Consider the following 72,089-nt stretch of genomic DNA (forward strand, 5'->3'; position numbering starts at 1 on the left):
CCTAGATTTCCTATCATCTGTAAGTCTATAGGCAGCCTCCAGGAGGTATCAGAAAGACCCTGAAAACTATAAAAAAAAAACATAAAACATAGATCTCACATGAGTCTCTCTGGATCATCTTCATCCCCATGAGGACTCTTGACTTGAAGAAAACACCACCTGGTGACTTCCGTTCTCAGTCAATTCTCCGGGGGATCTTGGTTCTTGATGTCGGTTCCCTTTTCTTCCTCTACCAGAGAATCCACTTCTCGGGGGTGAGTCGCTGCGGAGGGCCGGAAGATCCATCTCCACATCTAAGCCATTTCGGGCTTCCTTCGGTGTTAGGAAGGTGGATATAGAGCCATCTGCTTGGAACACCCTCAGCGTCTCTGGGTATTGAAGAGCGAATTTAAGTTTTTTCCTCACCAAGGCTGAACATACGTCTGAGAAGGCTCTCTTACGTCTCACCACTTCCGCCGAGTAGTCGCTGAAGAGAAGTAGCTTGTTACCCCGTACAATGAGGCTCTGCGGATTACGGCGATATCGTGTAAGTATCGACTCCTTTGCCGCATAATTTAGATATTTTACAATGGTGTTTCTGGGCCTCTCCGTGTCCAGTTCCTGGCCTGGAGGTCTTCTTGGGCCTAATCTGTGGGCCCTCTCAACCGTAAAGGTTCCTTGTAGGCCCAGGGCATGTGGAATTTCAGTCGCACATATCTGCATTAATTTATTCGGTGGGATCAATTCCGGGAGTCCCACTATCCATAAATTATTTCGCCTGGAGCGGTTCTTCAAATCGTCTACTTTTTCTTTCAGAGCTTGGTTGCTGCGGAGTACTTTAGTTTGTATCTGGGTTTTTTCCAGTTCTTCCTCCACTAGCAAGATTCTTTGCTCCAGCTCTCCTAGAGTGCTGGGATACCTCTTACTGAATCTGTAATAATGTTGTGGATACAGTGGCCTCTAGTGTGGACTTTATATCCGGCGCTAGCAATTTCGCCACCGCAACTGCCATTTCCTGGCATGAGGCTGTAAAATCTGGGCCCTGGCTTGACTGCATCTCTCCCTCATCGTTTTGTGCCTCCTCAAGTTCCGAGGAGGGCTGCGGGGGCTGGGAGGTTGATCTCGTCTGTCGCTGTGGCTTTCCTGCTGCTGCCGCCACCATCTTGTTGCTCTGCCTCAGCTTTTCTTGCTGGAGCGGGAGCGGCGATGTCGCTTGCCGGGAACTGCCTTTCTGTAGGAACTTTTCCATAGAGCACTACAGGGCTCAGAAGGCGCGTCCGCTGGGGACCGATTGCCACTAGGTTTTAGGCGGCTCCTGTGTGTTTGGGCAGCGTGGGCCGGAGCTCACCCTACACTCGACCGGTCATGTGCGCGCCGGAACCGGAAGCCCGATTACCAGCCATTTTATAGAATGCAGCGAGTCTTCACAGTATAATGGAGATCTAGTGTAGTCACTTGCTGACTGTGGTATATATTGCTAAGCAACATCCTGAACATATTTGTCCTCTGTCACCAATTGTCACCAAATAAAAAAAGCATTTATAAACAAATCAAGTACAATTTTATAGACATATTCATAAAGGGGCATAGATGTGGAGCAGCTGCACCTGGGACCTAGTGCCTAAGGGGGCTCAAAGGCACCTCTGTCATATAAAAAGACACTGGTGTTACAAATGGCACATAGTAGATGGGAGGCACTTTGAAAGAGTTTGCATTTGGGGCCTAAGGATTAAACTATGCATTTGTATTCATAGATCAACTTGGTATGTCAAGGAGTCTCTTATTTAGCTTGATGCCTATCTCAAAGTGAGAGCTGCAATAGTAACTTAATTCATACTTGCCAACTTTCAGTAGTTGACTTCTATGAGGCAAATGATTGCAGCACGTAAAGCGAAGGAGAAAGCAGCCTTCAATGTACTGTGTGGGAGATTTGCCAATTCCTCCAGGAATCTAGGAAGTCTTCCCTTTTTCCAGGAGACAATCTCTTCAGTATGTTCGTTTTCAGAAGGGCCAAAGTGGAGTAAAAGAAATCTTGAATAGATAAAAAGAAGTGGCCAAGATCCTGGCCATGAATATTGAATTATCAACTCAACCTATGGTATCTGCCCAGTCTGATGACTGATGTCTTTACATAAAGAATCACTAAATGTTCAAAATGTTTATTTTTTTTAAAGTTCCAAGAATTCCTTCCTTAATCTTTATATTTCCTTTGACCCTATTGTAAGATGCTAGAGTGACCCTCTCCAGACATGTTCAAGAGTGTTATTGGTTGTCTGTTAATGTAGAAAAATGGTGGGGGGAATGATAAATTCCCCCCATTGAGTAAATTAAAATATTTTCAGTGACCCAGTGGTGTACTGCAAAGAGGTTGAAACTGTAGAGTTATATATTTCTATGTTTTGTATGTTTTTCATCCATGAAGGCTGGAATATTGGGTAGACACTCGTCCTATAGCAGAAGTTGCTAGGTGGGGCCACCCTCTAGAGGAGCAGTGCATGATACAAGACTGTGAAGGCAATAAGGCTTTGAGACTTCACAGTGTTGGCTGGGCTAGAGGCTTCAGGCTCCCAGTCGTATCCTAGAGACAGATTGCAAATCTGTTAAAAGACTACACCCAGTAGTTGGCATTGTAGAACCACATGTTGAGAGAAATAAATTTCACCCCTCAGATGGATTGAAAAAATAGCGCCGGTACTTTGGAGAGTGACTAAAGGAGTTCCTGTACTGTCCATCCCATATATGCAACCTCAGGAGCCGCTGAGTAATGTTTAAGAACTGTGCCTATGCAGTTGTTTATATGAAAACTGCAGAGTTTTCAGTACAGAACTGTTTATTTGTTTCACCAAGTTGGCCTCATGATTGTATTGCTACTCCTGGATCCCTGCCTCGCACCCCAAAATTTTCCAACACTAAAGGTTGGAAACCCCAAAATCAGGGTGGGTCTCAGGGGGAACAAAGAGTGACCCCCCCCTCCTCCTTTCACTATGCACACGGCCCCTAGGGGAGCATTGGAGTGCGATCTACTGCCACCACCTGGACTACCTTTCCCAAACTTTACACCCAGTGTCTTCTCGTGCCAGGCCTGATGTTGCAATTCCATAGGTACTGTTAAATTTGTCTTATAACACAGTGGAGAACACCAAGATCATAGGGCTCAGAAAAAAAGTATATGGGTTCCTTAATTTCCAACTGCTAATTTAATTGCATGCTATGCCCACCCGTGAGCTTACCAAACTGAAAATAGTTGTGCTGTCACAGTAGCTTACCAGTAGCTTAACTAATGATATCCCACTTGTGATACCACAGCAGATTAGTTGACTGAAATCCAAACCTTTGATGTCACAGAAGCTTATTTTACATTAAGATTTATGTCACAGATTGGTACCCGTCTATAACCTACTTGTGATGTCAGCTACTTAACTGACTGACACACTCATACAGTATCTTATCACAGCAGGTTACTTGTGTTATCACCTAGCAGCCTACATGAGTGACATACATTTGTGATGCCATAGCATGTGACCTTTCTCAAACCCACTTGTGATGTCACAATGGTTTACCTGTCATTGGGGTCATACACACAACGTAAGTGTTTTGCGTTCTGGAAATCATGGAATCTCCAAACACAGATACTGGCAGAGAGCAAGCTGCAATTTTTTTTTACGCCTGCAGAAATGTGCTATAGTCCACCGCAAAACGGACAAGAATAGAACATATTCTATTTTTTGGCGGAGCTGCGGAATCTTCAAACAGCTGATTGGCAGGAATACCATATGTCCTACCCCTGCTGATCTGAGCGAAGTTTTGAAAAATTTGACTTCACTGCTTTGTCGAACTTCAACAATTAAATTCGATTTGTTATAATTTACTTTGTCACAAATTGCTTTCCATTGTATGGAGTGGGCGCAATGATGGGGAATGGCGATCGCACCGCCCCCTCATTTAACCCCTCAGACATTTACATTCAGTGGGTAATCAGGGGTTTAAAAAAAAAATTATACTCACCTCACCCACTTGCTCATGGAGAGGCCATCCAAAGGACCTGCAGCGAGCATGATGACATCAACACGTGATCATGCTGGGCGTGCGCAGTGACTTCACTGATAACTTCACTGGGGACAGTGTGATCACGTAGTGAGGTCATCATGCTCGCTGCAGGTCCTTTGGCGGGTTTTCTTCAATCAAGACAGGAGCGGACCACCTCTCTGTGAGCAAGTGGATGAGGTGAGTATAATTTTTTTTATTTTCAGCCACAATTTTAGGAAAAATTTATTCGTTACGACCAAGCTTAAGGAAATTCAGCTTTGTGGTAAATCACATTTTTCCTGAAATTCGGATCAAAGTCCACTTCGGATACTTTGATTTACTCAATGCTAATCATCAATATAAAACCCCTGCACAAGCCCTTTAATCTCCCCTACGGCCAGGGGTGCACTGAGGCTAGGTTAGGTGGCGAGACCTAGAGACAAGCGGGGCAGTGGCAGGGCCATGGAATTGAGCGCTTCCATTGTGGAAGTGCTCATCTCTCTATAGCTACCTGCATGTCTTTAACAGTAGGACAGGAGTGGGGGAGCCGTTTCAATTTTTGCCTCAGGCAGCAGAAAAGATAGGTGCACCCCTGCCTATGGCTGACCACTTCAGGGTATGTATAGGGGTTGTCCTGTCTCAGGACAAAACTAGACAGTGCGTGTGATCCATCTGCAGTAAAGAATAGATTGTTATTAAGACTACTTTTACATCTGTGTTTTTTTTATTCCGGTTTTAAAATCCGGCAGAGGATCTAAAAACCGAAGCAAAACTGTTCCATTTGATTTAATGCACCAGGATGCATCCATTCCGTTAGGATGTGGTTGTATTAAAACAAAATGAAACAAACCGAAACTGATGTACTGTATACTGATGCATCCTGAATGGATTTTTCTCCATTCCAAATGCATGGTGACTGGTTCAGACGCTGGTAGTTGTAGTACCTTGCTTGTCTATTCCTCACAAACGGCTGATCCTCCGGGATTATAGTTGCGGTTCGGTTGTGGATAAGAATGGTTCTAGACGAATGCAGCTTCCAAGTAGTTCCTTCCCCAGCCAGTAGATAGCTACCCAAACAGGAGCCCAGACTTCATGAAGGGTACAACAGGAACCTTTGATGGGGCTATGTCAGACTTTTATGCAGGTCTTCCAGCAAAGGGACCTTGTGGAAGACTGAGACATTTTCTTACATAAACCAATCACATGCAGTTACAGGCAGAAAACACACACGTTATAGAATGAATCAACAGAATGGGATAACGTAATCACTCACAGGCAGAAGCTACACACTTTTCCCTTTTTAGAATAAGGAGCCATGGGGGGGGGCATGGATTGGTGGTCAGTAGATTCCTCTACCGAACTAATAAAACATAGCAGGGCCTCACATTATTCTCCCTTACTTCCATTGGTTGGCATACCCGCCTAGACCCTGTTGGGTTGGCTTGGGGATGTCCGGGCATGATAGATATATCTCTGGTTCCGTTTGGCATGAGAGGCCATCCACATTACCGTTTTGTTTGCCTGGGCGATATTGTAATATCCTCCTCGTGACGTTCAAAATACAGATTTAACATGTTCACATGAAACGCCCGTCTGATCCTTTCATCTGAACATTTTGCTACAATGTAGGTGGTGTCGCTAATCCGTTTTACCACCTTAAAGAGCCCTTGCCAAGCCGCCTGTAGCTTGTCCTTTTTGGAGGGTCTAAGGGCCAATACCTTTTGCCCTACCTCGAGTATCCTATCTCGTGCCAACCGTTTCTGAGCCGCTTGTAGGCTTTCTCATACTGAGTCGGTCAGGGCCTGTAACTGGTCTCTGAACTCCAGTACGTATGGTACAGATAGGGATTCCTTCCTCTTCTTTATTGCCCTCCCAGTGCTCCTGTATGAGGTCCAGGGGTCCCCGAACTTTTCTCCTATATAGGAGTTCGAAGGGGGAGAACACGGTGGACGCCTGGGGCACTTCTCAGTAGGCAAACAGGAGATGAGGGAAAAACTGTTCCCAGTGTCCTTAGGATGCCGTGAGCATTTGCTTAAGCATGCCAGTAAATCGTTCACAGAGGCCGTTGGTTTGGGGGTGGTAGGGAGGCTAAACATGGGTTTTACCCCGCAGCTCTGCCACAACTGTTGGGTCAAAGTTGCGGTGAACTGCGTTACCTGATCGGACAAGATCTCCTTGGGAAACACTACTCTGGAAAAGATTTTAACTAGAGCCTCTGCTACGGTTTCTGCCTCAATATTGGAGAGCGCTACAGCCTCAGGTATCTAGTGGCACAGTCCACTAACGTGAGGATGTGGCGTTTTCCTGAGGAGCTGGGCTTGCTGAGCGGTCCTATCAGGTCTACCGCTACTCGGTAGAATAGTTCTTCTATTATAGGTAGGGAGCGTATCTTAGCCTTAGGGTGGTCCCCCCTATTTCCTATGCATTTACATGTATCACATGTCCTACAGTATGTCTGTAGATCTTTGGATATACCGGGCCAAAAGAACGTCTGGGTCAGGCAATCCTTAGTTTTCTTCACCCCCAGATGTCCTGCTAACGAGATATCGTGGCTGAGCTTAAGGAGTTCGGCCCTGCACTTGCGGGGTACCTCTAAATGTTTCTTTATGATTTGGTCTGCCCCCCTCCCCACTCCACCAGTGACCCTGTATATTAGCCCCTTCTCTCAGCGAAAACTCTCCTGAGAATTACCCTCTCTAGGGGATCCTACCGCCTTCCTGTAACCCGCTAACGTGGGGTCGGTCTGTTGAGCTTGTCCAAAACCCTGTGGGGTGCCCCAGAATGGGATAGGGTGATGTGACAATGAGGGGGTTAGAGTTTCCTACCGGTGGTTCCTCTGAGTGTGTTGGTTCCTCTCAACGGGCTTGAGCCCTGGTAGTCACAGGGTATACTCCGACTGGTTCGGGGTGGGTCAGCTGCGAGGTAAGACATCCCAAATCGTTCCCCAACAAAACTTCAGCTGGTAGGCCGGACATAATGCCTACGTCCAGCTGTTTAGTACCTGAGCCGCAGTTGAGGTGTGACTTAGCGGTGGGTAGCTTGTGGATGGCACCTCCTGCTACTCGAACCGCCACAGTCCTATTCGTGCGGGCCCTGGCGGGTACTGTGTGGGGTTGCACCAGGGTGAGAGTGGCTCCTGAGTCTCTTAGGGCTTGGACATTCTTCCCATCTACGGTAACCCACTGCCTGTGGTGCTCCTGAATGTCACCTTCTGCTTGTGCTGGGTTGACCTCGTGCACTACGTCCCACAGTTCAGCGCTGGTGGTCAGTGTTTTTGTGGTCTCATGCTGGTAGTAGTGTGCGGCAACCCTCATTGGTGGTGGTGTTGATCGCTCCCAGTTCCCTCTGCTCTGCTGTGGGCAATGCGTTTTGTAATGCCCCGGCTGGTTGCACTGATGGCACACATTTGGTGCACGTCGGTTGTTGTTGGGAAAGGGTGCTGGTGTGAAAAGGTTAGGCCTGGGAGCAGGCCCAGCCCCTGGCGTTGGAGGGAAGGTTTTAGCAATATTCCGACCTCCACTCGATTCCCCTTTTCTCCCCACATGCTGTTCGTCCGCCAACCTTGTGGCTTCTTCTACTGTGGTAAGCTTCTGATCCCTTACCCAGTCTCTAGTGTCCATGGTGGAGTGCTCAAAGAACTGCTCTAGTAAAAGGAGTTACATTACCTCCTCCAGCGTAGTGGCTTGGCAGCCTTGTATCCAACTTTGGGCGTCCCAGTACATCCTAAATACCCTTTCAGTGTAAGAGTCTCGGTTCCCTTTCCTTAAAGCCCGAAACTTTTTCTGGAGTCACAACATACCGGGCAAGCAGAATGTCCTTTACCTTGGCGTAGTCGTGTATGGCTGCATCCAGAACTGCTCGGTATGCCTCTGCTGCTCAACCAGTGATTTTGCTGCTTAGTATCGCGGTCCACTGTTCTGGCTCCAGACCCTCTAAAGCGCACTGTCGCTCAAAGTCTTGCAAATAACCATTAATCTCCATCTTTCCGTCCGAAAAAGTTTTAAATGCAGCATAATTAACTTTTCTCTGCTGCCCTTCATTTGTAAATCGAGACAAGGATGCTGTGTTTCCCTGGCTCATACTTGCCTGTTGTGCACTGTGCTCTGTGCCTACCTGAGCCGGGGCTTGCGCCACCATCTCTGGTGTGGGATTTGGTCCGAACATGTTCAACCTCCACATCACATTCTGTTGGAATTCTGCTTCCTCCCGGCTGACATTTGCCAACCTGCTGGTTTGGTCGCCCTCCATCAGTTCTGCTATGAGGGTAGCTCTCTTTTTGTTGCTTGCCACCTGACCTCGGGCTTCCATCAGATCTTTCAGCGTAGTCCTTTTTAGTTTCTCATACTGCTGGGCCATTCACCAGTTGTCCTTGGGAGTTCCATTCGATCCCACCGCTCTGCCACCAGTTGTTATGAACGCTGTAGTACCTTGTTCGCCTATTCCTCACAAACTGCTGATCCTCCGGGATTATAGTTGCAGTTCGGGTGTGGCTAAGAATGGTTCTGGACGAATGCAGCTGTAGCAGTCAGGGGAGGAAGAGACCACAGGGCAGGGTTCAAATACAGTACAGCAGACGAGGAGGCTGAAGCAGATACCGGCTTTATTAAATAACAGAATATAACGGCCGGAAAATCGGATTAACAGTATTGTGCCAATGCACCAGGGGCGCAATCAACAAATGACAGGAACAGTGTTAACAAGGTTACATAAATTTACAGGAAGGATAACTGAACTTTGCATCTACCAAATACGCTCCAAACAGCAAGCACATAAAAATACAGGCTGCTCTCCTCCATTATTTTCCTGTCTGAACCCTTCTACTCAGGGCACGTTGCTACAACGCTCTGACTAAAGTATCCTGTTCTATGACCTATCACAGATTAGTACCGGTGCACACTCACAGTTCTGTGGGCAGCTGCTTGTCTTGGTCTGGTACGTGGAGGCAGGTGTAGACTGGCTCCTGATCCGGTCGCTTGCTTGTCCCAGTGCGGTCTTTTCCTCTCTCTGTCTAGATTGCAGATACAGGCATCAACATAGTTTGGCTCTGATAGGAGTACCTGTCCTAACACTGGTCTCTGAGCCCGGGAACTTGAAATTCCTCCTACATCCTCTGGAACAAACATCTTCATTTCTTTCTTACTCAATTACACAGCGGCCTCTTGTGGCTGGAGGAACACATCACAGTCTATGTAAATCCTTACAAGCTTGTAACAAGCAATACAGCGTAATGTAAATTGGTGTTTCTAGGGGCTGACCCTTACATGCCTCCCCACTTAAAGGTGGCCGTCCTCGGCCTTTCTATATAGTCCATGAGAAAGAAATGGTTAATACAACTTCTAAATGGCAGTACTACAGTGTCCATAATACATACAAGTGGACCAAATGAGCTGATCGGCAGCATAACTGTTTGGTGGAACCCCTGCAGTAAGTCTACTGGATCTCCGGGGGACTTGACTATCTATTAAGACCTGATTCTCACCACTGGGAGCTGCCAACCTGGAGTCTTCCACTACAATAAGAGATTTGGATGTGGTTGAGGGTTCCGCCTCACTGCAAGCCGGTACTGGTTCTGTGGCAGGTTCTTCATCACGTGCGGCTTGGGAACTTTCCTCAGTGTTAGGAACGGTCCACCAGTCTTCACTATCATTTTCATTGGGGATAATAAGTTCTGAGGATGGAAAAGAAGGAGGTGTCCTCTGAGCAGGTGCGGGATCTTCAGAACAGCATGGGCATAGCATATTCCTATGTAGAGTCTTTGAGGCAAACTCCTCATTTTCAACCCGTACTTTGTAGACCGGACCATTGGGGTACTGTCACGGTCCCTCAGGTGACTGATGTCAGGAAATCAAAGAGATTGGTTGAGCATGGAGGAATCTAACAGCCTCCTTGATTTTTCTTGATTCAGTGTTGATAGGGTTAATAACCACTTCCTTTTTCTCAGCTGTTGCTCAGTGGTCATCACTTCTACCCTTTATAGTCTGACCCCACCCTTCTGACTATGTGGTAGATAGCTTCATTTGGGTTTGGCTGAGCTGGTGTGAGTTTGTCTCTGGTGTTCCTGCTCATCCGTCTCTACAGAAGTTAAGTGTCGCGTTTGTGTTTGTTATGTTCACTGTTGTTTGTATCTGGGACTGAGACAGAGACTTACATTCATCCATATGAGGAGGAATGGGTTGTCTCTGGTCCTAACCTTTTCCAGGGCCTAATAGGGATATAAAGGCCTAGGTATCCTACATATGAATATTCCTACCTTCAGGGTCTATTCATATTGATAGATAGTTAGGACCCGGATTAGGGTTGTCTAGGAGGTGACATGTTTCTTCCCTAGTTTCCAGGCCAAATTACTGTTCCCCTTCCCTCCTGTGTTCAGTGTGGAGTTTACCCCCCACACTGATCGTGACAGGTACACTCTCTTGATCACTTTGTATGGCTGTACTTCCCAACGCTCGCTTAACTTGCCTCCGGGCCTTTTCTCTCGCACCAGTACCCGGTCCCCAGGCCGCAATGGAATCTCCTGGATTGGAGTACGGTCAGTATGAGTTCTCTCTTGTAATCACTGACCTGCAAACCGGCAGATGGTCTGGAGCCACTGACGGTGTTCTTTCACCCAGGAGGTGGTCGATCGTTCTATTAGGTCCTCTGGTTGTTCTAGGTTTAATTCAGTGATTTCCCGACCAGCTCTTCTGAACAGTAACATGTATGGGGTGTAACCGGTGGTGGTGTGGACCCGGATATTGTAGGCCCAGACCAATTCAGGCAGGTAGTCAGGCCAGTGTGTCTTCTTATCTTCCTCTAGCGTCCTCAACATTTGAAGCAGTGTTTGGATAAAGCGCTCACAGGCCCATTTCCCTTGGGGGTGATATGGGGTTGTCCTGGATTTTTCAATGCCATACAGTGGGTGTAGCTCCTCCATCACTTTCCCTTGAAAACACGCTCCTTGATCTGAGTGAATCCGCTTCAGACACCCCTAGACCCAGATGAAGTCTTGACAGACAGCCCGAGCTGCGGACTCAGCCGTCTGGTCCCAAGTTGGGATGACCACTGCAAACTTGGAGATGTGGTCATTCATGACCACTCAGTACTGTAGGCCTCTGGCTGATTGTCCCACGAGGAGATAGTCTATCATTAATACTTCTAGCGGTTCTTTTGTCTGTATGGCCTGTAGGGGTGCCCTGTGTTCCGTGCTTTTAGTGATTCTGCACACTCAACACTGTCAGCAAACTTCCTCAACCGTGGCCTCCAGTCGCGGACAATTTATATAATGCTGCAGCCACTGGTAGGTCTTGACTGGCCGGAAGTGAGCTCCGAATTCATGGGCATCTTTAACTATCTCCCGTGCCACGTTTCTGGGAATTACTACCTGCCACCTCGCCTCTAGATCAGCAGGCTGCTGCTACTTGCGGTACAAAACAGCTCCGTGAACTTCCAGTCTGTCCCATTGATGTAGAATGGACTTCATCTCGGCACGGGCCTCCCCACTTGTCTGTGCTGCGACTGCTGGAGGTGCGAACTTGTGGAAGTCTGAAGTTTCATCCTCTTCTTTTTGTTAATCGAGATCCCCTACCGGAGTTTCAAAAGTGACCCTCGACAGACCGTCGACATTAGTGTTCTCTGCAGCGGAGTGGTAGCAAATCGAGAAATCATACTTTGCAAGCTGAGCTGCCCTCTGTGGGATCTCAAAAACGGAATTCAAAACCGCAGAAAGTAGCCTTACACAACAGATTCTGGACAGTTACTCTGGTTCTCTCAGCAGGGCTCTGTTTACCAAGCTGCAACAGTGATGTCACGTCAACAACATGTGACCACTGCATCCAATCACAGGCCTCATCTGTGCACTGCTGAGGCCAGTGACTGGCTGCAATGGTCAGATGTTGTCAACATTATGTCACAGCTGCAGGGGGTGAACAGAGCCCCACTGGGAGAATAACAGCGGCAGCTTGGGAGCTATCAGGTAAGTAACAACCTATTCTTTATTGCAGGTGGATCATGTGTGTTGTTCAGTTTCCTCCTGAAATGGCAAAACCCCTTTATGGCACCTTCTCCTGTGGGAGGGTGCCTATGCAATAGGTTCTAGTTGTCTAGCTTTCTGCAAAAGTGCACAATTGTTCACTCTCCCATGTACTGTCCTGCCTTTCTCCAGATTTGACCCTTTGCTGCCTGATGTTCTTACTGACCCTGAGATGCCTGCTCTGACCCTCAGACTGTCTTTGGAGTACACAAACTCTGCCTGTCCTGGCCTTGGCTTGTCCTTGACTACAGTTTTGACTGATCCTTTGCTAGTTGTCTCCGGATTTAGCTCCTGACATAAGCAGCTTGGTAGTGTTGTATCGCTTGTAGTAGCCCGTTAATGTTGTATATATCTCTGTGGCCGCGGCGTCCCACGTGGGACGCCGCGGCCACAGAGATATATACAACATTAACGTGGGATGCCGCGGCCACAGAGATATATACAACATTAACGGGCTACTACAAGCGATACAACACTACCAAGCTGCTTATGTCAGGAGCTAAATCCGGAGACAACTAACTGTGAGTAAGCGATATGATACTCAACTACCACCAATGCATGAATGTAGACAGTAAGTCGGCCGACAAACTGGAACTATATAATCACAAAATAGAATCTACATCTATATGACATTGCTATTGGAGAAAGAAATACTATTTGCACATCACAGGGTGCCCTCTGCATTGCTATCCTGTGGGAGAAACTTAACCCTTAGAGTACTAGACAGCATACAATCCTTTGATCAGTGCTGGATAGGACACAAATATCCAGACTTACGTCATACAGTGAGATTATTGCTGATGCTGGATAAAATACAACAGATTGCGGTTCTGTATTTTATACTATACTAATATCGGATTTTTAATACTGTATTTTATACTTAAATTCTAATACTGTACTTTATATTATCAATATTTTATGTAGTTTTTTTTATATGTTTCTATACATTGCTGTGTTTTGAACTATTGTCAGAAAGGAATTATTGTCAGAAAGAAACCAGTTCTATCACCGTCAAATTGTAGTACAAACGTTCTTATTTATTGTGGCACTTACTCTGTTGTAGTCAGATTTATGCACTTATAAAAATTTTTATTTATTTTTGCACTTATTAATTCACGTGGATACCCACATATATTAACTTTGTCGACATAATACCATTGGAAAGAATATATTATACTTTATCATCATTATAGTGAATAATAATTGTAAATACCGTTAATGATATACAAACATTTAAGAGACACCTACATGTGATCTCACAGCCCGCTTACCTGACAGAAGCGCAGTTGTGATGTCGCGCCAGGTTACCTGACTGAAACACTATTGTGCCATTAGAGAATCTACCAAAGTGCAGAGGACCCTTGTGCGTGAGCTTTTTATGGGCTCCATGATTTCAAACTGATAAGTCGGTGAGAGTGCAGTGCTTACCCTAGACATCAAATTCCTAATTGCTCTTCCTATCAGCCAGTAATTGTGAGACATGAATAGGATGGAGTATAGCCTCCTATATGTAGTCAATGGCCTCTTTCACACGGTCACTAAATTTGATAGTGGCTGTCCTTGGTATTGAGCTTAGACCCATTGAAGTGAATGGGGCTGAGCTCCATACCAAGCACAGTCGCAACACAATGTACAGTGCTGTGCTTGGTAAGCACAGAGAAGGCTAGGGCGCTTAAAGGAGTACTGATGCCTTCTAAAACAGCTGTCGGACCCCCATCAATCAGATACTGATGACCTACCCTGAGAATGGGTCATCAGTATCAACATTTCAGAAAACCCCTTTAAGGTCCCCTGTGCAACTACACAAGTTGAATATATGGTATGTCTGCCCCTCTAATGATAGATTGTTACCATACAGTTTGAAGTTACAGCTGTCATTTAAATAGGACCTGTCCCCTCTCCTGACATTTCTGTTTAGCCACTAGCATCCCCATGTAATAACAATTCTGGAGCATCTATTCTTATGGCTGTATGGTATGCCATTCCTTTATTATTCCTACTAAAAGTTTCTGAATTAATTGGGGGGTCCCTGCACATCCTGACACTGGCAGCACTGATTGGATAATATCCGACTGTGCAGGCCATATCCTAGTGCTATGCCATCACTCTAAAAGATAGGAATACCCCTTTAACAGGTAGAGCAAAACTCTTCACTAAACTTCTCTAAAATGTCTAATGATCAATGCAATCCCAGAATTTTTGAGGAAGACCAAATCACTTTTGGATCATTGGGCACATTTACACATATAGTGCATTGCTACAGCCGGATATTGTTTTGTTCGTTTGAAGCAAAAATCAATATGTGTAAGCCCAGCCAAGAGTCAAGAGTCAATCAGCGTTCAGTTCGAGAGGATATAAAGGAAACAAATAATCTCCATTTCTTCACTGTGAAATGCCAAGCTGCTGCCATTCCAGTCCAACAATGTGATGCTCTTACTGGGATTTACTTTAGTTTTATCACCACCAGCACACATGAAATCTAGCATCTTTGTGATGTACCTTGTTTAAAAACTGGGGAGAAGTTATGCTATATCCCAGATTTTTTATCATATGAAATAATATACCAACACAAAGTATAATCAATCAATGCATAATTTTATTACAATCACTTTAAATCACATGACTGGCAAAACACAATTTATCACTCAGGATGTCTCTGTTTTAATTCAATGGGAGTTTCTTATTTCATGTTGCAGAAAATCTGCCTTGGTCACGTGTTGATGACACAGATGCATGGCTTACTTACACCTGTATAATCAGCACATAACCAAGACAAGATTCACACTTTAAAGGGGTTGTCCCACAAAAAATATTCTACGGTTTTCAAACCAGCACCTGCATCTAAGACGTATTTTTCGCCCTATAAGACACACGGCCCATAAGACGCACCTAGGTTTTTGAGGAGGAAAATAAGAAAACAAATATTTTGAACCAAAAGGTGTGCTTTTGGTGGGTTTTGAACTAATGGTGGTCTGTGGATGACACTATTATGGGGGATCTGTGAATGGCACTGTTCTGGGGGCATCTGTAGATGGCACTGTTATGGGGGCATCTGTGGATGGCACTGTTATGGGGGCATCTGTGGATGACACATATATAGCATCTTATCTATTATGTCATCCACAGATCCCCCATAACAGTGTCCCTGTGTAGTGAATGGGGGCCGGCATCTGGTCCTGTAATGGCAGCGGGCCCCAGTGCAGTCACTGTATTCTACTACACCGGGCCCCGCTCACTGTAGTATAATCATATCTAACTTGTGGGTATTGTTAAATCATCTTAAATCCAGCGCTGTGCTACTTACTACTTACTTCTTGGCAGTCAGGAGGCCGGGCGGACGCTCGCAGAATAGCTCACTATGCACCTGCGCCGCTTGCTTCATTCATAAAGTAGGTGTGTGATGTAGTGAGCGCCCGGTCTCCTGACTGGCAAGAAGTTAGAAGTTAGTAGTAAGTAGCACAGCGCTGGATTTAAGATGATTTGAATACTTTAACAATACTCACAAGTTAGATATGATTATACTACAGTGAGCGGGGCCCGGTGTAGTAGAATACTGTGACTGCACCATGCCCTGACGCCATTACAGAACCAGATGCCGGCCCCCAGCCCCTCCTCCCTCTCAGCCGATACACCCGACGGTCGCAGCATTCACCCCATAAGACGCACTGCTATTCCCCCCCCCCCCCCACACACACTTTTGGGGGGGGTGCGTCTTATAGGGGCGAAAAATACGGTAACTAAAAATTTTGCATAGCCACTGATTCTTTTTTTATTCTATAAAATGTATCTGTATAGCGCCACCTGCAGCTAGTTTTTTCTTATTTCCTTGTCCGGCTCACTGAGAAGGCCGCACATGCTCAGTTTAATCCTTCAACTGCCTCCTGAGCTGTGATAGGGAGAGCATGGACACACCTCCTGAGCTGTGATAGGGAGAGCATGGACACACCTCCTGAGCTGTGATAGGGAGAGCATGGACACACCTCCTGAGCTGTGATAGGGAGAGCATGGACACACCTCCTGAGCTGTGATAGGGAGAGCATGGACACACCTCCTGAGCTGTGATAGGGAGCCCCCTTAGCTGTAGCAGAAAGGATACTCCCCATGAGCTGTTCACTTGATATACATCTAGCAGAGTAATGAATGGGGAGATCTCTGGATCCATGTGAGGTACAGGGCTGGTTATAGTTTTGCTTGAAAGAGATTGTCATGTACTATATGATGTCTGAGTTTCATTTTTTACATTAGTCATGGGATAACCTCTTTAATTACAGCAAGCTGGGATCTTGAGTAAGGAATTAATACAGCAAGTATATTATATCAAGCATTTGCATAAAATACAACAATCCTTTACAGGGTTTCTCCATGTTCTAGATATTGATGACCTGACCTTAGGATGGGTCATCATCAATACCAGATAGTGGAGGTCCAGCACCCCCATGATCAAGTGTTTGCAGCAGCACCCAGAACTAACACTGAAAACTGAGTCGGAAGCACGGGTCCATCCACCGTGTAGGTGCCATGCTGGGTTACTGCAGTTCTGCTGCTATTTGCTACACAGTGCATGGATCTCTGCTTCCAGCTCCTATTTCTGTGTTAGTTACAGAGCTGCTGCGAATATCTGATCAGTTGGATGGCATAAGTCAGACCCCCACCGATCTGATATTGATGACCCATAATGAGGATATCAATAACCTGGACAACCCCTTTAAAGGGTTTCTACCACCAGAAAAACTGTTATGTAGCTGACTGACATTAGCGATGCGCTAATGTCAGCACTACATAACAGTATGTTTCTAACATTTGTCCCTATAGCCGTTTTTTTTTTTAAATAAGCACTTTTATAATATGCTAATGAGCCTCTAGGTGCTATGTGGTCGTAAAATCTGTTCTGCCTGCCCCGCTCCTCTTGATTGATGTCACTGTTCCCTGCATCGCCGTTCACTTCTGTATTCGGCGCAGGCGCAGTGAGTGAATGATGCGTACCTGGTGCCGGATTCCTCACTGTGCCTGCGCTGACTACATCACAGTGAGGAAGACAGAAGACAGAAGTGAATGGTGCAGGCGCGGGATTTCGTCAACGATGCGGTGGACCGTGGCATCAATCAAGAGGAGCAGGGCGGGCAGAACAGGGGACCTGGGCAGGATAAAGGGTGAGTAGACGAGCCTCTAGGTGCTGATTCTACGCCCACATAGCACCTAGAGGCTCATTAGCATACTATAAAAAAACGGCTGCAGGGACAAATGTTAGAAACATACTGTTATGTAGTGCTGACATTAGCGCATCGCTAATGTCAGTCAGTTACATAACAGTATTTCTGGTGGTAGAAACCCTTTAATGAATTGTGTGTTGTTCATAATCTCGTACCCAGTCTGCGTATTACAATGTTTGAGGCAGCAGTGAAGTGGTTAAACTCAACTGTATGTCTAATGAAATGAATACACTCTGAAAGATGGGCATGGTTGCCGATATCAGCAGAGCTTGTTAAATAGCTATTTTATAATCCACAAGCACGCTCTATAAAATCACATAAATATATTTAATAGGTCTGGAATTTATTTCCAGGATAAAAGTTAATAATGCAGAAGGTAGAGGGCCAGCATTATGTGTTCCTAGCCCGGATAAAGCTTTATAGGCTATTTGAGTATTGCAGTAGCCTAGTTTATAACAGAACACTGTAAAGTAAATGACAGATAGTGTTAATAAGCGGTACTCATGGCAAATATCAAATATCAATTTGCTTGGGAGCAGCTGTACTTAGGGGAAAAAAAGTAAGTATTGAGAATCACAGCACTGATGCCACGTCTGATTCTGACAGCAACCATCTACAACCCATAAAGTGGTCCTGTGACATTTAAAGTGAAGACCCACCTTTGGAACTGCTTAGAAGAGGATTGTGTTTGAGGTACTTCCATGACATAGTCAGACAGGGAAGGCTGTCAATCACTGATAGGACTGCTCTTTGAATTCTTAAACTCAGAAGGATTAAATGTCTTCATATAAGAGAACATGAATGCAATACTTGTGTTGCCACGCTACATAAAAAATTTGTATCTAATCTATTGCTCCCTTGGGTATACAGATAGTGGATTCACACATATGGTACATGTTATGCTCTGAACACTTATCTCTAGCTTTAGAATATTCTTCTATTATTAACCAGGGCGTCACTATCTGCAAAGTGACTGGGGAGGAATGATCACTACCGCAGTCATTCCTTCTTCATTTAGTTATATTGATTATTGGTAGCACATCTGTGATTGCACAAGGAGATGTGCTGACGATGATTGTACATCTTTCATTCTGATAAAATATGCATATCAGCCGACAAACGAGTGATTGCTGGTTTATCGGCTCATCAGCGGCACAATTATACAGCCAGATATCAGGAATGAGCGTTCCTGTGGACACTTGTTCCCAGTAGTTGTCCCAAATATCGTGCAGTGTATTAGGGACTTAAAGAGATTTCCCGGTAAAAAACATTTTTTTAATAAGTTCCTTCAGCATGTGTAACACCCCAGAGTTGTGTTACGAAACTCTTTTACCCCGCTACAACCTGTTAAGAGCATTTACATTGTCATCTCATGTAATTTCACATAATATCCTCACAAATGTGCATTGAAAGCCTTGTTAAATGTATATTGTTGTCATTCTTCAGGTTCACTAGCAGGTGGCAGCAATGTGTTAGCAAGGACTTAAAGAGGACCTTTCACCTGAAAATGCAAGTTAAACTAAAGATATACCCTTACTTGCCGGCCCCCGGTGGTGCTTATTCAGTTGTTCATTTTGCACTCAGTGCCCCCGTTTGTCCGCGGTGCCCCCTGCAATATTTCCCGCCTTCTATGCTAATGATCCATTCGGCTCAACTGGGCGGGCCTGCAAAAGTTCTCCCGGGAATGTCTTTCTTCTCCCTGGCACGGAGCGCATCCAATCAGTGCGCTCTGCTATTAGCCAGGGAGAAGAAGCTCCAGTTCTTGCAAGATTCTTACGGCTCAGGATGGATGAAATCACTCCAGTTCTCGCAAATCTCGCAAGAACTGGAGCTTCTTCTCCCTGGCTAAGAGCGGAGCGCGCTGATTGGATGCACTCCGTGCCAGGGAGAAGAAAGACACGCCCGGGAGAACTTTTGCAGGCCCGCCCAGTTGAGCTGAATGGCTCATTAGCATAGAAGGCGGGAAATATTGCGGGGGCACCACAGACAAACGGGGGCACTGAGTGCAAAATGAACAACTGAATAAACACCACCGGGGGCCGGCAAGTAAGGGTATATCTAGTTTAACTTGCATTTTCAGGTGAAAGGTCCTCTTTAAGTCAGTTTAGTGTTTCTAGACTGGAATAGTTCATTCCAGTTTAGCTCCCCCTCTGTAAGCAAAGTGGGTTGCGCCCACATCCTGCCTCATGGGTAAAGAAGGAAGTTAGAAGTTAGAATGCCAGCCACCCCTGCTAGGGGAAGACTGTGTGTGTAGGAGGTCCCAGATATATGGATCCAAGCCAGGATCTTGTCTCGGCTGAGACATTGATCATCATTCCCAGCCTGAGCCCTTGAGCCTCAGCTGGATAAGCAAGCAGACAACTCTAGTCCCAGGAAGAAGCATACCCTGTGAAGATAGCTGTGAGTACAGACCAGAGACCCAGGAGAAGCCAACTTCCTTTCAGCTAGTCAGTCCCCATACAGCAGAAGATAGAAAGTGCAGAAGCCAAATTCCTGCCACATTACAGAACAACAAGCAGACGTCCTTTCCTGCAAAGCTCCGGGTACATGATAGAGCAGAAGATAAATTTATGCCACACATTGCCAATACCTGCTGGGACCAAAGACTAATGGTGTACCTTGCTTGGATGAAAGCTACAACCAGTAAAGACAAGTTTGAACTTTACCAAAGGTCTGAATCTCAATTTCATCTGCAAATCCCTCTACTACTCCTACTAGCACTACACTCAACACTCAATTTATTGCAAGTGAGCCAGGATCCAGGAGTCCAGCTGTACCCAGGTAGGAGACACCGTTGACACTATTACCACTACCATACAGAGACATTACACCACTCTGGCATTCCTAACCTGGGGCGTGAGTTACAGCACCTTAAAAGGCCCTGTGACTGTACCCTGCGCCTGCTGCAATTGGTGTCACAAACAAACTATAGACTATTATACCCATATCCTGACCCACTGCATAATTTGGTGTCTGTGTAACTGTACCCACGGTACGGCTCATTGCAAAAGTAGCATCACTGGAACAGGATACGAGCCGAATTGTGTGCCTATCCCTGCTACAACAGGATCGGATTTAATTGTGTCCCTATCCCTGCTACAACAGAACCGGATCCAATTGTGTGCCAACAGGATCAAATTGCATGTTTAACAGCACTGCAAGATCTGAGTATTATGCCAAAACCCTGAAAATTGACTTTATTGCTTTGTTTCTGTGCCAGAAAGCGCTAAAACGTGCGCCCCAGCACTCCAAGGGTTAAATCGCAATTATCTTGTCTTCATGCCCTTCAGAAACGGGATAGCTCAAGAACGCCCTCTCAAGAGAGTGAAAATGCCGAATACGCCCCCTAGAAGCGGGAACTCTCAAGCCTGCCCACCAAGAACTTTGCAATGCGAGCCAAGGGAGTGCAGACTCCTCCCTCTGGGCGCCACCCTCATGCCCTGTACCGTGTAAGAAGAAAGACGCAAGAAATATGGCGCTCCCTTCACCTAAGTGGGACCAGATAGCAATACAGGAAGAACTAATCTACGAGGCTACCTTACCAGAGATTCGGGTCTCCCAGCTCGTGAAGAGAGCTGGCCCCTGCACGTTTGGAGTGTCCCTGGAGACTGCGCATGCCGCGACTGGTGGAGAGACAGCCGCCGCCAACCAGACATCCCCCAAGATGGCCACCGACGCCAAGCCTGCTCCCGGGGAAGACACCACCGACCAGATCGCCCAGGCCTTGGACCAACCTGCACCACTGACGGCACCTGAAGCACCAGATGACCATCAGGCGGCACCGGAACCGACCGCCCAGCCGCGACATCAGGTAGGAGCAGTCGCGCTCCCTGAGGCCCAGGCCCGGTCCGAAGCTGCCCCTGCATCAGGCCCAGTGGACTTCAATACCCCTGATAGGCCTAAGTCAGCTCCACCATGCACATATACTGGTGCGGCGGAGGCGGACGGAACTTCCACTCCGCTGCCCAGAACCAACACCTCCAGAGCGGGATGCCTTAACCTAGAGGTCCCAATGGAAATCACTACGCATGCCCAGATGGCCTGGGAATATAAATCGGCAGTTGAGGAATGGGTAAAGAAGGTTATAGATGACCCCCGGCCCGGCGACCCAAAACTCATAAGGCGTACAGGGACTGTATTATTGTTCACTGTAGAGAGAGGAGTGGGCTTCCTCCAAGAAAGGCATTCCGGGGAGGAAATATTTGTGTGCCGCCGCTCTGTCAAGCGCCACTACTTGCCCCAGGCCCGTCACAACCTGTACGCAGAGGATCAAGTGGAGTATACCCCTATGCGCACCATCCAAGGCCTATTTGCTGCCGGTGTGACCCTGCTGGCCAAGCCTTTGTCCCCTGCAGTTTTCCCAGACTCCTGGCAGGAAGATCCAGGCTCTGCAGGGAGAGTTAGATGTCTGCAAGAAACTCAAGACGGCAGGTTGTAGTTCAAAGAACAGCCTCAGCCAGAACCTGAACCCCTCATCCCTGACCTGCCCGCACCACCAACACTACGGGTGGGCCAGATAAATAACTCTGTCCTCACTTTTAATCCCAGAGTGCAGCCATATGTGCTACCATGGAAGCAGCCCCTGTTTGCCTACCAGAACCCCTTCAGCCGGAGGCATTAACCCCCTCTGCACCGGCTAGGGATCCTGGCTTGCAGCATGTCACAGCGGCATTCACCAGGCTGACTGCACAGCCAACTCCAAAGGACACCACTAGAGGGCAGTGGCGTACCACTACTGCTGCAACCCTGAGCTACCAAAAGCAAGAGCGCCCCCTGATGCGCTTTAGTCCTTCTCTAAAAATGCTATCCTTTTCTAAAAATAAAGGACTAATGGGAGCACACGTCATGGACTGTTCCTGACGGGTGAGGACCCGTTGGCATTGTTTTAATGTTTTCTTTTACAGGTTGCCTTATTCCGTCCTCACCCTGAAGGTCATGTGCTGTAAGGACTCCCTCAATCTCTATCATAATTTAACCCCTCATGTCCAAGTTTACATTGTTTTATCCCCTTTCTCAGGTTACTTGATAACCTTATGGAACTATGGTTCTAAATTATGCTGCTGTTTATACATTTTATATCTCCTATTGGATTACAATTAACTTTTACTATTCCTGTGGATTACAATTGACTTTTACCGTTTCCAGAGGATTCTACATTAAGCACTTCAAGCAAAAGGACTCAAGTCATATTTGAGCATACTCTTGCACTAATAAATTTGCACTATTTTACAAAAATGGTTTACTGCAACGTAAAAAGCTTGCACCCAAAGAAAAGACTCAAACGTATACCTGAGCTCTTTGTGATTCATACTGTAATGTTTTTGCACTAATTTTTTCCAGTTTACAGGTTATGTGACGTTTCAGTATTATATGCCCATTGTGTGTATTCTCTTTTAGGTGCCCCAATAAGACCTTATTGCACTTATTGTGATAATTGCACTTAACTTTGCACTTAACCAGAAATGTAGCAGCTTACTATTGTGTGCCTTACTTTACAGCTCTTCTTCTCTCACCCCTTTTATGGACTGCCTATGTGGACGCTTAATACTAATGGCCTACATCTGGAGTCATATATCCTGGGTACCCAGGGTTGGACCAAGTGGTAAGTCCTGGCAGGTCTAGTAACTACACAGGTAACCCTGCTACTTTGGGAATGGTTAGAGGAGTTTTTGAACCCTCCTTCCCGTTCGTTATTTGTTCAGGATTGCTCCCATCCTAAGGTGTCTTGCAGGAGTTTCATGGGATTACTATGCCCTTCTCCTGTGACTGCCAGAAGTGCATGGAGACGCTAATACCTCCCCTTCTGTGCCTTTGCCAAAGGTATGGCACCTCAAACCTTGAAAGCCTTCTAGCTACCCATAGTCACCATAGTGATCGTGCTTTAAGCCTTATATTTTGACTTTGGTGCAATGAAGGGAATACAGGATAAAGCCACCCTTCCATTTGCAAGTATTTCATTACATAATGGCGGGACTACAGAGTAAAGACACTCCCATGCTTTCTTTGGTGTTTAAAGGCCAGAATACTTCAAAGTTAGTCAGTAGTGATTGCTTAGTGCAGACCTTGGTTCACTGGTTATACCGAGAAGGAAACTGTGACTTAGGACACCCTACTCATGCAGGCAGTAACCTCGGGTAGCCGTTTCATGTTAGTCTTTGTATGTCTTATATGTAATACATGCTGCACTTTGTACTTATTTGGGTACCCCAGAGCTGGTTTCTTTCCCTCCTAAGCATAAGCCGAGGGCGGCTTAACTCGAAGTAAGGGGGAATGTAACACCCCAGAGTTGTGTTACAAAACTCTTTTACCCCGCTACAACCTGTTAAGAGCATTTACATTGTCATCTTATGTAATTTCACATAATATTCTCACAAATGTGCATTGAAAGCCTTTTTAAATGTATATTGTTGTCATTCTTCATGTTCACCAGCAGGTGGCAGCAATGTGTTATCAAGGACTTAAGTCAGTTTAGTGTTTTTAGACTGGAATAGTTAATTCCAGTTTAGCTCCCCCTCTGTAAGCAAAGTGGGTTGCGCCCACATCCTGCCTCATGGGGAGAGACGGAAGTTAGAAGTTAGTGTGCCAGCCACCCCTGCTAGGGGAAGGCTGTGCATGTAGGAGTTCCCAGATATAGGGATCCAAGCCAGGATCTTGTCTCGGCTGAGACATTGATCATCATCCCCAGCCTGAGCTCTTCAGCCTCAGCTGGAAGACGCAAGCAGACAACTCCAGTTCCAGGAAGAAGCATACCCTGTGAAGATAGCTGTGAGTACAGACCAGAGACCCAGGAGACGCCAAATTCCTCCTCAGCTAGTCAGTCCCCATACAGCAGAAGAGAGAAAGCGCAGGAGCCGAATTCCTGCCACATTACAGAGCAACAAGCAGATGTCCTTTCCTGCAAAGCTCCAGGTACATGATGGAGCAGAAGATAAATTCATGCCACACATTGCCAATACCTGCCGGGACCAAAGACTAATGCTGTACCTTGCTTGGATGAAAGCTACTTCCAGTAAATACAAGTTTGAACTTTACCAAAGGTCCGAATCTCAATTTAAGCTGCAAATCCTTCTATTACTCCTACTAGCACTACACTCAATTTATTGCAAGTGAGCCAGGATCCAGGAGTTCAGCCATACCCAGGTAGGAGACACCGTTGACACTATTACCACTACCATTCAGAGACATTACACCACTCTGGCATTCCTAACCTGGGGTGTGAGTTACAACACCTTAAAGGGCCCTGTGAATGTACCCTGCGCCCGTTGCAATTGGCGTCACGAACAAACTATAGACTGTTATACCCATATCCTGACACACTGCATAATTTGGCATCTGTGTAACTGTACCCACGGTCCGGCTCATTGCACATGGCCCCTAAAAGAGAAGATTTACTTGATCCTTGCCACTCTGGTCCTTCCCACTGTCGCCATCTTCCGGTCCTTGCCCTGCTTACATCTGGCAGTGCATGAGCATAGTCACATTTATTCAGAGGTGACGCGGCCACAGGCAGCATGTCAACACTGAAACCAATCATTTCCATAGAGCAGTGTATGTGACCATGGCCATGCACTGCCAGGTGTAAACAGCGCAGGGACAGGAAGATTGAGGCAGCGGGGACAGTGCGGAGGACCAGTGCGGCGTGGAGCAGGCATATATGAATCTTCTATTTCAGGGGCCATGCTGCAGGAACTTGTTAAAAAAATATAATTTACCCCCCAAAAAATGAAAAGTTACAACATATCCTTCCATCCTGCCTCCTATTCATAAATCAGCACTTTCCTTCACTGCAGAGAATTTAATTGAACTTGAATGGGAGTTGAGCTGCAGTACCCAAGCAAGGTCACTCCACAGTGAATGGAGCCTTCCAGCGTACAGTTCCCAGCATAGTTGGCCACCAAAAACAGCTACTGGAGGAGGTACAAGATGCCGGATCCCCACCTATCTAATAATGATGACCTATCCTGAGGATATGTCATCAATATCTAGGTATAAGACCCCCACCTGTCTGATATCAATGGCCTATACTCAGGATAAGTCATCAATATCTAAGTACTGGAAAATCTTAACAAAGTGTGTTAAAAATGCATTTATGCAATCTACTAATATATCCGGTCTTGTGCCCTAGCTTAGCCAACCTTTGTTCCATCCAGGCATTGCTTCCGTCCATAAGATGGCCACAGTTGGAGGGTCATGTCACTAAACATTGTCATGTAACTAAACATGTCATTAGGCCATCAATGTGTAGATACTAGAAAACCCCTTTAACTACGTGGGCAATCTTTTTCAATCAGTTTAGTGTTGGTGAATTTCAAAGTGTCAGACAATACAGTGGCTAAGGCCTTGGATATGTTGATGACTGGGTCATTACTGGGACTTAACATATTTATTGACATTGCTAATTCAATCTGTGTACTCTCTATTAAAACTGATTGGTCACTTTCCAGTATCAAACATCCTTTGCCTTTGTAACTGTTCTCTAAAAAATTGTGCAAAAACTGCAAGGAATAGAACAGCTACGAGCAAACAGCACTGTGCATATAGCTTGACTGTAATAGAAAACATATCCTTGGTGGGCTCCTTTGCAAACTATCAGCCAAAATGCTTTGAGAAGCTGGAGAATTCTACAGCCCATTAACTTTGTGTAACGTCACGCTTCCCAATAAAGTTGAACAGCCAATGTTTATCAAAAACCACATTTTATTTTCTGAATAAGGTTACTATTTGACAAAATAGAGCCATAATTTACAAATATTCACACAGACATAAAACACACAACGTAATTGAGTGAATAGGGGTGGTTACAATAATAGTGAGATATGTGCAAATGTTCTGTAACTTCTAGCACTCTTAATATCAGCTCTTGGCTATTGGACATGTGCCCACTGTCTAGCTGTGCTGCATTTACATTACGATCAGAAGCAACAGTAGCAACAGTCCTTTCATCTCTTTTTTTTTGATCACTGGGTTCATAAATGTAAATAAACCACTCAATAAATAATATTTTTGAAGTAATAAAATTTCCTATGGCCTTTTCACAGCATGAATGTATAATCAATATACAAAATAGTAACAAATACAAGAACTACACAAAAATAACTTATGTAAACTGCACGTGTGGTGCACTATCTGTAGTTGGATAATACAATTTAGAACATATAAACAAATCTCTAGTACAATGCATTGAGTGCAGCAACTTTTGCATTAGCTTACAAAAATGTCTCCTGTGTAGTTCAGCAAAAGATGTGATTTACTGCACAGAGGTATATACTGTAAGCATATGTCATTGATATATTGCATTGCACAAAATCATCTAATTTAGTCATTTTTTAATACTTTGCATTGGAGACAGCTACATCCATGACTTTATGATACAAAAGAACTGTCATCTGCCAACACAGCCTGCTGCAACTTTTGGAAAAATTGACTTAGCAGATAGCAATTTATCTCATACAACTTCTAATATTACCAATAGAAAAATAATAACTTAAGGTGGAAACATAGAAGCCAAAAAATATATCACCGTGTAGCATCAACCTAGTGTTCATATCACATAGACTATAAGTTAAAGGGTTATATTCCTGATTTAGAAAACCCATTTTCAAATACAGTACTCTACGTGGGCATTATGAGTTAATGGAATGGGGTTTCTTGTATGGGACTAATATCAGGTAGACTGAGTGGAAGACATCTACAAAGAACATCTTGGACCTGGCATATCCATGCATTAAACAGCCAGGCCTAGGATTTCAAAGGGCACCATGTAATGCATCATTTTGCCCTGGCCCTGTAGAGGAATTGTTCACTTGCTTTTTATTTCCCAGAGGATCACAGCTCAAGCAATAAGGGATTGTCCAGTTGTCCAAAGCAGACAACCACTTCAGGGTCAGACTGGCCCACCAGTTTACCACAGCATCCTCCAGTGGACCTCGGCACTGATATCATAATAGGCACCAATGATCCCAGAGTACAAACCCATTTGGCTGCCTTTGGAGTCATCCACTTGCCGCTACAGTCTATTTATTTGATTTAAAACTTGTTAAACTTTATTGATGATATAATGGTTCCACCTCAAGAATAATTTTCTCTGGTGGACCCCAGGATTCCCTAGCCAACTCTGAAACCCTCTAAACGTTTTGCCCTTAAAAGAGTTGTCTATATTCATTACTAACTTCAATATCAAAATGTTTGATTCCACTTAAAATTTAGGGACTTGTTCCCCAGTGTCCATAAACCAAGCTTGCAGTTCTTCAGTCACAACCCACCAATTATGGCTTTGGGTTGTGACATCACAAAAGCACTAAGAGGGTGCACTGCAGTAGTTTACTTCCAGTAATCTAGCTGTATTGTTCGCTGCCATTCTCAAAGCTAATGAGCTTCTTGTTCTTCGGTCATGTAGCTGCTCCTTATTCTCTTCCCTTGGCATTGTCTTCTGGCATTAGCAGTTTAGCTCGCTTGCTTTGTGAGATAATGGCCAACAGCAACAAACAGCGGGGTTTAACCTCAGCATCCAGACTGCAGAATGTTTCCTCCAGACCGCTTCGTCACACTTAGGGTGGTGAAAATCTGAAAGCAGAGATTATGTTGCTATTTAGAAAATTTAGCTGATTTTTTTCCCCAGCAAAGAACTATGATTGATTATTCCTGAGTGCAGTCATGAATAGAGAAGTGGACATTTCTAGATAATTTTGTGTTTGCAATCAAAGGCAGACATAGTACATGAACGGAGGAAACCACACTGGGTTTCCTTTCTCCGTTATCAAAGATAAATGACAATTACTGACATGTCTTGCACAAAGCAAAATACAAATCACTGCACTGTGAGGAGAATTCCTTAAAGCAGAAAAATATTTTTTTTTTACCCTTCCTCCATGATGAAAAAGGCATGTTCTAAAAAACATTATATTAGAAAACTTGTTTAAAGGCACATTTTAGTAATATAGGCAGTAGCAAGAACCCTGAAGGCCTAAGGATAGGTTCACGCAGGATGCTTTTGCAATTTTTGGCACTCTGAATTCCCATGTACTCTATATGTCCCATTTTGTGATGGTTGCATATTATGCTTTTTTTTCCCTTTATTTGCAAGATGGTCAAAGTCAATAATTTGCGTGATGATTTTGCTCTGTCCAGGTGTTTAATATTGATGACCTATCCTCAAGATAAGTCATTAATTTCAGAATGACGGGGATCCGACTTCTGGCACCCCCGCCGATCAGCTGTTTATGGAAGCCACAACGCTCTGTTGACTGTCACAGCCTCCTCACAGCTAAAAGGGACTAGTAGGCCATGTGACAGTTGAGGCTGCAGCACTCACTGGAGCACCATGGTCTCTTCAAACATTGAGGGGATATTAGGATATTGATGATCTATCTTGAGGATAGGTCATTATTATTAAACACCCAGACAAGCTGTTTAAATGGTAAAAAAAAAAAAAAAAAAAAGCTTGAAGAAGAGTGACTAAATAAAGGGCAGTTATATAGGGGTATTCTGTTCAAGGCTTAAATGTAGAAAATCTAATTCACGTGTAGGGCAAAAAATAACTATAAAGCAGAAATTCTGTGCCCAATCTTTGGGCCTATACTGTACTAATGTATTTATTATCATTAATTCCATGTTATGCTATGTTAGTATTGTTCTCGAAAAGTATTGCTTCTTAGAAGCATATAGCTTCTTACGGAGGAACCATATTTTGGGACATGCCATCTGTGTGCACTGAATAGACGTGCTTGAGGCTGATGTATTGAGACTGGCATACAGGAAAAGCTGTACACCAATCTATGGAAGAGCATAAGAGCACTGAAATATATAAAACATATTCTTGTTGGAACATGGAGGCATTATTCACCATCACGTTTGAAATAATAAAGTGGTGAGGAATGTTAGGGAAATTGCACTTCATGTGGAGGAAGACCTTCATACAGCTGGTGCAGAATAAGGCTACTTTCACACTTGCGTTCATATAATGCAGACGGTGGCTCTGTTCAGAACGGATCCGTCTGTATTATAATGTTAAAAAAAATTCTAAGTGTGAAAGTAGCCTGAACGGATCCGTCCAGACTTTACATTGAAAGTCAATGGGGGACGGATCCGTTTGAAGATTGAGCCATATTGTGTCATCTTCAAACGGCTCCGTCCCCATTGACTTACATTGTAAGTCTGGACGGATCCGCACGCCTCCGCACGGCCAGGCGGACACCCGAACGCTGCAAGCAGCGTTCAGGTGTCCGCCTGCTGAGCGGAGCGGAGGCCAAACTCCGCCAGACTGATGCATTCTGAGCGGATCCGCGTCCACTCAGAATGCATTAGTGCTGGACGGATGCGTTCGGGGCCGCTTGTGAGAGCCTTCAAACGGAGCTCACAAGCGGACAGCCGAACGCTAGTGTGAAAGTAGCCTAAGGGTGGCAGGATGATAGTGGAGCACTGGAAAATCATACCACTACTGCCCAGTGAAAAGTTCAGCCAAAACGACTTGCAATTGATGGTGCAATTTCTATTTAAATGTATACTTCGATCAGAAAGGGGATTTTTTTTAAGTCAACAGTCATAGAAAACAGATTTTTTTAAATATTTTGGGCTGTTTCTCTTTTCCATTTCGACAGTACTATACCATTTTAAATTCAATATAAAATGTTGCCCTTCTGTAGCAGCCAGCACAAATGATAATTCCTAATGTATAGATAGTTAGTCCATTGTTATTTTACTGCTGCTGTGAGGAAATGTTATCTGAAGTATAATCCTCATTGTAATAGTAGGTATAGAATTAGGATAACAGTATGAAAGCGCTATTAATCTTGTTAATAAGCCAGTATAAAAGATACCCACAGAAGAGTATTGCATTTATCAGTGTAACGTGTGATGCTCTAATTAAGTCCTTACAGGGGTTAAGCAAGATTGTTTGCCATGCAACCACCAATTTTAATAAAAAAATGTATCTTATTTTAATAAAAAAAACATTACATAGAATATATTTATGTTACATGCCAGTTCCCTCCAAGTAAATCATTACTACAGTGCAATGCATGTACCAAGCCTAAGACGTGGGTTATGATAGCTCCAATTAAAAATGCATGTCTGCAATGTGTCATGCTGCAGCAGAGAGTAAATGTAACAGAATAATTAGAGAAAATTGCAATATGTCTGCTTGGGTTTGTTCAAAGGCCTTAATTAACTGTATCAAAGACATCTTTTGTGGGAGCATCAATACGCTGCTTTGACAAGCTCGATGTTAAGTTTGTCCGCAAAGCTTATTTGATGTGTTTTTATGTAAGCGTCCTCATGATGCACGTGTTCACTGTCTAAACAACCGCAACAACTAAAGACAGCGACAATTCATTTACTGCAACAAACTTGTTTAACATGGAACTTTTTTCTATCTAGATGGTTCCGTTTAACAATTTGTACATTGATATATATGAGTGCTTTGTGAATCATCCAAATGACTGATGTATATAAAAGTGCACTGTGAATCATCCAGTTGACTGATATGTATACAAGTGCACTGTGAATCACCCAGATGATGACTTAAATATGTATGTACCCTATACGCAGGCTCGGACTGGCCCACAGTGGAGACAAGGGATTCCTCAGTGGGCCCCTAGTCTCCTGCGCCCGGAGATAAGATTGTTTCTCAGGAGAGATAATTATTGTAGTCACTAGGTGGCAGTATCGCACAGTAATGCAGCCTCCTACTGGTGTAAATTGTACAGGAGGCCCCGCAGTATCTTCTTAACTTCCCGGCTGCTGGCAGTGAAGGAGTAGAGAACATGTCTAGCCATCCTCCTGCCTTCCTTGCTGTCAGAAAACTGGCTCCTGGAGAGAAGGACTCCTTTGTGGTGCTGGGCTGGGCCGGTGACATACCGGGCTCTCCATGGGGCTGCCAGGAAGCCTGGTGACTTCACCGGCACTGATGGGCGGGATTTAGCACTGCTCTAGCCAGTAAAATGAACACACTGCCGGGCAGAAGCTTCCGCTCGGCAGTGTGTTATGATAAACAAAAGAGCCCGTGCCCTGCGTGGGGTTTGTCTCACTTCAGTAAATGGCATTTATCATGCAGTTAATACAAGGCACTTACTAATGTATTGTGATACTCCATATTGCCTCCTTTCCATCACATTATACACAGCACGTATCCGTGGTTATCACCACCAGCAGTGGTGGCCGTGCTTACACACTATAGGGAAAGGCTGGAAGTACGCATAGTCCAACACCTTCACCTATAGTGAGCAAGCACAGCCACTGCTGCTGGATTAGGCTACATGCACACGACCGTATTTTGTTTCAGTGTCCGATCCGTTTTTTTTGCGGATAGGATGCGGACCCATTCATTTCAATGGGTCCGCAAAAAACAAGGACAGCACACAGTGTGCTGTCCGCATCAGTATGTACGTTCCGTTGCTCCGCAAAAAAAATAGTGCATGTCCTATTTTTTTCTAGTTTGCGGACAAGAATAGGCATTATTACAATGGATCCGCAAAAAAACGGATCCGCAAAAATAAACGGATGCCATACGGAATGTCATCCGGTTTTTTTGCGGGACCGCAAAACACACACGGTCGTGTGCATGTACCCTTAGGCCATACTGATGTGCTGTCCTTGTTTTTTGCGGACCCATTGAAATGAATGGATCCGCATTCTATCCGCAAAAAAAACGGATCGGACACTGAAACAAAATACGGTCGTGTGCATGTAGCCTTACACAGTGGTAATAACCACGGATATGTGCTGTGTGCCTGTGTATAATGTGATGAAAAGGAGGCAATATGGACAATCACAATACATTGTAGTAAGTGCCTTGTATTAACTTTCTCTACATGATAAATGCCAATTGCTGAAGTGAGATGACTCCTTTAACCCCTTTAAGTGTGATACACTTAAAAGGAGTCTGTCACCTCCATATGGCCATATACAGTGCTTACATGGCTCTGTAGCACACCTACACAGTATTGTAACGGTACCTTTGTTCTTTTCTTTAGACTTGCACCAGCAGGAAAAACGAAGTTTAATTCATATGCAAATGAGCACTCGCAAGTGCCCAGGGGCAGCGTTCAGTGTGTAGGTGCCCAGGCTGCTCTGCCTTCTTTGCACTTTACTCCTCCCCAGCCTCTGCCTTTGCCCTGCCCTCCAAGTCCTTTATGTCATCGCTAGGTCCGGCCAAGATCCCACGCCTTTGCACTGCTTCACCAGGCTGGGGCATGCGCATGGTGATGCCCATTGTGGGCACTGCATCGCTTCACCTAGTGCGCATGCCCTCAGCCAGACCTATCCATGAGGCAAGAGACTTGGAGGGTGGGCAAAGGAAGAGGCTGGGGAGGAGTAAAGTGAAAAGAAGGCAGAAAAGCCTGGGCACCTACACACTGAATGCCGCCCCTGGGCACTTTTGCATATGAATTAAACTCAGTTTTTCCTGCTTGTGCAAGTCTAAAGAAAAAGACAAAGGTACTATTACAATCCTGTATAGCCATGTAAGCACTGTATATGGCCATATGGAGGTGACAGACTCCCTTTAATAGGGTTAGGCATAAATGTCTTGGTGTGTGCATTGCGTGTTTCCTATGTGTGATTGGTGTGTGCTAAATATGATCTATGTATCAGTGGTGTATGTGCAGTATGTGACATATGCATCAGTGGCATGTGAGCCACGTATAAGTGTCTTGTGTCCCACATCTGTCCAATGAGTGATTGGTGTGCGCTGCATGTGTCTGTTTCTGTCTGACTTAAGTGCAGGATAACCATATATGTGTGAATTCTGCCACATGTATGTTTGTGCATTTTGCTGTGAGTGTCTGCCATTGTACTTCATCTTTAATATTTCTGTTATCACTGTAAGGGGCTCATGAACACGACCGTTGGATGTTTTGCAGTCTGCAAATTGCGGATCCGCAAAACATGGATACCGGGTGTGTGCATTCCACATTATGCGGAACAGAACAGCCGGGCTCTAATAGAACAGTCCTATCCTTGTCTGTAATGTGGACAATAATAGGACATGTTCTATCATTTTGCAGAATGGCCATGCGGACATACAGACACGGAATGCACACAGAGTCATTTCTTTTTTTCTTGCGTCCCTATTGAAGTGAAGGGAACAGTACAAACATGGAAAAAATAATAATTTTGTGTGCAGGAGCCCTAAGATGGGCCCCCAGAATCAGTTACACTGGTGGGACCTAAGTACCCCAGTGCAATACTGCCTATACGTCATACAAATAATTAACAATATACAGTGCGCTATGAAGTATACAAATGATGAAATCTATTAGCGCACTATGAATCATCTAGGATGGACTCCATTAGTATGTAGGCCACTGAGTCACAGTGGGCAACCTGTCTAACCCACCCTTTGCTTGACAAGCATAAAGCATAATTATCCAGATTACCATGTGCTCCCAAAGCCCCGTGGCCCCTGGCATCATCTCAGGTTTGCCTGGCACTGATGGCAAGATAGATCATCCTGATGTGGAACAGTGTGCAGAACGCACTATGAACTGTCCAAATGCTAGCTTTCAGTCACATAAAACTCTTCCAGTTTAATGATAACAAGGAGTTATACTAGAATTGAAATTTAGTCTTCATGCACCTGACGAGGTCTGTGTTGTGGTCTACAAACCACGGATCTGCAAAATACGGATACCTTCCGTGTGCACGCCGCATTTTTTCTCACTCATCACTGAAAACGACTATTCTCCCCCACAAAATGGACAAGAATAGGACATGTTCCATAATTTACAGACAGGACACACAAATGACTTCCACGTGCTGTGCATTTTTCTTTGCAGATCCCTAGAAATGAATGGGTCCGTGTACTCTCCATAAAAAATGTGGATTAGACATGGATGCAGAATACGGTCACGTGCACGAGGCCTTAAGCAGCATGGAGAAGAAGAGTTCTTAGCTTCTGCACTTCATAGTGGATTGAGGCATTGCTCTGCATAGCTACTCAGTATATTAGATGTCAGTTCTGACCTTGGATGATTTTGAACTTATAAGAGAAGTCTTCAATAAATCCCAAAAATTGCCATAACTATTATTAATTTTTCTGAAGTTGGATGCATTTTATAATTTAGAACCAATAATATTTTTTCCTAAGCTTCTCAGACTTTGTGCTGACTTCTAATGAGAGAAGCAGCTGCTATAATTCCTAAGGTTTGTCCTGCTTGTCTTAGAAAAGAACACGCTCTGCAGTTCTATTTCAAGCTCTGTCTTTCTTCTGGCTACTGTTATGTGACATGCATACTGGCATCCTATAATTACTTATGATCATGAGTACCCATATTAAACAATGATAGAAAATATCCCATTCCCAGAACTCACCTCTGCACATACGGGATGTATTCCTATTGTACAGTCCAATTGTTCTTTGGTGAGACCACATTTTATGGCAACCGCAAACCCTTGCGTGATTTCTCCAGCATTAGGGGCAAGGAGATGGAGACCCACCACTCTTTCCTGTTCGAGAAATCAAATAAAAACATTATAGAAAACCCATATATATACACCTAAAAATATGATGTTGATTACGCTTTAATTTCTTAAAATATAGTTACAGAGGAAGGAGTTGTATGGTTGTTAGTATATTGGGCAGACTAGATGTGTCAAACAGTTCTTATCTGCCGACACATTCTATGTTTCTATGTTATGGATCTCACTGCAGTGATGTGCCATTTTTTCACATGTGACCACCAAGGCCAGAGACTGGTAGAAGATCATTATCTCTAGTCCAGTGGGAATGTGAACCAGTGAGCGGAGTTTTTCTATTGCTTTGGGCACATGTTTGGACCCTTCTTTAAGCCTACTCCTGGGCCAGATAACACCTTTAAGTGTTATACACCAGTGAATGGGTCTTTGCTTGAAAGAGTAGCTATAATTTTATAAAATTTTTGACATGTCAGAAGTTTTGATCCAGGCAGTGAGACCCCCATTGATCACCAAAACGAAGAAGAAGAAGCATTCAGCTAAATGCTATGGATCCATACACAGAGAAGAGCTGTGCAGAACCGATCAAAGCTAAAGGTATACAGTACAACACTCAACTGAGTGATTCTGCACCCTCTTTAGTGATTGGTAGGTGTTTCAGCAATATAAACTTGTGACATATCCCTATGGAGAGTCAAAAGTTTTATAAAACAAGAATTGCACTTTGAAGTATAGAAATAAATTCACACTGTGCATAATGTTAACTTTCTAATATTCTCACCCGGTATGTAAAAAAAATGTAAACCGCTATTCAGTTACCTATAACAGATCTACACACAAATTTAGTTAGATGGGAATTACTTCTCCCAGGGATGATATTGAAATGTCAGCATTTTCCCTCAAACCTCAATTAGTTCTAAATGTCACAATTACTACCACTTTGTGCTGATGGCGCTTGATCATTGGGGAACAGTCAGTATGTGCTAGGCGTCTAATCTCTAAGGCAATCACTACCCCGGACATGCAGCGCATAAGTCAGCATGCTTTATGAGGGTCAACAGCCTTCACAAGTCAGGTTAGCAGAATTGATGCTGTTCTCCTGCATTCAATTCATCATCTTTATGATTATGGCCTGCCACATTACCATAGGCAGCACAACACAGGTGAGCGGGGCAAGGTGACAGCCACCTTCCAAGGAGAATGGTAATTTGATTCCTTTTTTTACTTATTTAACTTTCATAACATTGATATCTGATGTGACACTAAACTGGAGGCTAGAAGGAAGGATGATGGATAGGTCATTTTATTACCCTTATCTCTGCACATTTTACAGACTGTATTACTAGAGTACAGACTTTATGAAGTCTTATCAGGTCGACACTTTAGGAAAATGCAGGCCTATTTTTGATGACAGCAGTAAAAGTCATAAGCAGCAGTCTTTTATTATGTTAATTCATGGGATGTGTCAGGTCAGGGCGAGAAAGCAGTAATTGCTGATTATCATAAACCACCAGCGTATGTACTGATGCAATCCTATGGTCAGGGATGAGATTTTCTTACAGTCAACCTTATGTATTTATTCTGCTGCTAGTTACTGGAAAAGCATTTTAGTGCTTCCAGAAATTGCAGCTTATAAGTAATTGTCATCAAGAGTAGACAGGAAGAAAGGTTCTGTCACAATCTGGGACACAATAAATTGATGTGATGACCACGCAATCCCGGTTTTGCAGAAAAAAGTAATTAAACACCTAGAGACTGTGTTAATTGCTTGAGATTATACAATGGCTGCATGTTCTAGGGATGATCCTGATGGTTAGCTAGCTGGGTGTGACTGTATGTCTGAAGATACACGTGTATGGTCCAGATTGAGCCCACCTACTGTAATACAATATTATGTTCTCAGCAAGCTCTTACGGAGCTGTCCAAGTGCTGAAAACCACAGAGTGTAAAAAGCTGAAGGAGAACTCTTAACTAGACCACTGGTAAAGCAATAATAATAATAATACAGTGATCCCTCAAGATACAATGGCCTCAGGATACAATATTTTCAACATACAATGGTCTTTTCTGACCCATAGTAAGTTGAAACCAGACTCAACAACATACAATGCCTCAGACTCTGATCCAACCACTTCTCCGGTAAAATAACTGTATTAGTTGCTAGTTAGCAGCTATTCCTGACTGTTATATGTAAGGACTTGTTTATCTGTCTTAGTTATCTGCTTATTTTTCTTAAATCTTCATTTTATCTGATCTTGGATGACATTTTGGAGCTTTAGAACCGATTACTCAAGTTGCAATGGTTTCAACACACAATGGTCGTCCTGGAACCAATTAATATTGTAACTTGAGGGACCACTGTATATCAATTTGGGGTATATCGATTTGGGGGTCTGCAAGTGTAATGAGGACCACTGATTGTTGACAAAGCTTTTTGTAGGTCATTTGCTATAATTTTATATATAATGTAAGGTTTTCTTTCTTTTATTGCTAGTAATTTACATGTTTCACCAAGATTGTCCATATAGTATATATATATATATATACACACACTGTATATATATATATAGAGAGAGAGAGAGCATTCAGAGGCTCCCTTCACTCTTCTAATACAGGTAATGTAATCTACAGAAATTAGGATAACTAGTTCTTACATACTGCATAACATTTCCCCTGTAGCATAGTATAAAATGTAGTCATATTGGAGCTGTCACCCAGTCACCCACCTGCACCACCACTTTACACACTTTTCCCCAGTGTCTGTCCTCTTTCAGTACTCTCTTGTATAGTGCCCCCTAAGTCACGGCCCTATGCCTTATTTGACCACTTTGAATATTATAAATGAGGAACAGTTTTCATTCCTTTCATTTAGGGTTACAGCAAGACAGAAAAGGCTTTATATAATAACAATCGTGTAAGAAATGTGATTTTTATATATATAAAAAAAGTAATCTTTCAATAGCAAAGAAGCTTTGAAGAAAACATTTGACATAAGCTTTAACAATTCCGTCAGTAGTCTGAACATTAACTTTAATGATATTTTATCACTATAAATCTTTTTTATATTGAGGGAATGTGGTCATTATTATTATTATTTTAAGGGCTTTTTATAAAATTAATGTAACATGTCTTGGTCAGAACATAACTTGTAAGGATGATAAAATTGCTTAGAACCTATTAAGTAATTAATTTCATGAATATGAAAAGACGAGTAATAGCCACACAGTATAATATTGGCCACAATATACGTAACATTTTTCATATTTAAAGTAAAAGTTTATTGAATTTTTTCTTTCTTTTTTCTCTGTTGTACTATGCAGCTTTGCTGAATTCTCCTTGAAACCCCATTCCAGAAATTACGCTTACAGTTCTTGCCATTCATTTTTAACATACTGTATAATCCACAAGGCCAAATAAAGTGGTTGTCATAACTTCACCACCATCATGCCTCTCCTGGAATGGATTGCTATATGAAGCTACTGTTGTACATGAGAGCTGAATAGATCATTAGTATGGTGGCATACAGTATGTGCATTCCCTTCTCCAGTATTACATTTTACAAATTTGCCTGTATGGCAATAGGGACATGTTAGAAAAGAATAAAACAATGACAAAGTGACCTTGTAGAATTTGGATCACAGCCCATTCCCTTTCTTCTCCCACACACAACATTTCTGTGTACTGTGTATATGACGGTAGATAAACCTTACTTGTAGGACCTGAGCAGTCCACGAAATCACAGATCATCTGCCATGTACAGTGAATGGCTAGTCTAATATGGTGTAAGGGCTGAGAATTAAGCTGGCCCTACATATTAGATAAAATGTCACCCGGACCATCTAAGGCATATGGGGGCCATCTAATCCGATTTCAATAAGAATGACTAACCATCTAATGATTGGGGACTTCCCGACCCTCTCCCAATGGAAAATGTTGGGGGATATATATTGAGCAGTAGGATTTCAACCGCCTGATCTCTGCCGAGCAGGTATGTGTAGTGTGTGGGATGGGGGGGGGGGGTCAGGATGAAGAGCTGTCAGCCAAACAATTGTTCAGTCAACAGCTATGTAATGTGCCTTAGGCTGTATATATTAAAAGCTTCAGCAGATTAGAAAAGCTTGTATATCCTTACCCAATCCTACCAGAGTTGCATCTAAGGAGTCAGGAAGAGCTCACATGATCTGGCACCTTTATGGGGTCACTTGGATCAATTGTGCCCACTAATTTGGCTTTGATAACACATTTTACTATTGCCTTAATCTAAAAAAAGACTTAAAAGTCTTGATATTCTGAGAGGTTATGTACTGTTTAATAGCTCTCCCAACACTTTGTTATTAACATTTATACCAGTATTCACAGTTTTCCAGCTTAGTGTTTCTAAAGCTGCAATACAAAGCACACTTATAACAGTATGGCACTGAACATGGATCAATTTGAACAAGAGGCTGCAGCGCTCGTACGAGAGGGTGCCGAGACTTGGACAGCCATTAATCTAATATCGATGGCCTGTCCTAAGGATAGGCCATCAATTTTAGAAACCTGGATAACCCCTTAGAGCTGAGCAATAGTGTAATATTTTCCACACTTACATTGTCTTTTATGTTGCAGATGACTTTTGCATAACACTTGTTGTTGTCTCTGGAGGGGACGGTCCATTCCAAAGGCCAGAAATAACTGTGGTAAACCTACAGAAAACATTTTGTGAACTTTAGACAAAGGCAGCAAAATACAATACAGAGCCAAAAAAAACTGTGTAGGATACTTGTGATGGGTGGCAATACTTTCCGAATTCTGTAGCACTGCAGTATAGTAGTGGTAGATGTTGCAGAGTAAAGTCATTTAGCCTATGTTCATACTACCCTTATGTTGAGAGCACTTTTTGTACGAATATAAAACCAGACCATAAGGCATGGATGAAAAAAATATCATGTCATCTATGGAATCAATGGGATCCATTGCTAGATCGGTTCCTTTATGTGCAAAGGAAGAGTGGAGCAGATACCTATAAGAACCATTCAGGTCGATGCCTGAAAAACATGGGCTGAAACCTGCTCCGCTTTTTTACTTGAACTAGATTTGATAAACTTCTCCCATTGTGTGCACTGGCAATGTATATGGGAGTGGGTGTTTTTTCTTACCTCTATATTTTCCTCGCCATACTTCACTATGGCATTTTCCTCAGACAAACCGCAGGCACCATATTCCAGAGGAGTAAATACGGTTGTTGGAACATTTATATAGTCACACTGGGTAAGAGACGTAATACATGCATTAATATTGAGTATAAATTATAAGGCTCAATGATCTTAATAATCACATAATTAGTGGGTAGAAATGTGTTATAAGAGATTAGACTGAAATATAGGCGTTTAGAGTAGCAGTATGGAATTTCCACTTGTTATGACCCTGTTTCCAAGATATGGCAATTCTCTAAAACTCTGGTGACACCCAAAATTTTGTGTATTCAAACATCTTACTAAAGGAGTTGTTCACCAGGGCTTGTAGAATGGCTCTACTCTGTAATACCAGATACAGCATGGAGAAGGGTGGCTCGTTGTTAGAAGCAGCACTGCCTATTCTCAGTTGAAGTGTAAGGTAACTAAGGGGCGCATTCTGTATGGTCAATTTTAGGGGAAACAAAGTTCACATCTTATACCTATTGCATTCTTTTTAGAAATGCTAAGTTTGGCTTTGGTGGAAACCTAGGTTCTCATGTATATAATTGAGATCCATCATATGGAACCTGCATTTTATTTAGTATGTCAAATTCTTTCTAATGGGTTAATACTGTAGGAAACCAAACAAATCATCAGCACATGCAGGAATCTCATATCTAGTCACATACAAAAAGGAGATTACTGACCTTTAGAGTTGAGTTTCCATATAGTCTTCTGGCCAATAAGCGACCCGCCTGGATAGCTACTGGGGTAAGTTCTAATTTATCTTCCAGCACATCTCCAATCGCATAAATGTAAGGCACATTTGTCTGTTCTTCTTCATTAACTGGGATTTTTCCTGTTCTGAAGGAAATAACACATCAGATATAATGTTACATTCTTTTATTGAAAGGAAACAGCCTTTATTAAACCTGATATATCGTCAGACCAGACTGCGTGTGACGCATTGCATAGTATTATATTCTTTACTACTGAGAGGCATGACAATTGACTCAGGCTAAGATCACAACATGTTTGCACCGTACAGTTGAACACTTAGGGGGTCATTTATTATCCAGAAATGCGCTTGCATTAGGCGTATTTCTGGTGCACATTGCGGCGCAAAGATTATTTGTGCTGAAATCTACGACTTTTCCCCGCTCACACCAGGTCTAAAAAAGTGGGTGTGGCGGGGAAGTGGACGGGCAGCAGGCCCGTCTCATTAGACATTTTTTACGCCTGTTTTAGGCATAGAAAATGGTCTAAATGTAAGACAGCTAGGAAGCTGTCTTACATTTAAACTGGCGCTGGATGCGCCGAAGTTATGTAGAGGCCGGCGCCTCTACATAACTTTGGCAGATCCATCGCCAGCTATAGGGGTTATTAAGACTGCGTTTAAAACACAGATCTTAATAAATTACCCCCTACATTTTTCCTGCTGTTAAATTCCATTGTAAAAATAACATATACATCCTTTGTCCCTTTGAGTAATATTGAAAAAACAGTAACCAGATCTACATCTGTCAAAATTATACCCCATAGAAACCTATGGTCATTGTACAGTATACAGCTGAATACTTTTTTTTATTGTCCTTCTAACATATTGATCAAACATGGTAAGAATTAGCTCTCTTTCCAAAAGTAGGTATCCTATAAGTCAATGTCCAACCTTTAAACAGGCCTTGAAACATAAGTTAGGCTGTAAGCCAAACCACACACTCATCTGCATTTTTTTAAAGAGAGGTAATTTGCATATCTTTTCCCAGAGGAGCATTGCACATGAGTCCCATGGGACTCTCTACTCCATAAGGAGATATAGTACCACATAGAATTTTCCTTAGAACACTTTCTCTTAAAACAGTAAACATGAGCCCGATTAAGTTGTGGAGTCCTGAGAAGACTATTCTGCTCCGGCCAACCCCCCAGCAAATGGCTGATTAAGCCACGGGAAGCCGAGGTCCGCCAGTCATTTACCCTGTAATGTCATATTTCATGGTAGCCATTCAAGTAAATGGCGGTAGCGCAGTCCAATCGCAGCGAGAGCGTCACAGCCAGGGAGAAGGAGGCACCCATTGAGAAACCCAGCCGTCTCCTCCTCTTTATACAGGTACTCTAAATTAACATACTGGGCGTGAAAAACAGCGGGGGACACAGCGCTGGAATGGAGGGGTATTTTAGAAAAAAAAAAAGTTCTGGCATCTGTAGGGGCCGCCCTATCTGGTAAGCATGGCAGTTTCCTTGCTGCCGTAGATTTAGAATATTTTCTACGCCTAGAACAGGCGTAGAAATTGATAAATGAGATGGGCTGCCGGCCCTCCCCCTTTTTTAGACCTGGCATGAGAGGGAAAATTTATCAGACTGCGGCGCAAATAACCTGGAAATTGGAGTCTATCATTTAGTAAATGACCCCCAAAATACATATACTAATTGTGGCCTAATATACATACTTTTCATTGATCTTTACTCCAGGTATATCCAGGCCAATCATTCTTGTGCATGCATCTCTTCCAATAGCTAGTAAAACCTGCAAAGCATTGTAAGATGTTTTATTAGTGTAGTATTAAAGATAAGGAGAGCACACAAAACAACAGCCTAATAAAAAGGGTGTCAGACACAGCACAGAGTAATGTACATGCTCCTACTGATGCACTAAGCGTATTTTCTTTCCGTCTAGCAGGGAATGGAATAGTAATTTATGTATTCATTACTCACGGTGTTATATTCCTCTGTAATCTCTGTACCGTCAGTCGACTGAGATGTAACTTTCAATTTCCCAGGTGTTCCTGCTTCTATCTGCTCTATCTGCAGAGAAAATATAATGTGTTAGGCACAATCCAATCTAAACACAACTAAAGACACCTTAATCCTAAACACAAAATGAATTGGGGAATTAATTAAATTGCATGGACCAGCAAACAGATTATATCTAGAACTCTAATTCTCTGGCACGGGTCAAAATGATTACATGAGGGCATCTTTGTGGAAAGCAGCGGTAAAGTGTACAAATGATATGCTGCTTTGCAGTTTGATTTTTGAAATATGCTCATACTGTTCATCATCAAACATGCATCAAGCATTCATTTTACAGAGGGCAAAAAAGATAGGTCATCCTCAGGCTAGGTAATCAATATCTGATCGGTGGGGGGGTCTGACTCCCCAGCTGTTTGAAGAGGTAGCGGTGCTTGTACGAGCGCTGCCTCCTCTTCAGAATTACTAGTCTCATTTGCAGAGCCCATGCAGTGTAATGGCAATTGAGGGTCCCATTCACATAAATGGGCCGAGCAGTTGTGTTTGCACTGTGCCGCCTCTGCAAGCAAGAAGATGTGCAGGTAACATGGAAGAAGAAGCAGCCCTTCAATGTCCCAAGGGAAATATGTTGAGTGTATTCATTTATTGTTCACAGCACAATGTTTCCTCCATACAAATGGTCACATGGAGGAAAAGTTCTTCTGTGAACAGGGGTTTACTGGCCATAGACGCTAGGGGAATTTCTTGATGAGTTGAAGCCCAGGGGGCTGCCATGGCTGCCAGCCAGGTACATAAAGAACTGATGCTCTCAGCATTAATTACTGTAGGAGGCCGCAAGTGCCCTCCTGAATTCCACTGTATTCACATCCTCAGTACGATGATACAGTTTCATAAATTGGCGTGAGTGGAAGTATTTTGCATTGCACTATGGTACTTGGTTCTGCTGGGACAGTATTTTGTACTGCGCTCTGGAACTTGGCTCTGCTGGGACAGTATTTTTCCTACTTCTGTTGGTCCTGTAAACATGTGTTAGCCCTGCCTTCTGTTAATTTTGACCCGCCTACAAGATGGGGCCACTGTTTTTTTTTGTGTTTTTTTGCAGGGCCACTTTAAGTTCTCAGTCCGTCCCTGACTGTGAACAATTCTACATATTTCACTTGATATATGAGAGGGCTACTTCTTCTACCATGTTCTGCTTCACACATGTGGTGGGTTGGGAGGAAAGACACAATGACTGGTCTAGCACTATTCATTTGTAAGGAAAACTAGTATATAAATATGTTTGGTAAAAGAGATTGTACCTTTGTTGGCACAAAGTGTCTGATAAACTTCACTCCATGCTCCTCCATGTGTTCACCAATCTTATCAGCTATTTGTTGGTCAAAACCTCTCAAGAGAATAGAGCGCACCATAACAGTAACATCTAGCCCCAGTCCTGCCAGGAAGCCGGCACACTCTAGTGCCACATAGGATGCACCAACCACCAGCGTCTTTCCAGGGCAGTTCGGCAGGGAGAAGAGGTCGTCACTGGAATCAAAGAACAGATTTTTAATATAACATGAGGAATACACGGTAGTCATGGTCAAATGTTAACATTAGATCATTGTTTTACAGAAATTAAAGCTTCAACCATTAAAATGGATTTGCCAATAATAAAAGATATGATTTTGCTGCAGTACATGAAATAACTTTGGTTTCTGGATAGACAGACAGATAGATAGATAGATAGATAGATAGATAGAAAGATATAAAAGAAAAAATTCTACAGCACTTCCCAAATGTGTATCAAAAGGTATATTTCAAATCAGCAGACAACTCACTGAGACCTTAAGGTCCCATTGAGTGGAACCGAAACGTTGCTGACTGGTGATTTGAAATATACCTTTTGATACACATTTGGGAAGTGCTGTGGAAATTTTTCTTTTAGATAGATAGATGGATAGATATGAGCAGTGAAAGTAAGGGCCCCATAGCAAGGATCAAACCAGGCCCCACACACAGGACAGAAGGGTTTCTGCCTAAACCTTTTTCAATGACCCTTTCTCCCCCTTTGCACTGTCTCATTTGCTAAAAGTTGTTCCTTTAGAGGGTAGAGTCCTGGAAAAGTAGAGGGGATGATCCCAACTGGGTCCCCCCCTGCCCTGGGTCCCAAAGCAGTCGCATGGTCTGTCGCTATGGTAGTTACGTCCCTGGATATGAGATAGATAGACAGACAGAGAGATAGATAGATAGATATGAGATAGATAGATATGAGAGATAGATAGATATTAGATAGATATGCAGCATCCCACATTTGTGTAAGGCCTCATGCACACGACCGTTGTGTGCATCCGTGGCCGTTGTGCCGTTTTCCATTTTTTTCACAGACCCATTGACTTTCAATGAGTCCGTGGAAAAATCGGAAAATGCACCGTTTGGCAGCCGCATCCGTGATCCGTGTTTCCTGGCCGTGAAAAAAATATGACCTGTCCTATTTTTTTCACGGCCAACGGTTCACGGACCCATTCAAGTCAATGGGTCCGTGAAAAATCACGGATGCACACAAGATTGTCATCCGTGTCCGTGATCCGTGTCCGTTTTTTCCTATCATTTCAATGGCAAACTTGACTTAGATTTTTTTTTTCATTTTTCATGTCCGTGGATCCTCCAAAAAACAAGGAAGACCCACGGATCACGGACCTACGGACCACGTTTTTGCGGACCTTAAAAAAAAACGGTTGTGTGCATGAGGCCTCAGGCTGAGTTCACATCAGCGTTCAGCCTTTCCGTTCTCCTGCACCCTTTATAGGCGCAGGAGAACTAAAAGGACGGATTCGGCAAATAACTAAGCCGAACGGAACCTAAGACCCCATAAACTATAATGGGGCCCGTTAGGTTTCAGCTCAGAAGATGATTTTGGTGCAGAGACAAAAGTTGTGCTCGCAGGACTTTTGTCTCCAATTCAAAAATCGTCCTCTGAGCTGAAACATAACGGACCCCATTATAGTCTATGGGGTCCGTAGGCTCCGTTCAGCTCAGTTATGTGCCGAATCCGTCCTTTCCATTCTGCTAAATGGAAAGGCTGAATGCTAGTGTGAACTTAGCTTCAATGGGACACTTTAAACATCTGAATATGTATGCATTTATTTGCATTGTTTGGTATTTCCTATCAGTCCGGCATTGTCATTTCACCCATTCGTCCCTAGGTGGTGCTGGCACCACATAATATATATATAGCTTGGGTGTCTCGAGCTCAGAAGGAGTGTGAAGGAGAGAGGGATTGTAGAGAGGAAGTGAAGTTAGTTAGGACAGTGTGTATGGAGGAGAGAAACAGGCATCGTCCAACATGTAGTCTGCTATTTCTACCCCTTGGTCATGGCCAGGCTAAGGGAGTACAGTGAACATTTATCTACAGCAGCAAAGCACCAGACAGTGAGTCTATGTCTAAATATGAGGCAAGCCTTGTGAGGGTTACAGCTGAATCTAGTTTATGGACCTCATCAGCACAAGTGCCTGAGAGCAACTTTCCAAGTGCCGGGATATGAATGGATAATTAGTGCGCAGAATTGTCCTTATTCACTAGAAGCCTTCCAGGGTATAGTGGAAAACCTCAACCTTTTTAGGAGAGCATCATGCAAATAATGTAGCATGAAGACTGATGCCTGCCACGAGGGAGAACACCCTTATTGGATAACTCAAGATAAGTGGAAAACAGCATATTTAGTGCCAGAGTGCTATACTTGGGACTTAAAGTAAATATACTCAGTCTTTGCCTGTCAAATAACAGCATTAGAAAATCCCTCCATTGACAATTGCCTAAACTTGATATAAGGATTACAATTACCTTAACATCTGAATCATTACTGGTGCCATATGAATGCACTTTATTGATGGACTATAACATCTGTCTTGAGACTATTAATTCAAGTAAATGTTTGAATTGTTTTGCAACAACTGACTCTTCATTACTACTACTACATTTAACATTTGCACCTTACGGTGCTGGCGTCACGAACACAGGGGCCCAGCCACCAAAACACCTTAAACACCTACACCATCACGGGCACCTCAACTTCTGGTGTTCCCTGCAATAGAGAGTGCCCAGGAGGATTTAGTGCTGTCTTCCCTTCCACTGCACTGCCGGCCCAGGGAGGCTCTGTTAACTGTGAGTACATGAGCTACTACCCCCATCGGCCTACCGTGAGCCTCACGTGTTTCCCCTGCGGCCCGGCATAGTTGATCTATACACAAAAATATATCCAGCAATAACATAGAACTAAATCTACAGTGGATATAAAAAAGTCTACACACCCCTGTTAAAATGTCAGGTTTCTGTGCTGTAAAAAAATTAGCCAAAGATAAATCATTTCAGAATTTTTTCCACCTTTAATGTGACCTATAAACTGTACCACTCAATTGAAAACCAAACTGAAATCTTTTAAGTGGAGGGAAGAAAACAAAAAAATAATAATAATAATGTGGTTGCATAAGTATCCACACCCTCTTATAACTGTGGATGTAGCTGTGTTCAGAATAAAGCAATCACATTCAAAAGCATGTTAAATAGGAGTCAGCATACACCTGCCATCATTTAAAGTGCCTCTGATTAACCTCAAATAAAGGTCAGCTGCTCTAGTTGGTCTTTCCTGAATTTTTTTTAGTCGCATCCCACAGCAAAAGCCGTGGTCCACAGAGAGCTTCCAAAGCATCAGAGGGATCTCATTGTTAAAAGGTATCAGTCAGGAGAAGGGTACAAAATAATTTCCAAGGCATTAGATATACCATGGAACACAGTGAAAACGGTCATCATCAAGTGGAGAAAATATAGCACAACAGCGACATTACCAAGAACTGGACGTCCCTGCAAAATTGATGAACAGACGAGAAGAAAACTGGTCTGGGAGACTACCAAGAGGCCTACAGAAACATTAAAGGAGCTGCAGGAATATCTGGCAAGTACTGGCTGTGTGGTACATGTAACAACAATCTCCCGTATTCTTCATATGTCTGGGCTATGGGGTACAGTGGCAAGACGAAAGCCTTTTCTTACGAAGAAAAACATCCAAGCCAGGCTACATTTAGCAAAAACACATCTGAAGTCCCCCAAAAGCATGTGGGAAAAGATGTTATGGTCTGATGAAACCAAGGTTGAACTTTTTGGCCATAATTCCAAAAGATATGTTTGGCCCAAAAACAACACTGCACATCACCAAAGAACACCATACCCACAGTGAAGTATGGTGGAACTGGGGCTTTAGTTAGGCTAGAGGAAATTATGAACATTTCCAAATACCAGTCAATATTGGCACAAAACCTCCAGGCTTCTGCTAGAAAGCTGAACATGATGAGGAACTTCATCTTTCAGCATGACAATGACCCAAAGCATACATCCAAATCAACAAATAAATGGCTTCACCAGAAGAAGATTAAAGTTTTGGAACGGCCCATCCAGAGCCCAGACCTGAATCTGATTGAAAATCTGTGGGGTGATCTGAAGAGGGTTGTGCACAGGAGATGCCCTCACAAAGAGTGGGCAAATCTTGCCAAGTCAAAATGTGCCATGCTGATTTTTTTATCTTTTTTCTTCCCTCTACCTAAAATATTTCAGTTTGTTTTTCAATTGAGTGGTACAGTTTATAGGTCACATTAAAGGTGGAAAAAGTTCTGAAATTATTTATCTTTGTCTCATTTTTTTACGTCACAAAAACCTGACATTTTAACAGGGGTGTGTAGACTTTTTACATCCACTGTATATAGCAGTTATTATTAATACCTTGTAATGCAGTATTCCTTATCACCAGGTATACCAAGGTAACGTGGCCTTTCTCCAGTAGCTATGAGGAATTTTTCTGCTGTAAAATACTTCACTTTTCCTTTGGAATTAGTTGACTATAAAGAGAGAGAAATAGGGAAATGAAGATGCCTTTCTATCATAACAGTTACAAATATGCTACTACGAATGCATTTCTATCATTTAAAGAGCGGCCATTTAGACAAATATATTCCCATATTAATTTATTAAAGCTACCAGACTCTTAACCCTTTAAAGGTATTGTGTCACAAAATATGTTCTACATTTTTTTCAAACCAGCCCCTAGATCTGAATACCTTTGTAATTACATGCACTTAATAATTTAGTATAGCAATTAAGCTATTCAATAAAATAAATCTGTATAGCGCCGCCTGCTGTTTGTTCATTTCCTTATTTTTTGTCTGTCTCACTGAGCTGGTCGAATATGCTCACTTTACATTTTAAGCTGCCACCAGCCATATGTTCTGTTAGAGGCTGTGGAAGTTTCAGGGAGAGAGCTGCAACAGAAAGGGCATGCCCCCCTGAGCTACAGTACCAGGCTAAAGATAATCTAGCAAAGCAATTGGACTAGTAAATGTGGAGATCCATGTGAGGTCTAGGGCTGGTTCTAGCTTTGTTAGAAAGGTATTGTTATGTACTATATGATGTCCGATTCTTTATTTTTTTTACATCAATCATGACATAACCACTAAGGACTGGGACAATTTTCATACATCGTTTTAGTTTCCCCTTCACAGTTCTGTTTAGTTTACCAGAACTGATGACCATGTCTTGTTTGAAATTGGTCACATCACTTGATTTTCCTCATTCTAATTTGCATTAACGCTGAAACTGATCCACGGAAAACTTGCTCAATTCATTCATTCTATGTTTCCCTCCAGGGTCTAATTTCCATTAGGGGAAGCTCCGATTGTGAAAAGACAGGTATCTCTAATAAATTGGCCATTCAGTGTATGGATTTGGACATGGCCTTACTTACTTTTATCTTGTGCGGCTCCACAAATTCTCCATAGCCATTATCATATTTCACTTTATTTTCCATCAGGGCCACCCTGTAGTTCCAGTTCAGAGAGCCAATGTAATTCTGGATTGATTCTGTCATAATGTCCCAGTTGTGTTGCACTTTTGGAAGGAAAAGCAAGATAAAAATGTATACAGTCAAACCGTAACGAAATAATATTTACAGGGTATATGAAATTATACAAGAAAATTAACTGGTTTTGAATATACTGTGTTAGTTGTGAGCACTTGGCTCCACGTCAAGGTTATTTTACTAGTTCTGAATAACTTCCATAGGGAGTGCATGATGTCAGTGGTATAAAGACAGCAGTACACAGCTACAGGCACATTTCATAACTAGGATATGTTTTTGTAATTTACTAGTCAAGGCTTGTATAATTTATATGCTTATTATAGCTCCTATAATCCTGATAAATGCCCAATTATGGCAACTGAAAGTATAACCACACGTGTGACATAGTAATTAAAGTGAGCAGATTCAGAAAAAGGCAAATTTGCCATCATTTCCCCAGAGTTCTCTCAATAATTTGTAAAATTTAGCACCGTACCTATTTTGGTTATGTGCAATTTGTATACATACTTATTATTCCTGCACTGGTAGGCAAGCAAAAATGTATGACTTAAGAGCTTCTGAAGCTTCAGACCTATGCATAAACTCTGATGTGACAAGTCATCTCATCAAGGATTCAGATTTTGATGATATGTCCTATATTCTTCTACCTGTAGTAGTTTGCATGTGTGAATAATTGTATAAATATAACTTGTGATTTATATGGGTTGTCCAGTCGAACAACATTTTTGGAATGGCCTCAGAGTTGGTTAACATAAAATATGAGAATCAACACTTACCGATCCCCCCCGCCACTCCTATTCCAATGTTCACCAGGTCCCTGCTCGACTTTACTTTCCTGCATCGGCCTCAATTTACATAAAAAGCCAGGAAAAGCCTGCTCAGCAAATTATTGGCTATGGCGGGTCACCCCTGTGGCTAGTGATTGGCTGGGTTGGCATTTCCAGGAATTTTTTATGCGTCAAGATGGGACCAAGAAGTAGACCAGCAGGGACCTGGTAAACATTGTAATAGAGTTGCAGGGGGAATAGTGAGGTATGCAGTATGCAGATAAACACTGTATTGTACCAATAGGTTTGTACGGAGCAGATCTATGATAGATAAGGCTACAAGATTCAGTCCAATGTGAGAAAATGAAAATCACATGTATCACATACCATTATCTTCAATCTGCCATCCATATTTGCTGGAATCTTTCAAAGCTTGCCTTAGTAGTGCTGCCTGGTGCATCAATTTTTTGGGTATGCAGCCCACATTTACACAGGTTCCTCCGAGCCCTATAAATAAATACATAAAGGCATCACTATTAATACATTCAGTATTAAATGCATACTAGTATGTGCACTATCTTCATTAACCAACATTCACAAATATGTGCAGGTTAAATATCTCATGCATGGATGACTTCCCTTTGCTTCACTCTACATCTACTGCATATACAATAGCTTTCTAATACTAATTATAGCAAGTGGAAAGCAAAACAGACACAAGTACATCTAAAAGTTCAATTCTGAAGAATAAAGTTCTCTGGGCATTACACTGGACATTAATTTATGCTATTCTGTTCCATTGTTTTTCTCCATTATTGGTCCCATGGGCCTCGAGAGGATTTTTGGGCATAATTGTTGCTGTTCTGTTATTGTTACTATTGGAGTCAATGGAGAAGTGGATCACGTAAGGCATCAATCAATGGCTATGGTGTATGTTAATGGAGGATTCATTGAAAATGGAAGTGTAAAATGAGTATGATATAACTAAAGGTATTGTTGAGATGGAAAGTGCAATTCAGACCTCTAGAAGCTTATATAGATTTCATAAGTGATCATTATATATGGTGGCATGTGAAGCCTCTGGTAGTTAGATGAAAGGCTAATGTATATCTCATTCACCAGGCACAAGAGCTGTAAATGAGACCACAAAATAAATAGTCCCCAACTTACCCCATGTGGTCCCTAAAGGTGAGGGGGTGACATAATCCAGTACAAGCACTTTCTTCCCATACTGTGCAGCCTCCTGTTAAATATAAAGCCAATATACCGTACATCACATTCATATGTCTATACACCATGGAGATAATATTATCGATTGCGATCATTCTAGGAGTGCAGATCTTCCTCGAAGTGTTTATACCTTAGAAGCTGCTAGACCTCCGGATCCTCCCCCTATAACAATCAAGTCATAATCGTAGTTAATTTCCTTGGGTTTATCATCTTTGCCTTCTAACAATTTCTGGAACAACCCATCCTTAGATAACTAGAAAAAAGAACATAAATTGATATGGTATTATTTTTGCGCCACTGTGATCTATTACTGTATTGACAAGTTACAGGTGAGATGTTATATTATTGTTTAATAATGTATAGTACATAGTTACAGATATCACACAAGGTTATCTGCCCGGCTAAGTTTTAATCTGCATTGTGGTTTTCATTATAAACTGAGGGGGCCCAACTGACTCTATCAACCTATGAAGAGGTCCATTGGGTTTTGATGATGTGTCCATTGCATTGATGGGAAAAATAGTGCAGCGCTGTTAGTAGTAATAAGCCAGAACAACTGGACTTGTATATTTTTTTCTTAAAGACGTTGGCTGGTCATCTGACTGGCTCTCAATTAGAACTGAGAAAACCAGTTGTTCTGATTAAGGGTCCATTCACATGGCCATATAAATAGGTCTGCATCAGTTCCGCAATTTTGCGGCATGGGTGTGTGTCCATTCATTTCAATGGGGTTGCAAAAGATGCAGACAGCACATAGTGTGCTGTCTGAATCCGTAGTTCCGTTCTGCGGCCCCGCAAAAATATAGAGTATGTCCTATTCTTGTCCACAATCGCAGACAAGAATAGGCATTTGTGTTTTGCAGATCCACAATTTGCAGACCGCAAAACACATACGGTTGTGTGAATGTATCTTTATTACTACTAATATACCATGTCCTGGTTGAATGAGAACCTTCACAGAAGGTACAGACAGGGGCGTAACTACCATAGCGGCAGATCATGAGACTGCTATGGGGCCCAGGGCACGAGGGGGCCCAGTCTTAGTTTGGACTATCTCCTCTTCTACTGGGGATGAAAACGTGGTCAGGACTCTACCCTCTAAAGGAACAACTTTTAGCAAATGAGGCAATGGAAAAATGGCCCAAGGGTCATTGAAAAGGGTTTAGGCGGAAACCCTTCTGTCCTGTGTGGGGTGGGGGGGCTGGTTTTATCCTTGCTATGGGGCCCTTATTTCTCTATGTACACCACTAGGTATAGAACTATGTTTCCTGGCAAAAACAATGAGATTTGCAACCGAAAGTCCTTATGGAGACTTTGATGCAGATGTTACCATAGCCTTTTTGGCATTTCCCATTATAATCAAAATGTAAAGGTATGCCCACATGGTCAGGTGGATCATAAAAGGAGAGAAAGTATGAAGGAAATATAGAACTTCTCTTTTATTTAAATTCACTCCTGATTTTGTCTTTCTTGAAATCAAAATGGAGGCACGTGTGTATCGGGAAGCTCTGTCTTTCACTTTATGTATGAATCTAATCTAATTGAAGCTGCATCAGGAAACCTGAACATGTGGCTGCACGCTAAATCCCCGAGTTGCCTTCTACAATTGCTTCTGGGAAAGTTAAATGACAATATGGCTGCAATTACTTGGGTGTTATCCAGCATTGTCTGCCAGACTCCTGTATATGAGTGGGAAGAGTATGAATGCATAACTAGGCAGATTCAGGACTGTTTCTGCAAAATGTGGCCCCTGTGGAAACTATAATGGAATTATGGATAACCAACCAACATCACGAGTACAATACACGTATCTGACTACAACATGTATTTATGGCAGTTGTTGGCTGTAACGGTAACGGCCACATGTGAAGGGTTTGCAGAAAATCCTTAGCGAATACAGTAGCAGCAGAGGAGAGGAGACTACAAAATCTCATCTACACGCTGGGGGTTTCTGCAATTCTGGAATCCACACATGCCTTGATATGCAATGCAGATTTTACATCCACAGCATGTTAATTTATGCTGTTGATTTCCACTGTGTATTGGGGTAAAACCTGCAGCAAATCCACAGCAAAATACAACTAGTTTGACCACACACTAAATTTGGTGAAAAATGTGCCATTTGGTTCAATTAAAATATGTATGAATCCTCTGCTCCATATTTTTTTTTTTACGCAAACATATCTGGAAAAAAAATGGGTTATGATGAGGGCAATATATTTATCTAATTTAAAACTGTCACAAAGCAATGCCGGATCTGATTGAGGTTGGTTTCAAGCCCATGCCAGGGAGAGTGATACTGGCACAACCTTCCCATAGAGAACCCGTATTAATAAATCTCCCTCATTATATCTTCTCTTCTATTTCATTTCTCAGGCTATTATTACTTGCTAGCATGTCCATCCTTTTTATGTACTAAATCAATGCTAATTTATATGCAAGCACCCAGGGATGACAGTACCAGTAATGAAACACACGCTGGTCATACTATCTCCGGGAACATGTGACTAAAACATTTCCTGTACATCTACTCAATGACAGTTGAGAAACCTGTGACTGTACATTGGGGTGTGTCAGCCACGTGACTATATCTCTGCAAAGCAAAGTAAAATCCTGAGAGCAGTCCACATGACGTGTGCTGCTTAGCTGAAATGATCTACTTAACTAGTTTCTTTTATGGATCATACTCATTAGCTTCATCCACTTTCATTAGCTTTTGGAAAGAAAAATGATCAATCTTTCCCCATTCTAGTAATCTTGTCAGTTGCACCAAATATAAATCTACATGGAATTCCTAAATGGACACATTCGGTTCAGTTACCTGGTTCTGAAAGCCTTACCCTGGGTTCACACCTGAGCGTTTGCGATGGAGCGCTCTGTATGCGCGATTGTACCGGCGTTTGCAATCGCACATACAGAGACAAGCGAACGCCCATTGTCGTGCGTCCCGAAAGTCTAGGTACGACTTGACAAAACGCCCCAAAGAAGCTCAAGAACTTTTTGGAGCGTAGGGTGTTTTTCAGCGCGTTCAAACGCGCTGTAAAACGCTCAAGTGTGAACCAGGGCCATAGGGAAACATTGGTTTTCATGTGTTGAGCTTTTTACAGCGCGTTTGAACACGCTGTAAAACGCTCAGGTGTGAACCCAGGGTAAAGGGGTTGTCTGGTTTAGAAAACCTAATACCCTTTTAGGGAATTCTAACTAAATATAGAGAAGGTCCCTCATTCAGGACCCTCCTAAATTACAGCAGAGATCTATTTAGACTTAGCTTCATAAATACTTTGCTTTAGGATTTTTGAGCAGATTTTTCCACCCATAATGGGTCATTTACAATAGTTATTTGGTAGTTTACTGGCATAAAAAGTCACAAACCACTAGTTTGTAACTTTCTAAACAGCAAGTGGCATTTCTAAGCCGCCCCAAAAAAAAGGGTGTAGGCAAAGCTGGCGTATGGTGTGGGCAGGGCCATCGGCATCAACACATATATTGTCATTTATGTCAGTTTACTGGCAAAAATGATTACTGAAATCTAGACCAGTTATGATCTGGAGTAGATTTGTATCTAGGCGCAGGCTCAGACTGGCCCACAGGGGTACAGGGGAATCCCCGGCGCCTGAGCAAGGTGGGCCCCTAGCTCCCACCCCCTGCACAAGTGGCACATAACACATTAGATTTAGTACACTACATACATATATTCAATGTACAGCACATCAACCAGCCTTTGTTCATATAAAAAAAAATTTGATTATTTATTATATTTGAATGTATCCGTACGGTGGGCCCCAAAATAAATTTTACTGGTGGTCCATAGCTACCCCAGCCCGACACTGTCTAGGCGCATGGACTGCCAGAGGATGCGTTTAATTTACAATGAGGCCTGCACAGTCTACGTGTGACATAACAGCTGCCATCTGTCTGCTAATCTACACCTGAACTTCTGGTAACAGGAAACCAACAGAATTCTATGCATGAATGGGAAAGAAAGCATCGAATAACCAAAAAATCAGTTCAGGATTCATGAAGAATTAAAGGAGCTGTCTTGGCTAAAGATATTGATGACTTATCCTCCGGATAGGTCATCTCATCAATATCTGTAGCCCGGACAACCTCTTTAAAGCAGTCTATGGGAAGGACAAGGATATGGTAGCTGAGCACTGTACTTGGCTATCTCCATCAGTCCTATAGAGTTTGATTATAATGGAAGTTAGCATATGCAACCACCATTCCATTCAGAGGGGAGACTTGGGACCCACACTTTCATGATCAGTAGAATCCCCAACAATCAATTATCGCCTTTTCTGTGGAAAGATGATGAATGTCGATCTTGAGGCCGTTTCTAATTTCCATAAACGTAAAAATTTGGGAGACAACGGGTAGGCATGCACATTGAATAGAAGTTGGTTGATGGTTGAACAGAGGATGAACAAACATCTGGTGAACATTCCTTTCGCAGACATGGCCATACACATTTTAGTCCATATTAGCCATTACAGTTGTTCAAACTGCCCATACATGTTCAATTTCACCAGCCAAAGGCTAAAAGATCTTTCCGGGAACTTTTTTGCAAAGAAAGATGTTTCATCCACAAATGAGCTCTCTTTAAATGAAAGATCTTTAATCACATTATCAGACAAAAATTTCAAGAACGACTTCTTTTCAGAAGTTGTCTGCCATTGCCAGTTTGATTGAAATCATTCATTTTGGTCAAATTGAAACAAATATTTATCGCTCAATTTATCCTAGCATTATGGCGTCCATTCATGACAACTATGCTGGATCTATAAATAAATACTAATGGGTCACACTGAGTTATAATGGGGTCTGTCCGATTTCCATCAGGGTTCCATTATTTTTATAAACATAGATATAAGGGTACTTTCACACTTGTGGCAGAGGATTCCGGCAGGCAGAATCGGACGCAAATGGATGCATTTGTGAGACGGATCCGGATGCGGATCCGTCTCGCAAATGCATTACAATAACTGATCCGTCTCTCTGGATCAGTTTGCCGGAACACTTAATGCCGGATCCGTTTTTCCTGAACACTTAATGCCGGCTTCGTTTTGCTGGATACGTTTTGCCGAAACACTTAATGCCGGATCCGGCACTAAAGCTGGATCCGTTTTGCCGGAACACTTAATGCCAGATCTGGCACTAATACACTTCAATGTAAATTCCCCAAGTTATCAGTATTTTAGGCTGGAGAGAAAACTGCAGAATGCTGCGGTATTTTGTCCGTCCATAAAAAGTAAGAGGGACTGAACTGATGCATCCTGACTGGATTGCTCTCTATTCAGAATGCATTAGGATAATTAAACTGATGAGTTTTTTTCCGGTATTGAGCCCCGAGGACGGAACTCAATACCGGAAAACTTTAACACAAGTGTGAAAGTACCCTAAGAAAAACTACTTAAATAATAACAAAGTAAAAAAAATCAATGCTAGTATTAAGTGAATGTACCTGTATAACATTCGCGTAATCTCCTATAAGCCTTTCCTTCACAAAGACATTGGGTAATTCTGTCCCCATGGTATATTTATAGAGCTCCTTCTCCAGGCTCTGCCCGTTGTCTGTGGAAAAATCACAGGTGACATGTTCATTTATAAGATGAGCAAAATGGGAGGGAGCTTTTATTTCACAACCACACCGTCTCTAATGCTTCCTCACACCTCTGACTCCTCACTCTCTCAAAGGTGTGCGTAACCATGACTTGCAAACTTCACAGATACCGGAAAGGAATTAGGGATATTCCAGGTGACGTCCTAGGGGAATATAAAAATAATTCTGGAGGAACTAAATGGGGAAATTCAAAACTCCTCTGTTGCACCAATAAAGTCAGCCTTTCCATTTAATAAAAGGTTATGAACACTTGGGGGGGGGGGGGGGCATTTTTTAACCCCTTAAGGACCGGGCTCATTTTCACCTTAAGGACCAGGCCATTTTTTGCAAATCTGACCAGTGTCACTTTAAGTGGTGATAACTTTAAAACGCTTTGACTTATCCAGGCCATTCTGAGATTGTTTTTTCGTCACATATTGTACTTCATGATACTAGTAAAAAAAAGTCAAAAAAATTAATTTTTTTGCATAATAAAATACCTAATTTACCAAAAATTTGGAAAAATTAGCAAATTTCAAAGTTTCAGTTTCTCTACTTCTGTAATACATAGTAATACCCCAAAAAATTGTGATGACTTAACATTCCCCATATGTCTACTTCATGTTTGAATTATTTTGGGAATGATATTTTATTTTTTGGGGATGTTACAAGGCTTAGAAGTTTAGAAGCAAATCTTGAAATTTTTCAGAAATTTACAAAAACCCAATTTTTAGGGACCACTACAGCTCTGAAGTCACTTTGCGAGGCTTACATAATAGAAACCGCCCAAAAATGACCCCATTCTATAAACTACACCCCTCAAGGTATTCAAAACTGATTTTACAAACTCCGTTAACCCTTTAGGTGTTGCACAAGAGTTATTGGCAAATGGGGATGAAATTTGAGAATTTCATTTTTTTGCCTAATTTTCCATTTTAACCCATTTTTTCCACTAACAAAGCAAGGGTTAACAGCCAAACAAGACTGTATCTTTATTGCCCTGACTCTGCTGTTTACAGAAACACCCCATATGTGGCCATAAACTACTGTACGGCCACACAGCGGGGCGTAGAGTGAAAGGTGCGCCGTATGGTTTTTGGAAGCCAGATTTTGCTGGACAGTTTTTTTGACACCATGTCCCATTTGAAGCCCCCTGATGCACCCCTAGAGTAGAAACTCCATAAAAGTGACCCCATCTAAGAAACTACACCCCTCAAGGTATTCAAAACTGATTTTACAAACTCCGTTAACCCTTTAGGTGTTGCACAAGAGTTATTGGCAAATGGGGATGAAATTTGAGAATTTCATTTTTTTGCCTAATTTTCCATTTTAACCCATTTTTTCCACTAACAAAGCAAGGGTTAACAGCCAAACAAGACTGTATCTTTATTGCCCTGACTCTACTGTTTACAGAAACACCCCATATGTGGCCATAAACTACTGTACGGCCACACAGCGGGGCGTAGAGTGAAAGGTGCGCCGTATGGTTTTTGGAAGCCAGATTGTGCTGGACAGTTTTTTTGACACCATGTCCCATTTGAAGCCCCCCTGATGCACCCCTAGAGTAGAAACTCCATAAAAGTGACCCCATCTAAGAAACTACACCCCTCAAGGTATTCAAAACTGATTTTACAAACTTTGTTAACCCTTTAGGTGTTGCACAAGATTCAATGGAAAATAGAGATATAATTTCAAAATTTCACTTTTTTGGCAGATTTTCCATTTTAATATTTTTTTTCCAGTAACAAAGCAAGGGTTAACAGCCAAACAAAACTCATTATTTATGGCCCTGATTCTGTAGTTTACAGAAACACCCCATATGTGGTCGTAAACTACTGTACGGGCACACGGCAGGGCGCAGAAGGAAAGGAATGCCATACGGTTTTTGGAAGGCAGATTTTGCTGGACTGGTTTTTTGACACCATGTCCCATTTGGAGCCCCCCTGATGCCCCCCTAGAGTAGAAACTCCATAAAAGTGACCCCATCTAAGAAACTACACCCCTCAAGGTATTCAAAACTGATTTTACAAACTTTGTTAACCCTTTAGGTGTTGCACAAGATTCAATGGAAAATAGAGATACAATTTCAAAATTTCACTTTTTTGGCAGATTTTCCATTTTAATATTTTTTTTCCTGTAACAAAGCAAGGGTTAACAGCCAAACAAAACTCATTATTTATGGCCCTGATTCTGTAGTTTACAGAAACACCCCATATGTGGTCCTAAACTACTGTACGGGCACACGGCAGGGTGCAGAAGAAAAGGAATGCCATACGGTTTTTGGAAGGCAGATTTTGCTGGACTGGTTTTTTGACACCATGTCCCATTTGAAGCCCCCCTGATGCACCCCTAGAGTAGAAACTCCAAAAAAAGTGACCCCATTTTAGAAAGTACGGAATAGGGTGGCAGTATTGTTGGTACTAGTTTAGGGTACATATGATTTTTGGTTGCTTACACTTTTTGTGCGGCAAGGTAACAAGAAATAGCTTTTTTGGCATGTTTTTTTTTTTTGTTATTTACAACATTCATCTGACAGGTTAGATCATGTGGTAATTTTATAGAGCAGGTTGTCACGGACGCGGCGATACCTAATATGTATACAATTTTTTTTATTTATGTAAGTTTTATACAATAACTTCATTTTGAAAACCAAAAAATTGTTTAGTGTCTCCATAGTCTAAGAGCCATAGTTTTTTCAGTTTTTGGGTGATTATCTTGAGTAGGGTCTAATTTTTTGCGGGGTGAGATGACAGTTTGATTGGCACTATTTTGGGGTGCATATGACTTTTTGATCGCTTGCTATTACACTTTTTGTGACGTAAGATGGCAAAAAATTGCTTTTTTTACACAGTTTATTATATTTTTTTTTTACGGTGGTCACCTGAGGGGTTAGGTCATGTGATATTTATATAGAGCCGGTCGATACGGACGCGGCGATACCTAATATGTATACTTTATTTTTATTTATGTACATTTTACACAATGATTTTATTTTTGAAACCAAAAAAAATCATGTTTTAGTGTTTCCATAGTCTAAGAGCCATAGTTTTTTCAGTTTTTGGGCGATTATCTTGAGTAGGGTCTCATTTTTTGCGGGATGAGATGACGGTTTGATTGGTACTATTTTGGCGTACATGCGACTTTTTTGATCACTTTTATTACCTTTTTTGGGAAGTAAGGTGGGCAAAATTTCAATTTTCTCATAGTTTTTATTTTTTTATTTTTATGGCGTTCACTGTGCGGGGAAAGTAACATGACCATTTTATAGATCAGGTCGTTACGGACGCGGCGATACCTAATATGTGTAGTGTATTTTATTTTTTTAATTTTTATTCAGTGATAAATGTTTTTTTTTTTTATCTTAACTTTTTTCACTTTTTATTTGATTTTTTTGACCCAGACCCACTTGGTTCTTGAAGATCCAGTGGGTCTGATGTCTGTAAAATACAGAACAGAACCTATATAGGTTTCTGCACTGTATTTTACTTACACTGAACAGGTCTATGCTTTCAGCACAGATCTGTTCAGCACCATGGACAGCAGGACGCCTGATCAGGCGTCCTGTTGCCATGGGAACCTTCCCCGTCTGCTCAGTTATGGTCAGAACTTCGCAGACGGGGAAGGGTAAGGACGGGGTTCTGGGGGGGCTGTCTGGGGGCTCTCTCCTTCTCCCATCGGGGGGCTGCAAAGGCACAGCAGCCCCCCGATCGGAGAGGGAGGGAGCTCCCTCTTACTGTTAACCTTTTCCATACAGCGGTCCGTACGGACCGCTGTATGGAAAGGGTTAAACGGCTGACATCGCATCAACGATGTCAGCCGTTTATACCAGGGTGCCAGCAATGTGCTGGCACCCTGGTATACCCACTGTACACCAACGATTATGCAATGGGAGGCGGGCGGGGGATCGCGATCCCGCCTGCCGCACCGCCCGCCTCCCGCAACGCCCCCACTGCATGCGACACCCCCCCTGCACCACCCGCCGCCATCAAATCGTGCAGGGGTGCAGGGGGGGTTAACAATATTGATTTCGGGCACTCTGAAGTTTCTGATCCCCGCGGTCAGGGACCGCGGGGATCAGAAACGGCAAAAAGCGCAGCAAACCGCAGGTCTGAATTGACCTGCGGTTTTCTGCGATCGCCGATACGGGGGGGTCAAATGACCCCCCCCTGCGTTGTTACGGGATGCCGGCTGAATGATTTCAGCCGAAATCCCGTTCCGATTAACCCCAGCGGCGCCGGAATTAAGATTTTAAGTTAGGACGTACCGGTACGCCCTTGGTCCTTAAGGACTCGGGAAATAGGGCGTACCGGTACGCCCTATGTCCTTAAGGGGTTAAATCTTTACCTTTTACTCATTTTAGGCTAAAAATAACTTTTTCCTTTTTTTTTTCTTAATTCAACAGTTTTTCCTCTACAGCTTTCAGTTTTGGTGCTTTACAGACTACTGCTCTATGCCTCACACTGAATCTATCAGGTAGCTGCTCTGATGACTTGATCTGTAGCCCTTATCTCTGATCTCATAAGTCATATTCTTATCAGTATGATATGAATTTAACTTAAATTAGTGTTCCCTATTACTTAGTAAAAGCCAGACAAACCCTCAAAATTTTCTTTATAGGCACTAGAACACAATTCTAAGCTGCATATTGTATCCAAAATTCACTAAAAAGAAAAATGGAAAAAGATGGAAAGTAGATCCCGCACATTGGTGGTGAAGTGCTTGATCAATACAAAAAGTGTATAGAGTAGAGGACAATCTGTCTTGACCCTGTTGGATGACCCTATTGCTCAGAATTCTCAATAGAAGCAATAAGAAGGAGTGAACAGTCTGTTCAAAATGTTATCATCTCTACAGGGTGGGCCATTTATATGGATACACCTTAATAAAATGGGAATGGTTGGTGATATTAACTTCCTGTTTGTGGCACATTAGTATATGTGAGGGGGGAAACTTTTCAAGATGGGTGGTGACCATGGCGGCCATTTTGAAGTTGGACATTTTGAATCCAACTTTCGTTTTTTCAATAGGAGGAGGGTCATGTGACACATCAAACTTATTAGGAATTTCACAAGAAAAACAATGGTGTGCTTGGTTTTAACTTTATTCTTTAATGAGTTAGGCTACTTTCACACTAGCGTTCGGGTTTCCGCTCGTGAGCTCCGTTTGAAGGAGCTCACGAGCGGACCCGAACGCAGCTGTCCAGCCCTGATGCAGTCTGAATGGAGGCGGATCCGCTCAGACTGCATCAGTCTGGCGGCGTTCAGCCTCCGCTCCGCTCGCCTCCGCGCGGACAGGCGGACAGCTGAACGCTGCTTGCAGCGTTCGGGTGTCCGCCTGGCCGTGCGGAGGCGTGCGGATCCGTGCGGATCCGTCCAGACTTTCAATGTAAGTCAATGGGGACGGATCCGTTTGAAGATGCCACAATGTGGCTCAATCTTCAAGCGGATCCGTCCCCCATTGACTTTACATTGAAAGTCTGGACGGATCCGTCCCAGGCTATTTTCACACTTAGCTGTTCTATGCTAAAAATAATGCAGACGGATCCGTTCTGAACGGAGCCTCCGTCTGCATTATTATGAGCGGATCCGTTCAGAACGGATCCGCCCGAACGCTAGTGTGAAAGTAGCCTTATTTACAAGTTTCTGAGCACTTATAAAATGTGTTCAATGTGCTGCCCATTGTGTTGGATTGTCAATGCAACCCTCTTCTCCCACTCTTCACACACTGATAGCAAGACCACAGGAGAAATGCTAGCACAGGCTTCCAGTATCCGTAGTTTCAGGTGCTGCACATCTCGTATCTTCACAGCATAGACAATTGTTGTGAAGATACGAGATGTGCAGCACCTGAAACTACATATACTGGAAGCCTGTGCTAGCATTTCTCCTGCGGTGTTGCTATCAGTGTGTGAAGAGTGGGAGAAGAGGGTTGCATTGACAATCCAACACAATGGGCAGCACATTGAACACATTTTATAAGTGCTCAGAAACTTGTAAATAACTCATGAAAGAATAAAGTTACGTTAAAACCAAGCACACCATTGTTTTTCTTGTGAAATTACCAATGAGTTTGATGTGTCACATGACCTTCTTCCTATTTAAAAAACTAAAGTTGGATTCAAAATGGCCGACTTCAAAATGGCCGACTTCAAAATGGCCGACATGGTCACCACCCATCTTGAAAAGTTTCCCCCTCACATATACTAATGTGCCACAAACAGGAAGTTAATATCACCAACCATTCCTATTTTTATTAAGGTGTATCCATATAAATGGCCCACCCTGTATATCTCAATGACCATTCTACCCAAATATTACTTGAGGTTATTTTCACATGGCAGACCACGCCATGGATCCACCTGTGGATTTTGCCCCATTCAAGTGCAGACACCCAAAAGATCGGCAGTCTGGATTCCCACTAAAAACAACAGGAAGCAAATTTAGTGTGGATTCTGCACAGATTTTGCCATGGATTCCACATGGAAATAGGCACAGAAAATCCACTGTGTGAACATCCCTAAGATCCAACACTTTACACCTATCATGTATTCAGTTTCACAGACATATATTATAATGTACATACAAGCATGCATGGAGCTGATAGCAGCACACCAACGTCACTAGCGATTTATAGACGGCAATCTCTACTTGTAACATGTTGGCTGACCCAACTTCATCTTCTCTATTCTCCTCCACTGAGTAGAATGATTTGGGGTGATTGTGATTATGAGTTAGACCATATGTTTTTTTTTCAACCTAACCATGTACCGACTGCCATTCATCAGACAGGCGCCTTGCTAACAGTACAATCCCCACTATCTTTCAGGATATTGTCTCCTCCTCTCAGGTCATCCCCTTGCTGGAAAAACATTGTAATGATGCCACTAACCCTATATTAAACCCTTAGCTCACATCAGTAGCATGAAAGGTGCTGTAGTGTCCTCAGCACACATCATTGGCAATGGAGCTGCTGTGGTGGGGTTGGTCTTTCTGCACCTCTTGAAAGTAGACAGTACTCCCCTCAAGAGTAAGGCCCTCAAAGGAGAAATTGTATGGCTGTCATTAAAATACTGTATCGATCTGCTGCCACATCACCAGAGAACCTGTTGTCAAAGGCATATGCTCTTGCCAATAGGTGTCTACATTTTTCCCTTATGTCTGAGACCTTCAAATATTAAGGCAACTTTTCAACATGAGCTGCCAGTGAGCACCAGTTTATAGCGTTACCCACACATCTGAGATATACAGTCACCTGTCAGTCAGCATGACCCAGGTGATCCGGAGGCAACAATGAGTAAAGTTCAAGTGTCAACAACCCTACTAAAGAGCTTAGACATTTTTCTCAACAATCTAGGTCTGAATGTACAAAGACAAATCATATTGTGCATTTAAATGCATGATATATAGTTATACCATATGAATTCATGGTATAGATGTGTCAGCGTCTGGTGTAACAAAAGCAATGTGTACACACATCCCATCATTGGGATGTATCTTTTTCTTTAAAGGGGGTGTCCATTTGTTTAATATTGATGACCCATCCTCATAATAGGTCATCAAAATCTGATTGGCAGAGGGCTGACTCCCGGCATCCCGGCCGATCAGCTGTTTGAAGAGAATTCACTTGAACAGGAAGGAGCCGTTCCATAGAAGTGGCAGCCTCCTGCCAATCTCATATTGGTGTCCTATTCTGGGCATAGGTCATGAATATTAAAAAAGCAGACAACCCCTTTAATTGCATCAACGTACACATTTACGGTATGTGACCACTGAGGCTATTGAATGGTTGCAGTGGTAACATGAATGATGTACATACTGTAAAGACAGCAGGATTGGTGGTCAGGCTCAGACTGGCCCAACAGGGAGGCGGGGGATTCGTCGGTGGGCCCCCAGTCTCCTGCACCCGAGATAAGATGGAGAAGTAATTATTTCTCCCTTCTCAGGAGAGATAATTATTGTATCACAGAGTGATGCAGCCTCCAACTGGTGTACATTGTACAGGAGGCGCCGCAGTATCTTCTAGACTTCTGGGTATGCTGGCTGTGAAGGAGGAGAGAAGGTGTCTGCCTCCTCCTGCCTTCCCTGCTGTCAGAAAACTGTGGTTGCTAGAGAGAACTCCTCTGCAGTGCTGGGCTGATTTCTCAGGTGTGTGACTGTATTGAGCTGTAGGAGACTGTAAGGGGGAATTAGTGGATTTATTTATAGTAGATCTATGAATGTGTGCTTCTCTCTGCAGAGTTCAGAGTGGCATTGGGGGGACTCTGCCCTAGGTCCCCCCAATGCCTCTGCTTTAGGTGCACCCCCATTATTGCCCCAGCTCCAGATGCCCCCCAATGCCCCCACTCTAAAATCACCCCTAATATTGAATCTTCTCCAGTTGCCCCCCTAATACCCTGCAGCTGCTCCAGGATCCCCACTATTACCCTGCCTCAGGTGACCCTAATGCCTATGCTTTAGGTGCACCCCCATAAGTGCCCCAGCTCCAGATGCCCCCACTTTAAATGCACCACTAATATTGCCTCTTCTCAAGTTACCACTGTTCCAGGATTTCCACTATTACCCTGCCTCAGGTGACCCTAATGTCTCTGTTTCAGTTATGACCCTCCATTTGTGCTCTTTGCTCACGTTGCTCATCTAGCACCTTTGCCTGGGCTTTGTTAAAGGTTATGACCTGCAAAGGGGGTTGGACTTATGCCCGAAAAATTCTGCACAGTGCGTCATATTCTCCAGTATTGACACGTATGGTTTACATGGCGGCAGTGATAATATTCTGTATTTACAGGAATCACTGCTGCCATGTAAAGAGATACTGGTGGTGGAGTGTTACCAGGATTTAGCCTATACAGATATTTATATGTGCACATCAGTCTCCTTGTTTTGTGTTAAATGGTCCCACTCTTACTGCTCTATGTGATTTTTATTCTTCCAAAAAGCGATTTTATAGATATATAAATTACCTTGCTAAGGAGCCCAAGGGGTTGTCCCACGATCTGTTGGAACCCAGCCACACCCATCGTTCCGGAGCCCTGCACCGCCTACCAGTTAATTTATTCACTGCACTTGCCCTGACGTCATTCCTTCCAAGCGCCGTAATCTCGCGCAGGCGCAGTGTACACAGTAGTCTGCGCCCGTGCGGACTACTGGCACAGGCTTTGTCGATACAACTGCATATGCGCCGGCTCCCTGCGCACGCAAGATTACGGTGCTTGGAAGGAATGATGTCAGGGCAAGTGCAGTGAATAAATGAACTGGTAGGCGGTGCTGGGCTCTGGAATGATGGGCGCGGCTGGGCTCCAACGGATCGTGGGACAACCCCTTGGGCTCCTTAGCAAGGTCATTTATATATCTATAAAATCTATTTTTTAGAAGAATAAAAGACACACAGAGCAGTAAGAGTGGGATCATTTAATACAAAACATGGAGACTGATGGGCACATATAAATATCTCTATAGGGTAAATCCTGGTGACAGAATCCTTTAAAGGGGTTGTAAAGGTTTTCAAGTTATCCTCGCCACACCATAGGGCATAACTATATGAATAGTGGAGTCCGATTCTGCAACCCCCACTGATCCCAGGAACGGGCCCTGTTCCCCCTTTTTATGGTGTGACAGGCTACACATACGCCCTGCTGCTCCATTCCTTCTCTTTTAGACCAACGGAAATAGCCAGTGCCATACTCTGCCAGCTCCAGTGACCCCATAGAGAATGGATGGAGAGGCAGGGCATATGCTCGACCTGCCCCTCAATCAAGAAGGGGGATCAGTGGGGGCTCCAGTGTTCAGACCCCCACAGATCACTTAGTTATCCCTGATTAGTGATGAGCGGCAGTGACAATATTTGAATTTGCAATATTTCGCGAATATTTTGTAGAATATTCGTCATATATTAGCAAATTTGAGAATTCGAGATTATATTCTTGATTCCTATGTGTGATAGGCAGGGCCGTCTTCAATATTGATTGGACCCTGGACAAGAATTTACTTGAGCCCCCTGGATCCCGCCTTCCCACACCCTAGCATGCAATCACGCCCTTCACCACAACACACACACAAAAATCCACACACCTTGTAGAGTAGTAAACTTTAATAATGATGAGTGGCCACTAGAGGTGTTCCTTGGCAGTAATGTAAATACAGCCTTTTTTTCTGAAAAGGCAGTGTTTACATTAAAAAGCTTGCAGAGACACCAGAACTACTACGTTTAGCTGTTGTGGTTCTGGTGACTATAGTGTTCCTTCATATAGAGAAAAAAATATAAAAAGAATCAGCACAAAAGTATCAAATAAAATGGCTGTATCATTATTCTAAAAATTTAAAAAGCACAACTTCTCACACATATATAGTATTTTGCAGATTACTTTTATTTATTTTTTTACAATGTGCAGATAGTACTGTACTACTAACCCCTCCTCCACCCCTACATACAGGGTAGTACAGCACCACATACCTCTTACATCCAGTGACGTCTCTTTGATGTAGATGTTCTCTTTCCTCATCTTCTCCTTTCAGACCTTCAGACCAGACCACAATTTTTCAGCCATTTCTCGTCTGCAGTTTGACAAATAAAATCTTTTCCATAATCCTCCCATCTTATGTACAAATTATCCTGCCACCCCCAATACTGTGCCGCTGTGCTCCCCAATACTATACTGTAGAAACAGATAAACCCCCTGATAATAGTAGTACCATGCAGAAAGTGCCCTTCAATAATTATTGGCACACAGCAGTGGCGTACACACAATCCATGGGGCCCCGGTACAAAACTGAATCATGGGGCCCCCCTCCCCGTCGCCGCCCCCCCCCAACCTCCCTCCACCAGCAGCAGAGTTAGGCTACTTTCACACCTGCGTTAGGTGCGGATCCATCTGGCATCTGCACAGACGGATCCGCACCTATAATACAAACGCTTGTATCTGTTCTGAACGGATCCGTTTGCATTACCACGAAAAAAAAAAAAAAAGATAATGCAAACGGATCCGTTTTGACTTACACTAAAAGTCAATGGGAGGCAGATCCGTTTTCAATTGCACCATATTGTGTCAGTGAAAACGGATCCATCCCCATTGACTTACATTGTAAGTCAGGACGGATCCGTTTGGCTCTGCATCGCCAGGCGGACACCAAAATGAATCTGCACAGACGGATCCGCACCTATAATGCAAATGCTTGTATCTGTTCAGGACGGATCCGTTTGGCTGCAAGCAGTGTTTTGGTGTCCGCCTCCAGAGCGGAATGGAGGCGGAACGGAGGCAAACTGATGCATTCTGAACGGATCCTTATCCATTCAGAATGCATTGGGGCTGAACTGATCCGTTTTGCACTGTTTGTGAGAGCCCTGAAACGGATCTCACAAGCAGACCCAGAAACGCCAGTTTCTCCGCTTGTGAGATCTGTTTCAGGGCTCTCACAAACTGATCCGTTCTGAACAGATACAAGCTTTTGCATTATAGGTGCGGATCCGTCTGTGCAGATACCAGACAGATCCGCACCTAACGCAGGTGTGAAAGTAGCCTAAAACTCTGCTATATTTCTGTAGCCTGCAACCTCTGACTGCCCAGTTGGGCTGAAACTACTACACCCAACATGTTTTGGCAGTAATAGTAAATGGATATTGGTGCAATTCTGAGCTATTAGTCTATATAATACATATTATATAGACTAGTAGCCCAGAATTGCACCAATATCCATTTACTATTACTGCCAAAACATGTTGGGTGTAGTAGTTTCAGCCCAACTGGGCAGTCAGAGGTTTCAGGCTACAGAAATGTAGGAGAGTTAGTTATAAAGCCAGCCCCTGCCAGCCCCCAGCAGAGCAATGGTGAGCAATTAGGATGACTTTTTTCTTATCTTATCTTAACCTCCGGATCGGCATCGGCTTCTTCGCGCTCTCCAGAAAGCGCCTTCTCCCTGCTGCGTCTCGGTCTCGGCGTCATGTACGATGCGGCCGCACGGGGAGGAGAATCAGGGGGTGGAGACTCAAGGAGGGGAGGGCTGGCCTGGCACTGACTATGCAGCGCTGAAACGCAACACTGGGCGGCGGGCCCCGGGTCGGCTGCCTGGGTTAAACAGGCAGGCACAGCACTACTGCAGGGCGGGGCCAGGGGTCCACAGGCGGCCGGGCCCCCTGGAGTGCCGGGCCCGGTCGCAACTGCGACCCCTGCGACCCCTGTATGTACGCCCCTGGCACACAGTGCGCTAAAATAACTGCGCCCAGCAAATAGTGCCTCTGACACTAATAGTGTAAACATAACTTCCACCAAAAATAATTGTGGTAAGCTGATACTGTGCCAAGGTGCCCCCACAGTAATAGTGCTCCCAAAAATCCCACCAATAGGAATAATTCTCTGCTAGAGCAAACATGGTAGTAATAGTGCTCATACAGTGCCCCCAACATGTCCCCACTGTGCCCCAGAAGTAATAATGCCCCCATAGTCCCCATACTAGTAATCATGTTCCCCATCGAGCCCCAGTAGTAATAAAGCCCACCATAATGCCCCCAGTAGTAATAATTCTCCTTATAATGTGCCAGTGCAAAAAATACCCCCTTTTAATGCCCCCAGTTGAGCTAATGTCCCCATAGTGCCCCCATAATTTGTCAGTATAAAATACCCCTATATAGTGCCCCCAGTAAATGCCCCATAGTGCTCCTCTCCCCCCTTCCTCCTAGTGCCCCCTATAATGTAACAGTAGTATAAAATGCCCCATATATAGTGCCCCAGTAGATGCCCTCTGTGTCCCCCATAATTTGCAAGTATAAAACACCCCTTCTTAGTGCCCCCCATAGATGAGCGCATAGAAATCCTCTCTCCCCTTCCCCATAGTACCCACCATAATGTGTCCTAGTATAAAATACCCCTATACAGAGCCCCCCATATAAAATACCCCTTCTTTGTGGTCTCAGTAGAAGCCCCATAGTGTTTATCGACCCCCTTCCCCCATATAAAACACCCCTTCTTAGTGGCCTCAGTAGATGCCCCCATAGTGCCGCCAATCATGTGCCAGTAAGAAGTGCCCCATAGATGCCCCCATAGTGCCACCCAATAATGTGCCAGTAAAAAGTGCCACCAATAAAGTGCCAGTAGTTCTGTGACAGTCTCTACACCCATAAAATAACCAAATGGTCCATAAAGTGTGAGGTGGCACCAAGTGAGGAACCGTCACCCCCCTCTCATTCCTGATAGTTTTAACCTATCCCTGTAGGTCTTTAGATTTTAGATATGTTACAATAAAGTTATTTAGTTTAGGACCCCTAAAGGGATTTTTGTCGGTCCACTGACCGAATTGAGTACTTGTGAAATTATCCTGAGGGCCCTAAAATTGGGCATTTTTTGTTTGTCATTTTACTTACAGTTCCACCAAATTCAAATTGCAGTGTTATATGAAGAAAAGTTGAAGTTAATAAAGAAGTTATTTCAAGCATTTGGTGTGTTCTTTAAACCTACTGTTTCCATAGAACGGCGCTAGAGGAATTACAGAGTAATGGACAGTCTGGTTAGACTAAAAGTCAGAGATACCAAAATTCTTCTAATGCCACAGCGCAAAACGCACTTCATAGGGCTACGCCTGCCACAGTCCGCAAGTTGCGGATCTGCAAAATATGGATACTGGGTGTGTGCATTTCACATTATGCGGAACAGAACTGCTGGCCTCTAATAGAACAGTCCTATCCTTGTGTGTAATGTGGACACTAATAGGACATGTTCTATCATTTTGCATAACGGGCATGCGGACATACAGACACCAAATGTACATGGAGTCATTTCCGTTTTTTGCAGCCCCATTGAAGTGAATGGTTTCACATACAGGCCACACACAAAAAAAAATGATACGGATACGGAAAAAAAATAAGTTTGTGTGCAGGAGGCCTAAGGTGGGCCTCCAGAATCTATTACACTGGAGGGCCCTAGGTACCCCAGTCCGATACTGTTGGTGGTGCTGGAGTGACGAAATAAAATATACCTATTTACCTACAGGTTATTAAAACGTGGACCAGTCTCCTGTAAAATTTGAATAAATTTACCGCACAGCTAATCTTGGAGAAGTTTAATAAAGGTGGGGATCAGTTTTAATACCAGTCTAACCTGGGCATAATTGCATGTACGAAGGATATGATTAAGTTTCCTGGCAAGTTTACAGATGCAAACTTCTGCTGACATCTGAGCATGAGGCGCTGAGTGACAAAACACAGCCTGGTAATCCCTTTCAGATGCTCTTGTAATAAACAGGTCACATCATTGTGTTATGAAGCAGGCAAACCTCCTGTTTGGACTACAGGAATGATTACAATTTAGCCTAATGATGGGGAACTATGCATATACTGAAAAATGGACAGTGATATGACCTGTATTCAGGTGACTAAACATTCCAGTGTATCTAGATAAATTCATCATCAAGGTATCTGTGCTTTTCTATGTAATCATTTCTGGAAATTTGAAGGGAAAAAAAACAAGTACATTTTGAGCCAGTGATTGCTCATAGATAAATAAAAATATATAAAAATGAAATCCACCAAATATATCATTATGCAAAGTATATCTAGATGCCTTAACCCCATCCTTCTTTTGAATTGCTCTGAAAGTGCTTGATAAACTTTTATATTAGGTAGCAAGTTGAGCTTAAAATTCTTACACGCCCCACAACATAACTGTATGTTATTGGTGCGCTGTGAATGTATGGAATCGCCTCACAAGCTTAGACCACTCTATGTGTGCTTTCTCTGTCTTCCAATTGGAGCTCTTATAGGGAATAAGAGGGGAGTTAATCAGCTGCTATGTCAACCTGGGGTGAAGGATTCTCAGCCTGTCATAGCAAACTGCCTTGCCCGGCCTGTGAGTTATGATGGGTGACCTTCTCTCATCAGGTTTGTAGCTGTGCCATATTCTTTCTATTTTGTTATAATGTATATAATGGTGCTCCGTGGGATGTTCAAAGTGTGGGATATTTTTTATAACCCAATCCTGATCTATACTTCTCAAAACTTTGGGGGTCATTTACTAACCAGGTATATGTCTATATTAGGTGTATTTCTAGCGCAGATTGTGGCACAAGGAAGCTGGCGTAGATTTAGAAGTGGC

General features: G+C 43.1%; 1 protein-coding gene across 1 annotated transcript; it reads right to left on the bottom strand.

Annotated features, from left to right (window-relative positions):
- Positions 1–25,914: 25,914 nt before the first annotated feature.
- On the bottom strand, positions 25,915–57,001 carry TXNRD1 (thioredoxin reductase 1). The gene is made up of 14 exons (XM_044277281.1): positions 56,879–57,001; positions 51,548–51,670; positions 51,358–51,430; positions 50,575–50,694; positions 49,307–49,449; positions 48,289–48,404; positions 43,838–44,063; positions 42,501–42,590; positions 42,236–42,312; positions 40,496–40,652; positions 39,771–39,878; positions 39,222–39,317; positions 34,531–34,665; positions 25,915–27,786 (listed from the first exon to the last, which is right to left on the bottom strand). Exons 1-14 carry the CDS (start codon positions 56,945–56,947, stop codon positions 27,724–27,726), a joined length of 1,596 nt encoding a protein of 531 aa, XP_044133216.1. The 5' UTR covers positions 56,948–57,001; the 3' UTR covers positions 25,915–27,723.
- Positions 57,002–72,089: the final 15,088 nt, after the last annotated feature.

Source organism: Bufo gargarizans, chromosome 2 (genome assembly GCF_014858855.1).
Source record: "Bufo gargarizans isolate SCDJY-AF-19 chromosome 2, ASM1485885v1, whole genome shotgun sequence".
NCBI classification, from domain to species: domain Eukaryota; kingdom Metazoa; phylum Chordata; class Amphibia; order Anura; family Bufonidae; genus Bufo; species Bufo gargarizans.

Bases quoted from the DNA above. Each gene is read 5' to 3' on its own strand.
- TXNRD1 (XM_044277281.1), bottom strand. From the start codon at position 56,947: ATGGGGACAGAATTACCCAATGTCTTTGTGAAGGAAAGGCTTATAGGA. The intron at 44,064-48,288 runs GTATTAATAATA...CTTTGATTCCAG, and splicing joins AAGGAATACTGCATTACAAG to TGACGACCTCTTCTCCCTGC. The intron at 27,787-34,530 runs GTGAGTTCTGGG...CTCTGCTTTCAG, and splicing joins TACATCCCGTATGTGCAGAG to ATTTTCACCACCCTAAGTGT.